Below are 72,089 nucleotides of genomic sequence, written 5' to 3' on the forward strand. Positions count from 1 at the left end.
CTGCCAGACTTGTCTACTCCGTCGTGAATTGAACCATCCGGCGTTCTCCTCTGTGTAATTTGTTTACAGACCACGTTCATCAGCCTTGTGTTTAACACCCAAACTTGGGGAGCCGGTCTCTGTGTTCATGGGCCCCCACTGTACCCCCAGGCACCGTCTCCTTCTTCGGCTCGCAAGGGTTGGGGTATTCTAAACTTCCTCCATAAGGAACATTATAATATTATTGGCTCTGACATGTAGACCCGTGTTAGGCAACGACCGCGAAATAAACAACTATACAATAGCTGTTGCTAAGTAATGGCTCTGTAAACAAAGGCCGTTGCTAGGTAATGGCCACGACATTAGAAGAGCTACAAACACTATGTTTTTGGACATTGTCCATCGTCTTGTCTATTTAAAAAAAACTGTCCTGTTTCTATTTCAAAACACAACGTTTCGGAGACTGGATTCTGTCCCCGTCCTATTTTTTTTAAAATAGACAAGACGATGAATAATGTCCTAAAACATAACTTGTAGCAATTTACATCGTCACAAACTTTTAGACCTTATTAGAAGAGCTGTTGGAAGCAGCCACGATTGCGACGGGGCTTCAGACGGCAGAGGGAAGAGTAGGAGGTGGTGGGTCTGAGTCAGTTCAGCAATGACTGGTTTGTGAGAGAGTCGCCCCACAGTAAGGACATGAACACGTAAGCTGAAGAAGCTACTGCGTTGGAAGCCGTTAACAGGCAACAACCGATGAAGATTCAGCAGAATGAAAAGACTTTGTGCGTGCTGTAGTGAACTGCAGAGTGTGTGTGAATTAGCGACAGCGCTACAGTTACTTGTAGTTACGTTCTGAAAGTGTTCAACAAATCCAATTACCAATCGTAAGTTCTATCTTTTCTTGCTTTACAACTGAGATACGTGCATCTTTAATTTTCTCATGAGTGCTGCGTGCCCATCCCAGCTCACCTTCCTCCATGTGATCAGCGTAATAATATCAGACGTAAGGTGGAAATTATGAGGCTCCTTAATAGTACTTTTCTTCGGTCGCATTGAGTTGAGGCGGGTTGAGCTGTGCACTTTTGAGAGCAATACAGAAACTTGTAGAGATTCTCACGGATCCGAAGGAAATCTTTGTCGTGTGTAATCACTGAGTGCACACGTGCTTTATCTCGGAACGTACTACACGTAATACGGACGTGTACACGGAGCCAGATTGCACGGAGTCAGAAAGTCGGTGAGCGAGCGCGCTCCCACGGCGCCTCGACCGAGCCTGTGGTCACTATCGATTGCGTTTGGATGCAAGACGCACGTCGGTCTGCGCTCAACTTTCCAGCTCATTTAGCGAGCATTGTTCTGTTTGATTGATAGCTGTGTTTAACGTCGCACTTGCCAGATGCCAGTTTGTTTTCAGCAACGCTAAGCTTCTTTGCTGCGGGACCGAAGGCGCTGTCACTCATCGCAGGTCCGCAACGATTCTCAACCTTACGGCATTGACCACTGTCTTCTGGGAGGTGACGCCGTGTAGACTGATCCTTCTGTTTGCTGCCTTCTTCTTAGTGGTTGCTTCCCTGGCTCACTCTTCGACCATAAAAGTGGGGTTCAGTGCCTTCCTCCGAAACGTCTTCAAATTTCAAACGAACTAAACTGTGTCACATCCCAGAAGACAGTTCTCTTGGTTCTAAAGTTATTTCATAATGCTGTTTCAGCTATATAAGTTACATTTATATGATGTATAATGAAATGTGGGGAGATTGACCAAGTGATACATCCGTAAGGAAACGCTCGTGCCTCCTTTAACCTTTCCCAAGCTGCATTATATGTAACAAATAAGCCTCAAATTTACTATTTTTCGAGATGTGAGTCCGTGTTTTTCAGTATAGGTCGGTACCGATGTTTCGGAGGAAACATCTGCCACATTCTTTAGTGTCAAAGAAAGTGTTAGAGGATAGAGACGAACTGGAGAGATATTGTGGCCCTCAGGAGGGCCGAGGGCCGCTGTTAGCACCAGTGCTTCTCCTCCCATATTTTCACCCTGCTACGCTGAAGATGGAAGCAGCAAGATCCTCTGAAACTCTGAAGCTGCTTATGCCATGGGCACTCGCCTGCGGAAAACCGTGTGAACACTACAGAATTTGAATGCGAAATGAACATTTGCGACGGCACAAGGTGAGGTATGAAGGAGAGCGGGGCCATACGTGTATGCGTGTCAGTCTGTCGGTAGCAAGTCCTGTGTACAGTACACAGACGTGATATCAGTGTCAACATTTTTAATTCAGCCTGTACACCCAGACAGGAGGCGAGAATGTAACGCCTTGAAATGAGTCCCCCATTTCGACCCACAGTGGAGTGGGCCAGCCGTGATCTTGTAAGAGTTCCCGCGGCCCGAACTGCCCGAAGGGTGTAAAGCAAGTAACCCGTTGCTATCTCGCGTTCGAATACCGCCTGCAACACCTTTCTCACAGCCATAACCCTCTCCCTTCTCCATGTGTGAGAGCGTGGCGTACCTGGTTATGTCGTCACCAGAAAGTGACTGGAGTCTATTTCCAACAGTCACAATACGGAGATCTCTTCTTCCGTGAAGTTGTCTACTCGAGATATCTCGTACCTTCAGAGATGTTCAAGTCAAACTATAGGAAAGCTGGGATCACTGGTTCGAATCCAGCATCTGTTTCCCTCTGACATCCCTCGCAATGTCGGAGCCCTGCTCGCGGACTGGCCCTCTGTAGACAGCTTAGGAATCCTCGCAAGTGATACACAGCGCCTCACTTCTATGTCCCTGTCATGGCAATAGACAACGCGTGGGCCCTGTTGTTACTGCCGGATACTTCCCAGAGCTGGAATTGACTGCGGATTGCCTTCAGTGTCTTAGTTTTATAGTTTCCTGTGGTTGGTATGTTCGATGAATAATGAATGGAAAGGGTTTGGAAGGAAGCCATCATATTCAAATCAGTGCCACTGTGATGCATATTGCCTGGAAGGACAGAGGAAAACGACAGATTTTCAGTTAGGATTGCCAGTGTTGGGGCCGAGATTGGAGGCCAGGACCTACTGAATACAAGTCTAGACTATAACCGTTACACTAATCCGCATGTCAAAGTACCACCGCGTAGAAGAACAGGGTGTGAGGGTGTGCGTTGGGGTCAGGATAAAGTCGAGTGGCGGGCTCTTGTTGTCTCGGTAATAACCAATTTTAAAGAGTTCTGACCATTACAGGCTTACGTTACGGCGTCATTCCTTCAGACTGATATTAACTTTTCTAAGGGACCCAAATGAGTTTGTGCCGCGCAGCTTTTAACCTGAGGAAGGAAGCAGGTCCTTTTTCCGAAACGTTCAGCTCTCTTCGGAATACAAGTTCATGGACAAAATTCAGAAACCCAGGAATAACAAACGGTAATGAGCCTTCGGTTTCCATAGAAGGCCACTGACTGTCTGAGCAACTATTAGCTTGTCAAGGTCTCGGCTCCGTGCAGTCGGTTGTTACTCATAATTTAGGAAGCTGCTTCCGAGATCTTTTTACAAGAGTTAATTAACTGACTCCATGCTACACTGTCGTCCAGAAGGTTCATTACCGTCATCACAAAAGCCCGCCACTTCACATCTGTTGGAGTTAATTAAAACACTCCGTTTGTATCACTGCCAAGCAAATTGTGAGCGGCAGATGAAAGTGCAGACCCCGACCAACGGACTCAAGTTTTTGTGCACTTTAAGGCCCCATTGTGTCGGCCTATTCACTGAGCACATGTTCATACAAAACTTTTCATGTTTTGACGTTTTCTAAACTTTGATAAATGATAAATAATGCGTATAAATTGTGCGCCCTCTTGACTGTAAAGCGCTATTCAAACTCTGGTAGCGGGAAAACTGGCGACTCATTCCGTTTAATGAACCTCTCTTGCGGTAATGAAATGCCGAGTTTAGCATCGATCCCGTGACATAACGAGTCCGCTGCTGCATAAGCAGCCCATTTGCCGGACGTAAAGATCGCTCCGCCAACTTCTGCATTGTTTTTATTATTCCCCCCCCCCCCCAACTCTTCCATTCAGTACATTTATTCTCCATTTCCGTAAATTTGTTCTCCCTCTTAGATTGTCCTCTGCAAATCCATAAAAGATTGTCTTTTTTTAGCCTCGTAAACTTTTCCCAACAACTGATTGCATTATCGGCATCTGCGTTTGTTTTAATGCAGCAATTTCCATGTTTGCTAAACATGGCTTTCGCGTAGCAAATTGAGTCACTTAGAACTGGACATGAGGTACAGCATCCCCGTTCCATTACGAGAGATGCGCTAATGCAATATGGAGCCCCTCCCCCCTCCATGAAAAGTTTCCTGCCCCTCCTGAAGACAGGCCACGGCTGCACAATACTTTTGTACGTTGTTTTTGAAATGGGGCAGAAGCCAAAATATTATTCATGACCCCTGAAAGAGCCTTCTCTCTCGCTCTGAATATTCAGCAAACCTCTGATTTGACTGCGACTAAAAGCAGCAATGGACCGAGGGAGCTACACGCCGAACTGAAAACATTGGCCCCCACGCAATTCCAGCTTTCCGTCCAGTCGACCTGTAATAATGTAATGTGAGGTCTGTACTTTCAGATTGCGGTCTCTAAGATGTGACCCCGTGTATTGTGGTAGATATCGCCCATCTTCAAGAGAACATCGTCTCACAAAGCATCAACAGTTTAGGGGCCACGCAGTATCGTGATGCTACAAGCCGGAAGGACGAAGGTTCGATTCCCGATGAGATTCTTGGATTCTTCAACAGACCCAATCCTTCCAGCCTCTCTATGGCTCAAGAGTATATGTACGTTGCCAGTAGCTGAGACTGTGTATTTGCAGCAGTGGTATTCAGTCCGTGAACCCCATATGGACCGTCGAAATTTCGGTGCTGCCAGCAAGAGAAATCCACTAGCGACGAAATAAAATTATTGAGCTTAACGCTTCAAAGACTGAAATTCTCTTAAGTAACATACAAGAATTCAGTCCGTACCTCACAGGAAACATTACGGCTCCGCTACAAAGCCCAACCGGTTAATGCTGTTTAGGGAAACAGTCGCTGTTTACTGTGAGAACCGTACGGAACACACAGATACACTCTGTGGGCAAAATGCAGTATATATAAGAATCCAGCCCGTACCTCACAGGAAACACATTACGTTTCCACTAGAAAGCCCAACCGGTTAATGCTGTTTAGGGAAACAGCCGCTGTTTACTGTGAGAACCGTACGGAACACACAGATACACTCTGTGGGCAGAATGGAGAGTTTAATATATTAAAGCGGGTGGTACCACTGGGCTATAAGTGGTTAAAGTAATATTCATAAAATATTTTAAAGCGGTATGTTGTATACACGCTATTCAAATTCAAAGCATTTACACTTAACACCCAAATTACTCTCAGATAACCCATCATTAGAGCAGGCCTCTTGTTGACAAGGTTTCGAACGTAGTTTCATATTCTGTTAGGCCCGTTGCAGTAAGCTCGGTTAGTGTTCGACACCCGTGTCAGCAGAATCCCCTGGCTTACATTGCGGCGTGGCAGTCCTGCGCCTGCGCTGCCGTCCGTTTGCTTGTCTCTGGGCTCACGGTAACAGCATACTGCAAGCAAATTCTGTTTCCGTCTTCTCTGCAACTTCATTCCGATAGATATCTAACGTATGAATTGTCTTCGCCCGCTGGAACACTGCAATCGTGGGTTCAAATCCCAATCGAGGCAGGGAAGTCTGTGTGCGTTTCTTAGTCCTGCCGACTGCGTATAGAACTAAAAAGAAAAAGGAGAAATTATCTTCGTAAGAGGCCCTGGAGGTCAATACGTTTGCAGAGATGTCGAGGCTTCCACTTTTCTAGAGAATGGGCTCACAGGTGTCGGTGAGGTTGTCAGACGTTCTCGCCGGCCGGCCGACCGCCCTTTGCCCCCAAGAAGGTTCCCGGTACTCATTTCTGTTAGAGACTGAGTCGACTCCAGGGCCATAATGAGGCTGGAAGGATTAGGTCAATTGAAAATTCCAATGACCTAATCGGGAATCGTACCCACGACCTTCCGGCTTGTAGCATACTGCCTCAACCAACTACGCTACAGCGTGCCCCCGTTCATATAGGACTAGGAAATTGGTAAAGTGTCCAGGACCCAACAAAGGGCTGTGGAGCCATTGATGGATGGATGAATTAATGAATGAACGAATGTGTTGTTTAGCGGGTTACGCTTGAAATTTGCGTAGCGCTTCATGTGAAGTGGTTTTAATGTTCTCCAACTTTGCCCCAAACTTCGACGTTTCGACAACATCAATACAAGACCCCAGTGTCAAGATTTACGAAAACCGAAAACTGGTTTTCATGTTTCTTGTGGACACACAGACACAACTGAGCTAAAGCCGATGTGTTGCGAGCGGTGTGTACGCCCGACGGCCCACATTACCGCTGTTAACCCTCAGAGAGTCACATAAAAAAAAAGCGAAGTGGAGAGACTTTTATAGGTTTTTGAAAAATTGTAATTTGAAACGAATGAGTTGCGAGTTGCACGAGGCAAAAGAGCAATCAATTTGATTCGTCAGCGCCGTTCCGCCCTGCCCCGCCCCGCCCTATACAGCAGCCCTAAAACTTCATTTTCCCAACTTACGGAAACTTTTATGCATGCCTCATAAATTTAATTCATGCTAATCCGAGGAGCGCCAGTCCGGCGGCGGCGGGTTCATGCCAGCCACATGCCCCTCGGTTCAAACCTCGACAGTCTCAGTCCAAGGACAGTCCATGTTGGTTTTGTGGTATTTCGGCTCGCATGCCAACCTTGCTGTATCGGCCTCTGGTGAGGGATGAGTAGCCGCCGGTTCCTAGGCCAGGTCATGCAGGTTATATGCTGGACAAAGTGACACTGGGTCAGAATTTCTCAGAATACTTCGGTTTCCCCTCCCAATTCTCATTCCACCAACTTCTCTACATTCATCAAGCATGCTGACAGCGTCGTTATACAACAAGCATGTCAGTACGCAGCAATGGCTGAATGACAATTGGGAGGGAAATTCGAATTACTGGGAGTAAACCTGCAGCAGCGGCACTCTGTCCACTCAACCCGGGCCTTCGGGTTGAGACAACTGAACTTAAGGGTCTGATGGTGTTAGTGCAGAGCTTGTGGGCCACCGTGTAGTGACAGTAGCGCTGCCGTTACGAGTTTGGCAAAGTCAACACGAATCGGAGCTCTTAATGGGCGGAAGCGCCGCGCTGAATGCGCCGTAATCGCATTATTCAGATGCCTTCCGGAAGTCATCAACTTTTACAAGACCATCCACCCCCCCTCGTGATTCACGGGGACGTACAGCATAGGCAACATGTCTGTGCATACAGCCACGAGATTTTCCCCAGTCCCGCCCAATTGCTTTCAGCTTGTAACTCAGTATCTCACCAACTGCAGGTGCACAGCACAGCGCTCATAGGCTCACAATTTCTCTGATTATCTAAAGACAATTCATCGCTGCGTCCGGGGAGCAAAAGGCCGTGGAGGCCTGCAGGGTTGTGAGACGTCGAGGCTCCCACATTTTCTAGACAGTCGGTTCACAGGTGGCGATAAGTTTGTCAGCCTTACGCGCCGGCCGCCCTTTACCCTCAGGAATATTCCTGGTACTCATGTCTGTTAGAGGCTGAGTTGACCTCACGGCCATATTGCGGGTCGAAGGATTAGATCGATTGAAAAACCAGTGACCTCATTAGGAATCGAAATCCCAACCTTCTGGGCTATAGCATAGTGCCTCATGTTCTGCATACTTCCGGAGTTGCTTCTCACGCTGATGGCGAAATTATGGTCATGTGACCATGCTCTCTGCACATTAGGGGAGGCCAAACTTGCTGAACAGGGAGCCGCAGACAGAGGTGGCCGGGCAGTACAGGCTGCCCACGCAGCGGTTTGCTAACATATTGAAGAGTTCTGTAAACCGCTGTGTGTTCTGGTGGAAGTTATCGCCGTGCTCAGAGAACCTCAAATTCGACTTCTTACATTTCATTCACTTGTAAAGAAGTAGTTTTGGGAATAACAAATCGCCTACTTTCCTTGATACTACACGGACCTCATGGAAAACGTCGTGTCCAACAGTTCTTCTATTGTTGTGTATACATTTGTTGCTGCGGGAGCGTGTATACTGGGCCGTTCCCTAGTAACGGCCGTCTCTTCTCTCTCCATTATTCGCCCTTCTTAAGGAGGGGCACACAGGCAGCATGGATATCTAAGCCTAAGGCTACAAAAATGAGCTGTCTAATGCTTTCAGGACGAGCTGCAGTAATGGCTCCCGAGCCACAGTTTGCTCACGATTGCTCTGTATGACCGGTGTCTTGGGTTTTAGATTGTCGTTATATTCAGGAACTGGGTTCGTTCACCGAGAGACAGTCAGGGGATTATAGATTAATTAAGTTTTACGTCCATTGATGACACTTCATCAATTGCAGAGTTCATGGCCTGTTGCACTGTGCACTCGGGCAGGTGGGCGCTGGCGTCCCGCCGTCGTGGAAACCGGTGTCTCGCCAATCCGCGAAAATGTTCAGGACGGTTCCAGCTGCAGTCTGTCACATTGCATTAGTTGAAGTGCGCAGTCGTGGACAGCCGAGCCTCCAACTGGATATCTCATCAATACGATCCAGTCTCCGCTGTTCTAACCTGCCACCAGAGATGGTCAGCAGTCTGTCCCTCCAGACAGGCTTAATTTCGAAGTAGGCCACGCCCGCTTCCTTTCTCATCCTTTCCTAATTTAGCAATCATAAAATCATTCGACGCAATGGGGTCTGGTCGTCATAACGTCATGCATGGATAGGCTTAAATTAATAAGTAAGATTCGCCGAGTGTGCGCCTGCGCGGTCCACTTGGCAAGGCCGAAACCTGAGGAAGATTTCGGGTCTATGTACAATGAAATTGAAAGAATTTGAGGCGGTAGATCATGTCCTCTTTGGAATGACCGCGACAGTCGGAGTGAGGATTGTCGGATCCCATCCTAGTTACTTCGGCTACCTCCTGACCTTCCTCGGCCACCCAGTCTGGATTCGAATCCAAGACAGCAGCTCATCATCCTTGCCGTGGCCTATTTCAGGATCATACTTGCAGCGCGATCGTCTTCTGTTCGCAAACAGCTCCGCGCCGCCCGCTCGATAAAACAAAAGAGACGCGATTTGCGGTCGATTGTTCGGTTCGTGAGGATCCCGCCTTCCAACGTGTGACACGCGCAGTTCTTTTGTTTCCAGCATCTGGCAAAATGGCGGCCAGTGGACACGATCGTGTTCAAGACCCGACCAACTCATATTCCAGACAATGTCAGTAGTTGGGTCGACCTCGCTATCCTCCTGAATACAGCAAACCCTCGCTAATCCGGTTACAGTTAATCCAGATCGAAATATGGAGAATGAAAAGTTCTGTCCACAGTTGAGTACACATGTGATTTAGGAGCGAGAGGGATTAGAGCGAGAGGACTTTCAGACTGTGCTGAGGGCAGCTGGAGAGACTGAAACCGCGCAAGCAAATATCCAAGATTGGCTTCAGCTGGATGGAGGAGGTCCTGGATTTCAGCTTCTGACAGAGGATCAAATTGATGCAGTGATATATTTCTTTCGTTTATTTTCATGAGCACTGCCTATATTATTAAACTTTACATTTATTTGTTTTCTGAGATTTTCATTTAGAGCTACGTTAATCCAGATAACCTCCCCTCAATCAATCCGGATTAGCGAGGGTTTGCTGTAATTCCCTTTGAAGCCCTTGTGACCCTAGATTGCTCTGGACGCAGTTACTGACAACTTATCCACGAAAACTCGCGCAACAAAAGCGCCTATATTAAACAGGCTTGCTCTCGCCACCGACTACAGCCAATCATAGCTGATATTTTTTATGGTTTTCCTCAGCAGCTTCATTGCACTGTCGGAAAAATAGGTACACAGAAATCAATTTAGGGAAGTTCTCTCTCTCTCGGTGAAGAGAATTGTTTTCTTGTTCGTAACTGATGCGGCAGAACCCAGTGAATTAGACCGACAAGGAGCTGATTGTCATTCGGCAACGGAAATTGCATTAGCTTAATTAGAGGCTTATCTTCTCAGCTTACTCCTTTAATATTGTCACGTGTACCAGTGGCTAAAGACGGGGTTCGGTTTGGTAACTGGATTTATTAACCACCTATAAGTAGTAACTACGAATAATTATAACGCTATTGCTGATTTCCACAATTTACAATCACTCCACACTAATCTTCTCAGTCTATTCCCACTAGGTTTCACTCTCCGTTTCCTAGCAACGGATTTATAACACAGGAACTGTAAAGCTATCCCTGTAAGACGCCGTGGAGGCCTACAGGGCTGTGAGATGTCGAGGCTCCCACATTTTCTAGACAATCGCTCACAGATGGCGGAAAGGTTGTCAGCCTTACGCGCCGGCAGCCCTTTACCCCCAGGAAGATTCCTGGTACTCATTTCTGTTAGAAGCTGAGTCGACACCAGGGCAATAGTGCGGCTGGAAGAATTAAGTAAATTGAGAAAAACCTACCTCCTCGGGACTCGAACCCGCAACCTTCCGGTTTGTAGCATAGTGTCTCAACAAACTACGCTACCGCGTAACCCCAGGAACTATAAAAGTCTCGTTAAATTACACACTCCCAATATCGATGTACTACAGCACGTGTAACGTCACGCACTAAGTCTTCTAATTCTTCTTCTGGCCACATTGCTGTTCCCTCGGAACTTCCGAATTCAAGTCCACTGCCATTTCCCTATTCACTCATATCCTCTTGGCACGGGCCACGCACAAGGAACACAGACACTCTATTGTTGCATGGCGCAGACCACACAGAAAACATGTGTCACGTGTCAGACTGCGAGTTTAAGAGAAAGAGAGGGAAAGTGGGGCGGTAGTGAGAAACAGTACATGAGGGGGGTAAGAAACGATATCTCCGGTTTTGAAGGTTCCCAGGCAGTGCCCGTTTGTCCTGCTGGTATAGGTAATGCATATCATCGGAATTTTGTATTATTATTACTTTTTTCATAAATGACGCTGTAAGGGCTCCATTATAGTAAGATCTGAGTTAACGTTGGAGGGGGGGGCTATACTTTGCACTGTATGTTTCATATGCAGCCCTCCAATGTAACATCAAAATTCCGCCCTAATACAGACTGCGTGTTCATTGATCCGTTACCAGCAATCTGCGTGGTGCGGACAACATAGAGAACTGAGCCTCATATGTTATTGCGTGTTGGACCGTGTTTACAGAGCTGTTGCCTGGCAACACGTTGATCAAATCCGTTACAATCTTATCCTCCCACCAATTTCTAGGTTTAACAAGTGGTCTTTTTCCGTAAGATGTTATGGTGGGTTCCACATGACGATCAGCACTGTAAGAGTGACCGACGGATCCCCACGGGCTGACTGGACTCGTACAGGCTATTTTGTTATCACACAGATTTATTGTCCTACAGATCTACTACTACTACTACTACTACTACTACTACTACTACTACTACTACTACTACTACTGCTGCTGCTACTAGTAGCCTACTTTCCTAAAGTAGGCTCTCGCAAACTCCATCCTGTCTGTGTATCCGCCTATCAAATTTTGAGCGCCTGAACCAATCATTTTGAAATTTGGTATGTATATAATTTTACCTGAACCCATCTCAGTGGCCGAGTTCACAGATCCCTCCCATCAGACTGTGTGTCTGTCATCCTATCGTCGCTAGGCAACAGCTCGGTGGAAATGTATTCGTCATAAAATTGCTAGGTAACGGCTCCGTAATCACGTTCCTGCGGCAAAGAACACACGCAACAATAAAATTAATTGTTGCACGCCTCATTTTGTATGCGGTCCGTGTTTTACCAAAGGAGAGTCTGTGGACCTGCATGTGATTACCTGTTGTTGTTAAGCAACAGTTCGTTACAGACATTCCTGCGGCAATGAAGAATTGTTGGAGGCGTCGTTTTCTATGCGGTCCGTGTCTTACCAAATTAGAGTTCATGTATGTGTATGTGTTTCCCTTGCTGTTAAGTGACAGCTCGGTACAAATATTCCTGTGGGAATGAAGAATTGTTGGAGGCGTCGTTTTCTATGTGGTCCGTATCGTATCAAAGGAAAGAAGGAGATGACTTCTTCACAGAACTTATTATTATTATTATTAGATATTTTCTTCCAAAGATACTGACTGCCGTCATGCTTGTAGTTGTAGGATTGCAGACAGTATTTCATACATTGTGTGTACGTGTGTTTATGTGTCTATGTGACTAATAATTCCAGGGGTTAATTTGTTACATCGCCTACAGCCCAAATACACAGGCACACACTTCTTCACTTTCCTGAAGAAGGGGCAGTGGGCTGACTGTGAGATGTGACGGTAGGGTGCAGGCAAGCAGGAACTGTGACCCAGCTCTGCTGCGCCGTGAATACGAGGCAACAGAACTTGCTCGTAATGATCGGACATGAATTCCGAAACTCCGCTCTGCTTCCTACCTTGTGTTTTAGCGTCTCTCTTATCATCCTCTGAACGTGACGGGAATCGAAACCCAGTCATCCAGCCAAGCGCAACAGTGGCCCTAGAGTACAGACTGTTCCGGAATTTATTGCACGTCTGTTGTCCATAGTTGTGAGTTGAACACGAGGTCTAGTGCTGTCGTCTTGAGGCGGACCAGGACGCACGCGGGGGCCACGCTCCTTCTAAAGGAGACTGTACTGCTTTCTGTATGTGTCAAGCCAAGTTCAATGTCTGAAGTGGTTAAATGAATATGTAACTAATTAACTGACTCTCTGGCAGCAGAACCCGAAGTTTCAGCAGCGCTAGTACAAGATCCCATCACTGGACACAATCCTGAGCCAGTTCTATCCACTCTCATAATTACAACATATTGTCCTAAGATCCAGTTTAATTTTATACTATTCGATTCCCGACGAGGTCGTTGCAGTTTTCGATTTACCTAATCCTTCCAGCCGCACTATGGCCCTGAAATCGGCTCAGCCTCATAGAGAAATGAGTAACAGGATTATTCCTGGGGGTAAAGAGCGGCCGGCGCGTAAGTCTGACCATCTCACCGCCTTCTGTGTGCAGAATATCTAGAAAATGTGGGCGCTTCGACGTCTCACAAGCCTATGGGTCTCCACGGCCGGTTACAGGTACATCTTGACCTTTTGCTTTCTTTTAAACCATTTCCTCCTGGTGTTCCAGGCAGCTACTTCTGAAGTTAATAGTTTGTATGCATTTCCTGTGTTCCTTCTCCCGCTTTGTGCGGACACCCCTCACAGCACAGTAGTAGCGCACAGATTTACAGCAGCTACTCCGGGACGTGTTGTTAGCTTAGCGATAATGCGGCATTCCAGCACGCATCTCTGCGGCCGTCCTCCTATTCGATGCATTATAGATCCAATTCAACGGAAGAATTCAAATTGCCGCCAGAATTGAAAAATACCAGCATAATGGCTTTGTGATTGCGCGGCTAAAAGGTTACCACTGCATTAACAGCGGGGCACGGTTTGCTTTGTTCACTGCTACTGCGGCCCAGGCCAGCCCAGAGCCGGCGTCGGCGTCGCGCTCTCCCTTCCTTACACGGGGAAAAGTCGAAAATAATAAAAAGTTGGCTGAGGGTCTTTTATGTTTCGACACAACAATGGCGGCGCGTTCCGCCCCCCTGAGTAGCACTCAGGCGTCTGTGGATGGGGGATGACACGACCCTGAGAAGAATTCCCCAATTAAACTGCTCCGAGCCTTCGGGGCCACGGTTCGGAACCAGTCAAACTCACAACCTGAAAATGATCCCGCGTATCAAAGTTGGCAGCATTTGCATTGTGACATGTTCGCTCAAAGCAAGAACTGTGGAGTCACAACAGCCGGCCGTTACTAGGCAGCGTCCCATAAACAACAGAAGAATGGTTATTTCTGTGCAGTCCGTGCAGATTGCTGCGTACGTAACAGTGAATTACGTCATGTAATCTCTAAGCAACAATCGCACTACAACATAAGAGCAGTGTTTTCTACGCTGTCCGTGCAGAGATGTTAGAGAACTGTTGCGGTTCAGTTGTTCTGAGCTGTTTCTGTGAGAAGCTTGTACCTGAGGTCGGGGACATTTCGGGAACCCAGAGGAAAGAGAAGCCTTTGGAAGCCGCTACGAAGCAACGGCAGTGAAGACGTTATAGTGGATACTAGTGTGTGTGTGTTTGTAGTAGTGAACTGTAATATGTAGTCACGTGCTCTGTCAAAGTGTGCAATAAATCTGGTAATCAATGCACTTCATCACGTTACAATATAAACATAAACATTTACATAATTATATACAAATATGGCCTACTGTGTATTATGACTCGTTCAATGACTCAAATGACCCAAACCCGCGAGTCTCGCACTCCTTAGCATGTTGGCAGCACTGCTTCTACGTGAACTGAGTGCGAACATGAATAGTCGCCTTCACTTACGGCCTGAGGTCTACCTTCACGCCTCACAGACACCTTCACGGCATGACGCTAATCAGTACGGGAATGGTGATTTTGACTTTGCGAACCTTGAGATCCTCACAGAGGTGGCTATGAAAATTACTATCTTTTGGGATGTGACACCGTGTAGTGTGGTAGATATTTACGAATATTCTGGAGGAATCTGCAGCTTACCTCCGAACGTACACCGCCTACTGTAACGAAATTTGTAAGTGGAAACAAAAAAAAAAAAAAAATGAATAGCCTATTCAAAGGCCGTGCCTGCTATAAGCTTCACTCACTTCCCAGCTCTCTAGGCTTATACCCGGGAGGTACCCAGTTCAAAATCCGACGTGTTACCGGCTAGCGTCATTTCTCCTTTCCGCCCCTACTTAGTATGTCGGAGAGGTACGATTGTCTTACCTCATCAGACCTCGTTTAAAGTCGAAATCTGAACGGGAGTCGTTAAAAAATGTACAAGCCGGAAGGTCGTGGGTTCGATTTCCGATGAGGTCAGTGGATTTTTCAATTGACCTAATCCTTCCAGCCGCACTGTGGCCCAGGGGTCGTCTCAACCTCTAACAGAAATGAGTACCAGGAATATTCCTGGCGGTGAAGGGCAGCCTGCGCGTAAGGCTGACAACCTCACCGCCATCTGTGAGGCGATTTTCTAGAGAAAATGTGGGAGCCTCGACGTCTCACATCCCTATGGGCCACCACGGCCTGTTACAGGGACAGCTTTACCGTGACTCGCTCCAGTGAATTACGGGGCAGGTTACCTATGTTCAGCTCTCCTGATGGAAGGATCAGGTTTCCTTGCCTTGCGCCCCGACAGTCTACAGTGGGGTCTACAGATTTTCCTCAGTACATCCAGATCACAATGGACAGAACAAGGGGGAAAGGGTGGCTGCAAACTTCTGAAACGTACGGAAGTGCCGGCGTCACATTTCCGTGCGCCCCTTCGCACTGGTTCCCGTTGTCACGTCTCTCTCCGCGTCTGCCAGCGCAGGAGAGAGACGCACAAGGAGGAGGAGACGGGAAACTGTAGGGCTCATTTTTCCCGAAGATTGAGCCTGGCCGCGATCTAATCGACAAAGAAAAGCTCTGAAGCTTGAAGCTTTTTGCAGCAAATGGGTCGAGGTCCATTACTGACCGAGCGTTGCTTTGTTGCTAATAGCCTGATCCTATTAGGCTTGACCGCTGTAATTGCGCTCCGTGGGGTGGGGTGGGGTAATGGACGAGATTTCGACCAGCCCCCTCACATGTCTTTCCTTTGTGGCCTTCAGACACTCAACATTTCTCTCAATTAAAACGGTTGACAATAACGAGACGAGCTGTACACTGCACTGCCTGGCGGGAACTAGCTTCGAAACGGGTCCATCTTCTGTGACGCGGCGTCGCGTAGTACGGCAGAAATGCACCGACGTTTCGGAGTAACATACTTCCTTACGGGCATGAGTATCGAACTGAACGGTCTAGGCCAGCCTGCCCCTGCAAGGGACTCTTGCCGACTAGTGACTGGGTACGTCAGGAAACTGATGCAGTCAGAAAAGTGACAGGTCTTGGAATTGACGGGCGGAGTTCGAGTCCCTGTAAGGCTAGTTTATTTGTTTACACGCTGTAGCGTACTTGGTTGAGGCACCATCCTACGAGCCGGTAGGATGTGTCTTCAATTCCCAATGAGGTCATTGTGAATTTTAAATTGAACTAATCCTTCCAGCCGCACTATGGCCCTGGCGTCGACTCAGCCTCCAACAGAAATTAACACCGGGAAGCTTTCTGGGTGTAAAGGCCAGCCGGCGCGTAAAGTTGAAAACCTCACCGCGATCTGTGGGTCGATTGTCTAGAAAATGTGGAAGCCTCGACGTCTCACAACCCTATGGGCCTCCACGGCCTGTTACAGGGATAGCTTTACCTCTCTCTTATATATTTGTTTATGGTTTATATAACTACGCTGTCAGTGGCACAGACTGTATGATATTGCATGGCAGAGACATCAGGGAATAAAGCATCGGAATGGATTCGGAAGGAAACGGTATTAACTAATGTTCGTCCAGAGGGACTGAAGCTAAAGCCGAAAGAAATTCGTCAAGATAGCCGATGTCCAGAACGACACTCGACAGAATATCGGTCAGAACAGTTACCGACTGAGCCATTTTCCTCCGTGTGTATACGCAAAAATTTGCCAGACTACATCAATCTCCATAGCCACAAACATTAAACTGTCATTCCACGGGCAAGCAATGGAATTCTAGTTCTCTCAGAGTGGCATGGGATCGATTCCCGAAGGATTTCAAAAGCAAAAGCGTAATGTCACTGTTTCTAAGGTTCCGAGGTTCAAATTCAGATGCTTCGAGGGCTGAGCGAACGAGTCAGTGTAGTAGTTAGCTTTCGGGATACCTGTGGTTGAAACGTCGACCCGAAGAAGAAGTCCAGACGCCTCCTGTGCTTGCCGTCAGTCTCCCCCCGCCAACCGCTGGGATGCTACCGTCAAATAGGCCACAGTTGCTCATTTTCCTTCTTCTTTCCAATTTGTCATTCATAACCGCCTTACAATTAGAAGTTTCATAACCTAAGCAGTTTGCAGGAAACCGTTACATAAGCTGGAGAAACAGACGCTGCGAACGGGCGATGCGACCCGAACTTAGCCTTGGAATGGGCGTCACCTGCTTCACATTCCTGAGGTCCTGGGTTGAAATTTGTGGTGCCTCAGCCCCTGCAGGGAAATGCCGAGATATTACGTCAAATGACGCCAGAACAGTGCTTTCCAGTTGCCGTTTCACTGGTCGTCTTACTGCTCGGTGTCATGGCCAGCGTCGGAAGAGGGGACAGGTCCGTCCCTGAGAACTGCACTTCAGTTAAGCAGAGTCCCTGTGGGAAAGACTGCCACTAGGGCAGGTTTGTCTCCGGGTAACTGCGACAGGTTCGACTGCTGCACTTGTCTACACCAACTTCACGGTAAAACTGACAGTTACTCAGCTGGTGAATACATTCTTGTTCTTATGAAACGCGAAGAATTCCGTTTATTTGAGTCCACAACTTCAGAGCTGATTTCTTTAACAGTAATTTCACCAGTGCCCAGCCATCTATGGTTAGTTCTAGAAACTGTCTTTTGCTTTGACTTATTATGGCTAAAATTTTGTTTACGTATTTGTCGTTCCTGTGAGTACTACATGCTCAGCCAATCTCATCCTCCTTGAATTGAATAACCCTCTTAATATTTGATTAAATTAGATTATGAAGCTCCCCATTTTGCGGGTTTCAACCTCCTGTAACTTCGTCTGTCTTCGAAATATTACCCTCAGAACCGCATCCTCACGCACTCTAAATCTATGTTCCCCCTCAGTGTGAGAGACCAGGTTTCACACCCATACAATCAGACCGATAGTTTTATTTTTCTCTATGGCTCTACAGCTCTTCGTAGGACCTTGTTCACTTTTTCAGTTCCTTAATCCTATACAAAGCCGGCATGAGTCCTTGGACGGGGGATCAGCCGCTACCTACACGTGACAACACAAACAGAATAAACGTATACAGACATCCATGCCTCAAGTTGGATATGAACCCACGATCTCAGTGAAGTTCTTGCCTTAGACCGCTAATTCTACTTTCAGATATTCTAATGCTTCCATTTATACAACAGACGGCGAGACAAAATACTGTACCAATAATTTCATGAATTTAGGTCTGGCCAGCCCTGACTTTCATAGAGGATGCAATTTTGGGCTGTTACTCTCGTTTCCAAATTCATACATCCATAGACTGCATTAATTAATGTAACTGCACGTGAAATCGCCGTGCACCCTGCAGGACACTTTGTGCAAGTGTTCTGGGGTGCGGTGACACCTCGGTTCGCTCACGAAAGGGGGGGGGGGAGGCGAAGTTACATTGTTCTTGACTTACGTATACCAGTTTAACTCGAGGGGAGCGACCCCTTGAAACCTTTCGAGTACCTCAAAGAGATTTAAGCGTGCATGCGTTAGTGAGATGAACTCAACTGCACTGAGCCTTATGCCGAGGTGTGTCCACGTTGCCTTTACAGCTTGCGAAAGGTTTCGCTCGGCCGAGAGATCGCGCCACTGTGGCCGTCACTTTCAGCAACTCACACAATTAACACAATAGGACGATCATGGAAAGGATGTTGCGGGAGAAAGCCGTGGCCTATTTGAGACAACAATGTGCGGGATGTCGCGCAGTCGCACATGCTAAACACCTGCATTGAACTGGCCGTGACGAGGAAACGACAACATGGCGACCTAGAGATTCTTTGCTTTACGTTTGCTGTGCTTCTGATGTTACTTGTTAAAGAGTTGTTTCAACTGTGCCTTCACAGCTGTCGAAGTNCTTCGAATCCCCGCCGCACTTTGCAGACCCTGGCTGCCTAGGCTAGGTTGTTCTCATACCAACATGGCGAACTCCCAACAGTTGAGAAGCTTTGTCGGATTTACCCCATGGACCTGATTCATCTGTGGGCAGTTTAACGAAAGACCGAGATAACGGCCGTGGGGCTCCGTTTCACCGACCACGTGACATCCTCTATCCGCAAATTTGGCACTAACTTCGTCGACAAGCGGCGGTCGCTCGGTCGGTATAGTTCGCCTTCGGACTACAAGCCACAGAGTTCGTTTTTTCGTCAGTACCTAGACTGCAAAGCGTCGGATGATAGGACCGATAAATGATGAATTGGAAGGTACTTGGAAGGAAGTCGTCGCGTGTTAATCAAGATACTTTACCGGGATTTGTCTCGAGGGACTGAGAAAAACCACGAGAAACCTCAGGCGGGACAGCCGGAGTCTCGGAAGATATTCGAAAGAACAACCTACCGAATGTTAAGTCTTGAGAAAATTTATTACTGCATCCACGAGAACCATCCGCTTGCCTGTGTACTGAACCCGGTAAATCCAATCCGCACAACAGCACCCTACAACTTCTGCGTCCTTTTTAATATTATCCTCCCATCTAAGCATATATCTTCCAGTAGGCCTCTTGTCTTCAGGCTCTCTGACCAAACTTTTGAGCTCATTCCTCCTCTCTCCTATCCGTGCTACATTCCCATCCATCTCATTCTTCTCGGTATGACCACTGTTAACGGCACTGGAGAAGGCCACTTCTCTGTTCAGTCAGCCTGCTTGTTGCCTGCAGGTCCACGCTGGAGGAGGGGGGGGGCGCAGGCGTCCCCCCACCCCGGACTGTTGGAGCAGAATAGCAATTGAAAGAAGTAATGGAAAGAACTAATCGCTTACGTTCGTTTGATAGAACGTGGGCAACACAGAAAACGATGCGCCCAATATACGTATTCGTTCCATCCGTAGCCCTGCGAGTCGTAGGAGGCGACGAAAAGGAACCCAGTGTCTGGGGTATAACTGGGCCCACCCTGTCACTGGGGGATATAAATACGGAGACCTGGCCCTCCAGGTTGGGGAGTCTCGAATGTGAGACAGTAAAATACGGCCATGAGTCGTGCGGGACTCGGACCTGAGAATTACTGCACTGACGAAGGCCAGTAGCAATTGCAAACGATAGACTCGTGCTTTCGTCAGAGAGGGCGCCCCACATCGACAAACCCGCAACTATTTGACAAAAAAAATCTGCTATAGGGCCCCAGATGGGACTTGACACCAAGGCAGACTGGCCGACTGACTGTCGGTCGTAACATAATTTTGTCTTTGACTCTGTATTCGTTGCCACGAGAATGTGTTTACCGAGGCGTTGCCTAGCGACGAAGGATAGTGACGTGTGGGACGATCCAGAACAAAATGGTTCAGCCACGTGAAAGCACTAGAGACTGATGAAAGCCGAGACACATCTCAGGATAATGCGTACTATCTTCTGGGGCTTGAAACCGTCTAATCTGGTACAAGTTCACCGTCATTTCTGAGGAACATACCGCACAGTCCTCCGAAACGTCGGCAAACTTCTACCGGTCTGCATGGTGGCATACTACTCTTCATAGTCACTGTTGTGGGGAACTAAAACATAACACAGGACAATCAGTGTCGCGGTCGGGATTCGAACAGACAACCATCGGAATAGGAGTCAGATATGTTGCCCTCGATGTCACAACGCATGAGACGAGGAACAGGTCAGACGCGTAGATCCCACTTTCTGTGAATTGAGCTGCCGTGACGTACTGAAAGAAATAACGAATAGCCGGTGTCACATCGAGATATGAACCGAGTACATGCTTCCGCGACTGCAATGAAGCACAGAGACAAGTAGCTGTCACGCTTCACCGAACGAACTCATTTGAAGGCAAGTAACCTCTGCTGCTGACAGAGTGTCGTAAAATAATCCGCCATCGGTCACCTGAGAAGAGAGTTGAGCTGAGAGACATTCCAGGCAGCACAAGGCCACTGACAGCCTAACACTCACTCGCCGACCTTCACACGATCTGAGTGCCTCTTCTCTCGTTGCACAGCGATCCATACTCCGATGGATTCAACCTGTCTCGACTGTGCAGTTCAGTAAGTCTGCTTACACACAACATTTCATGAAAATACTAGGGTCTACTTAAAGCGGCAGTGTAGTTGCTTAAGGCAACATGCTACGTGCCGGAAGGTCGAGGGATCGAATCCTGATGAGGCGGATTTTTCAATTTACCTAAGCCTTCCAGCAGCACTATTGCCCTGGGGTCGATTCAGCCTCTAACAGAAATGAAAACCGGGAATATTCCTAAGGGTAAAGGGCGGCCGGCGCCTAAGGCGCCTCACCACCACCTGTGAGCCGATTGCCTAGAAAATGTGGGCGCCTCAACATCTCACAGCCCTATGGGCCTCCACGGCCTGTTGCAGGGATAGCTTTACCTTAGCTCTTATTTAAAAAATTGGCTCCTCCCTCGCGAAAAACAAACTTCGTCTCCGCCACAAAGCCCAACCGGTTAATGCTCTGTAGGAAAACAGTCGCTGTTTACCGTGAGAACAATACGGAACACACAGATACACTCTGTTGGCAGAATGCAGTATATATAAGAATTCGGTCCGTACCTCACAGGAAATATTACGTCTCAGCTACAAAGCCCAACCGGTTACTGCTGTTTAGGGAAACAGTCGCTGTTCACCGTGAGAACCACACGGAACACACAGATATACTCTGTGGACAGAATGCAGTATATATAAGAATCCAGTCCGTACCTCACAGGAAACATTACGTCTCAGCTACAAAGCCCAACCGGTTACTGCTGTTTAGGGAAACAGTCGCTGTTTATTGTTAGAACCGTACAGAACACACAGATACAGTCTGTGGGTACAATGGAGAGTTCTTTAACCATTTCAGACCTGACTGACTGCTAAATTCCTGCTGGCGCTCGCCACCGTAGCTATTTTGCAGGGTGGGTGGTGTCTGGGGAATTGAACACAATTATGTTTAAAATCAAAGGATGCCTGATTTGCGGGGGAGGCTAATTATATGACGCTGTCAGTAGCTGAAGAGAAGTGGCCCCGGACGAATTCAGGCACTATCCTGGAATTTGTCTGGAGGGACTGAGCAAAACTATGATGGATCTCAGGATAGCCGATATCCCTGCTGAGAATCGAACCGAGTGCCTCCCGAACACGAGTTTGCACAATTGGAGCTACGCCTGCCCGCTAGGTAAAAGTACACTTACGTATGCATACATGCATATTACTACAATTATTTTTATAATTTTTATAAACAGAACCGAATGCAGAATTTTGTTCCTGGGGGAGGGGATGTTGACTATTAAGTAAGTAGAGCGAGCACATTTACGATGTATCCGAATTCACGGAGGAGGAGGAAGTGGCTTTGGCCTATTTAGATACTAGAGCAACTGAGGAATAAACCATAATCACCGTTAAGATAATTAATCATGCACAGGGGTTCGATTGTATATCTCCCAAATGGATGCCAGATTTTTACCGGTTTGTTACGCAGCTCGATTTCAATACTATGGTTCTCTCAGATACGATTTCTTTGCATTTTGTACGTTTTATTTAATTACGTAATCTATGTGCCATAGGTGCCGCCATCTCACTTCGTTAAATTTTACTAATGCTTACCGTGGGTCTATATATCCACTCCCCCACACGCCTTCATGGCGTACGACGTAATTAGTTAAGCTCAGGGACAACTTTACCTTCTAAGTAGGTTCCAAAATTTTAATTACATATACTACTGCATATAACTGCTTCTCGATAAGCGGAATTATGGTTTAATATCACTATATCGTAAAAACTGACTGGTACAAGCTCCTTAATGTTAAGAACGTATGAAGGTCAATGCACGAAGGTAGCCTACGAGAGAAATCTATAAAAAGAAATCACGTACCTTGAATATTACATCTTGGCCCCAAGAGACTTCCAGCACATGCACGTTATAAGGCATATTCATTTACTATTCGAAGCATTAAATATTCTTAAAAGACAATAAAAACCAAAAATTGACACAGAACATAAACATCATAACATATTCGCGGCTGCTCTCACGCTCTACTGTCAATTATTTCGATTAATTGCAATAATCATTTTAAATTGGCGCTAATATTTTCTCCTCGTTCGTGTGGTATCATTGTCAACATTCGTGTTCTCTTTGTGATTAAGCGAAATTACGTTTTCACAGAGAAGTAACTTTCAATTTATAACTTACGTTTATAATTCATTATTAATATTGACTACTAAGTTTAACTTGTATCGTTGTGACTGTGAAGAGAATATTATACTATAACAGATGTATGCAGGATATCTGTGTTGGCAGCATTGTATACTATTGAGCACGTTTTGTGTTTAGTTTTGTGAATAATGTTTTATGAAAAGAATTATGCCATAAAATGACAATGGCAGAAGATAATGCGATTGATATATCTTTGAACATTAACTCTTCCCCAGTAAAACCGGATGATTTGCGTAGGGTAAGTGTGCATGTTTGAAATAATAGCCTGATTAATTTCATCTAACTTAACCTAACAATCGCCCCGTTTAATAGGCTGATATCCACATTTATCACTGTTTGTAAGACCAACATAATTTTTAGAATTACAATACATATTACACACGCCAGAAGATTACAATTAAGAGGTGACAAAACTAGCTAGGCAATGAAAGTAACGCAGTATTTAATGCAGTTCAATGCAAAACATCACTGTGTACAGGACATGTGTTCCCAGAACTTTCTTATGTTGAATTTGAGGTTCTGACAGAGGAGTCTGTGAATAGTTCTGGGCTGTATAACGCCCTGCAGTCCCTTGAAAGTCAACCTGACGTTTCAGAGGAACATGTCTCAAGGGTCGAAGAATAAGCAAATCAAGAAACCAGCATGAGGCAGGTATCAAGCAGCTTCTTGCTTCATGTCTGTTGACTTTCAGTGGACTATATGACGTTGTATCCTAGAAGAAAGAATTCTTCTTTCTTAAGTATGTTCGGATTCTTGCACTTTGGCATCCTGTGTGTGTGAAGCATGCAAATGATTATGGTATATCATCACACAATCTGTTCCATAAGACACAGTCGGTTCCACTACATGTTTCAGTCATGAATTGACCATCAGCAGATAGTAATCATAAATACATTAATATAAAAGCATTAAAACTGTAAGCAACAGTCACTTTATAAATTTATTCGCAAGTCAGATCTGCCTTGTAATTGTATAGAAATGTAACTGAAATCAATACAAAATTTCTGGTTGATAATAGATGTATGTTATTGGGCATTAAAATGATGGAAGCACCATAACACGTATGTACCGTTGCTGGTAAAAAGAGATGTTACGTAGTCTTTATTAATCAGGCCATTGCACAAGTAAGGAGAAATTGGAGATGTATGTCTGTTCTTATAATTAGGAATTGCAGGATAATTATATATAATTTCTTAATTATTTCAGTTATATTTCTGTACAGTTACAAGACTGATCTAATTTATAATATAAATTTACAAAGCGATTTAAAGTTATAATGGGTTTGTATTAATTTATTCATAATTTTCAGCTGATGATGGTGAATTGATAACCCAAACACACAGTGGAAGTGAGTATCACATGGAAAGAATTTTGTGTGGCAGTACATCTGAATAATTTGTACAAATATATTTGCGAAATACCAAAAACAGTTGAGAAGTTATTTAGGTGTGTGCCTGTGTGGTTTTACATATCTTTTGTCACTAATAACGAGGATTTCTTCCATAAACCGTTATTGTTCATAATGTGGTGTACGCTAGTATCCAGTTCATGACATTAGCCTTTTGATATTGTAATGTGTTATGTCAATATCATGTAGCCTAAAGTGCTGAACTTTATGTTTATTCAGTGAAGGCTGCAGATAAGAAGAATGGTTTGTAAGGTATTATTGTCTTCAAATGAATGAGTTCAGATGTCGAACAGCATGCACAGTACATGAATGAAAAACCAGTATTTTGTGAGGTGTGGTTGAAGGAGGGGGAGAGATGTTGAGTGAATTTTCTGTATGTAAAAATGAGTGAATTCGCATGTAAAGCAGACGAGTGAAGCTTCAGCTAGAACTTGTATGATTCCAGATGGATGCTCATCACATTAATGATAGAGTCAGGAACACTGGTTATTCATGGCTGACAAAGAAATAAAACTCAAAACTGACTTGGTCTACAACTAGTAGTGACACCAGGGTAGTTCAAGGTTGACCTGAAAATTTTTTATTTTGACAAAGAGAATATACATGCCACAGATGCTAAACTCTGGCTCCTTTTCAAGATATTCTCCTTTTACAATAACACATGGTTTCTGTTGTCCTGGCAAGTTACAGATGCCAGCAGCATAAAAAGTTTATCCTGACTGTGTAGCCAGTTCAAGATACCAAATTTGATTTTATTATCAGTTTGAAATTTCTGTCCACCTGGGTGCGCCTTCGTTGGTCAAAATAAATTAAAATCACTGGGGGCCAGGTCAGGGCTGTAAGGAGGATGGTTTATGATTTCCAAGTCCATTCCTTTATAAGAGATTCATTCCATGTAGCCCAGTTATTGTTGTTGCCGAATTTGCCATATGTGGATGAATGTTATAACGCAGTAGAGTCACCTTGGACAGTTTTCCAGGTGTTTTCTTCTGAATCATTTGGTGCACATCATTACGAAGCAGTACTGTGCAGTAATTATTACCCCATGAGGATGAAACTCAACATGAATCCCAGAACACACTTGGCGTGAGTTTTGCTAGCTCACAGCTGTCTCTTGTGGAGATCCCTTGTGATGCCATTCCATGCTGGAACACTTTGACTTTGACTGAAGAAGTGCACTCAAGTCTTGTCACAGGCCAGCATGCACTCTAGAAATGGGTTTCCCTCCAGTTTGAGCTGGTTCAAACGTTTGGCAGACAGCAAACACACTGCATCTTCTGGTCAGATGTTAATGTCTTTGGGATTCACTGGGCATGCACTTTCTTGAGCAGTCGATATAAAAAAGGTGAGGCTATCCCTGTAACGGGGCACACGGTAGTGTAGTTGGTTGAGGCACTATACTACAAGCTGGAAGGTCGTGGGTTCAAGTCCTGATGAGGTCATTGGATTTTTTCAAATGACCTAATCCTTCCGGCCATACTATGGCCCTGGGGTTGACTCAGCCTCTAACAAAAATAAGTACCAGGAATTGATTAAATAATTTTCCTTGGGGGTAAGGGGAGCCGGTGTGTAAGGCTGACAACCTTACCGCCATTTTTGAGCCGATTGTCTAGAAAATGTGGGACCCTCAACATCTCACAACCATATGGGCCTTCACGGCCTGTTACAGGGATAGCTTTATTTTTTTTTGCCCTCTTTTTAACAGGCTCTGAAGGCCCATAAGTTCACGAGTTGCCGAGGCTCCCACATTTTCTAGACAGTCGGCTCACAGATGGTGGAAAGGTTGTCAGCCTTATGAACCAGCTGTCCTTTACCCCCAGGAAGATTCCTGGTACTCATTTCTGTTAGGGGCTGAGTTGACCTCAGGGCCACAGTGTCACAACCTAGAAGTCCATGGTTTGAACATTCATTGTTATGTGACTCACAGAACTTATACTTAGTTTGTTATGTACCTAACACTGATTGTGAGCTCGGATATTTCAGCCAATAAAATGGTGGCTGGATGACTGGGATGTGATTTGTGTGGGGAGGAGGAATTCATCTCTTTGCCTCCTCCATTTATACTGCCCAGCCTCCTATCCCGTGGCCTGAGTGTCTAGGAAGTATCACAGTTAAGAATGTATGGAGCATTATGTCCATTTGTCCATTTTACCTGAATGAAGTTCAGAGTTGTTAAGTTCTTTAATACTTGGTCTCTGATATTAAGAGAGGAACATAGACTGAGGGTGTTTGAGAACAGGGTGTTGAGGAGAATATTTGAACCGAAGAGAGATGAAGTCACAGGAGGTTGGAGAAAACTGCATAATGAGGAGCTTCATAACTTGTACTCTTCTCCAAGTATAATTAGAATGATCAAGTCAAGGAGGATGAGGTGAGCAGGGCATGTAGCACGAATGGGGGAGACAAGGAATGCATATAGGATATTGGTGGGAAAGCCAGAAGGAAAGAGCCCACTAGGGAGACCAAGGCGTAGGTGGGTGGACAATATTAAAAGGGATCTTAGAGAGATAGGATGGGATGTTATGGATTGGATTGATCTGGCCCAGGATAGGGACCAGTGGAGGGCTCTTGTGAACATGGTAATGAACCTTCGGTTTCCATAGAATGCTGGGAAATTCTTGAGTAGCTGCAGAATTGGCGGCTCCTCCAGAAGGGTTCAGCTCCATGAGTAAATAAGTAAGTTAAGTTGTTTAATATTCTTATCACCCTTCAGTATGACAGTGTTGAGTTGAGGATTTATTTCTGATGAACGGGAAACTAACAGGGAGAGAAGAGGAAGAGGAGGAGGCACGTGGAGCCTGCTGTCACTTCAGAGAGGCAGGAGCAGTCTGTAACTGAAGAAACAGCTGAAGAGGGCCCAGATTGCAAGCCACAAGGCTGCATTTCCTCACTGTTTGTAAACAATCCAGACATCCCTGTATTTGCTCACCATGTCGTGAAGCCAGTATCAGAGCCTGTCTTCTCTTCACAGAATTTCAGAGACCTGCCAATACATCCCTTCATGGTGAGTGGTCTGCTTTATTGCATTCTGAAAGTACAATTCTGTAGAGAGAGCTGGGATTTGAAGAGGTGGAGAAATCTTGTATCTTAAAATGTACAGACATCACACAATAGTCAGTTAAAAACTGAATTGCATAAAATTGTTGATGAAGAAAGGATATGGTGGAAACATTATCCCTTAGTCACCTAGTCACCACAGGTGAAAAATCTACTGTGAGGTGCAGAGATAGAATTAGAAAATGTACTGCTTGTGTTCTTTCATCTTAACATTCTAATCTAATATGTAAAAGATGTAACTGTTGTGATTCCTGTTTCCTGCCAGGGCTCTAACTGAGAACACCCAAAGATACTCTGAAATTCACTGCCTAGTCATGCCAGTATGAACGGCAAGCGATGTGCAAGTGTTGTGGTAGTGTTTTTGGATATCATTCGAACCCTCATTCCCAGACTTTCTTTCTAATTATTGCAGTTTCTTAATTTGAGTATTGTGCCTTCTTTGTAGCTTTAGCTACTATACTCGTATATTGTGGCACTGACAAGGAGAGGAACCATATCCTAAGCAATTTAAAAAAAATGTAAATTCACTTAGTGGGGGTTGGACTCCACCTGGGTTCACTCGGCACGTCAGCCACTGATTGGCCTATTGTACCTGCCCTGGATGATTATGATGATGGAGAATTTGGTGGAATGAAGATTGTCAGGGGAAACTGAAGTACTTGGAGAAAACCTGCCCCAGCACCACTTTGTCTACCACAAATCCCATTTGACCAGACCCGGGATCAAACCCGGGCTGTCACGGTGGGAATCCAGTGACTAACCACTTGAGCTGTGGCATGACCATATCCTAGTCAAAGAATGGGTGCTTCTGGTATCGTGTATAAGTATCTTTATGAGAAGCTTCCTGTGAGACTAGATGAGTGAACTTGATTAAGTTGTATTTCTGGAGTCATGGCTGTGCACGTGTTATACTAGTGTTGTCTTCAGAATCCTGGATTTTGTGTAGGTGTTGTAATGTGATCTGTTTCAGCAAGACATTTTTCCTTCAGGTCAATGCTTAGCAACTTTTACCCAAAAATATAATTAGGCTCTCATGAAAAATGAATCAAACTTAATGAAAGTGACATATGGTAGGTAACATTTATGTATCAGAAGTGCTTTAAATTTAATTTAATCAGAATCTGTCAGTGGACTTGAAAGGTATTTGTGTGTGTGTGTGTGTGTGTGTAGACATCAGGATTAAATTAGACCTATATGTAAAAATCAAAGTCCATGGAGCAGAGCACTTCTTGAGAACCTAACAGTCACATGGTTGATCAAGAAATTCGCTTCTGCCCACATGGAATCCAAAGGTTCAGCACTGTTTGCAATAGTCCACTGCTGGTCCCTAACCTCAGCCAAGCAAGTACAGTCCCCACCCTTGCATCCTGTTTCTTGAATATCTGTTTTATAATATTATATTTTAGCGTCCTGTTGCACTGATTTAAGTCCATGATTTATTTCACCATCTTCTAGTGCATCTGTTTTATATTAGCCTCCCATGTATACCTAGGTCTTGAAATGGCCCCTCTCTCTTTTGGGCTTTTTGGCCAAAAGTTGTGTATGTTTTTCCTAAGTATTCTGTGTTTGCTTCATGCCCAACCCCTCTCACCCCCTTTAAGTTGGTTGTCCTGATTATATTTTGCAAAGAATACAAATGTCCATGATTTATTCCAGCCGTCTTACAGTGCATACACTCATCCACTTCACTCTTCACTCCTGCACTACATGTTTCGGCACAAAGGTGCCATCTTCAGGTGCTTTTTGATTCACGTTAAACTACTTCACTGCATGCCTTGCACACACATACCCAACAGGCCCAGCAGTATAACACACGCAGTCACAGGAGCAAGACACAACACAAAGCACAATACACACACGAAAGTAGGAAGAGTGCTCCGATAGAAGAGGATAGGTGTGACTCGCGTATTGAGATGCGACGTAGGGATAAAAAATCCTGAACAGTTTTAATATTTTTAATATTTAATATTTATCAATATATATGATGAACATATATTTTAGTTATTTTAGTATGAAAAAAGCAAGGCATGCAGTGAAGTAGTTTAACGTAAATCGAAAAGCACCTGAAGATGGCACCTTTGTGCCGAAACATGTAGTGCAGGAGTGAAGAGTGAAGTGGATGAGTGTATGCACTGTAAGACGGCTGGAATAAATCATGGACATAAATCAGTGCAACAGGACGCTAAAATATAACATTAAGAATACAAATGTTGATTTTCCTCATTATGAAGTTTTCTCTAGCATCAAGCGTTTCCACCTGGGTCCTGTTCTCAGACAGCCTCTGTCTATATGCTTCCTGTAGGACAAGGGAGCAAGTTCATACTTATTGCAAAATTGAGATTTGTGTCTTGCTCCTGTGCTAAACAGTCCTATAAGCGGGTAAAAGAAAATATCAGGCTTGTCAAAGTGTAGGGTGGATGTAGTCACAAGCGTGCTCTGTCACAGATATCAAACCTGGACCTGAACCTGGGCTTGCACAAGCTAACGACCGTTCAGGAGAAGGCTCTACCTGTGGTACTGTCGGGAAAAGATGCTTTGATCAGGTCACAGACGGGAAGTGGCAAAACATTGGCATATGCACTGCCAATTGTGGAGGCTTTGCAGGTGGTGAGACCCAAAATATCAAGGGCAGATGGAGTTCAGGCGGTTGTGGTGGTACCAACGAGGGAGCTAGCACTGCAGACATATGAGTGGTTTGTCAAACTGGTCAAGGTAAGTGCTTATGGTTAGGAATATGTTGAAGGAATGCATTGTTAGTTATTCTGTGCCATAATTTTTAAATAGATGTTATTATTGGTTGATATGACCGAGGTAGGGTAACTTATATGTTTGGTTTGTTGGAAGCCATTCACATGGCTTGTGCCTGGATACCTTGTTGGTGGGGAAAAGCGTAAAGCAGAGAAAGCTCGCCTGAGGAAAGGTATCACAGTGTTAGTTGGCACACCTGGACGCCTTTTGGACCATGTTCAACACACAAAGTCACTGCAGTTCGACAAGGTTGGCTGGCTTGTTGTGGACGAAGCAGACAGGTTGCTTGACATGGGTTACGAGAAGGACGTTGCCAGGTGTGTATATAGTTGCGGCTATGTTGTGGTGATTATGCAGTCATACCAGGAGGTGACTCTGACACTTGAGTTTACATTTCAGCTTCATCAAGACACTTGATTTGCAGCGGCAGGGCGATCGGCAGACAGTGCTGCTCTCTGCAACGTTGACAAGTTCTGTGAAGAAGCTCGCAGGTTTGGCATTGCAGTCTCCAGTGTTTATCGACGCTGCCTGCGACGAGTCCCTAGTGAGTCATCTGGTGATCCCACAGAGCCTGACCCAATTCTATGTTGTAACACCAGCCAAACTTCGACTGGTGACATTATCAGCCTTCGTCATCTGGAAATGTGAGATGAGCGATAAGCGCAAGATGCTGATATTCTGTGCAACACAGGACATGGTCGACTTCCACACTGAGCTGCTGGCGCGAGTGTTGGGTGGGTCTGCGCAAGTGAATGTTGAGTTTTTCAAACTGCATGGCAACATGACCCAGAAGGTACGTTCAGCAGGATGAGAGGCTTGCAGACTGTTTACAGTGCCATACATGTAGTGACATTAGTATGTGTCTGTTCTAGGAACGAACGGATGTGTTTAAGACGTTTCGAGCCGCTGACTCAGGGGTTCTCCTCTGCACAGTGAGTACAATTGCTGTATTTCAGTACAATTTTTATGGCCTGTAGGATGATATTTAGACTTAAGAGGATTAAAGAAGAAGCAGTTAAAATGTTGTCATTCTAAAAGAGGGGATTTTGGATCTCCCAGTGGCATAGAGTTTAGGCCACAATTTAAATGAGAGGTAATGATATTGACATTGAAAGAAACTGCAAGCACAATTCACAAAGTCTCCTTCCTGTTGCACAAGTTTATAATCCTACAGGTCTGTTGCTATGTATCAAAATCATTTTATTTTATTTTTCTGAAGAACTTATTCCTTGAGTTCGAGTTCTTTGTATATGAAGTTTCATAGACATAACCTTAAAGTTCTGTACCATCAGTGTTCATGTTTGTTGGCCCACAACCAATATTTCATTCATAATGTGTATGTATATTTTTTATATATGAGTATTTCCATACCAGATTTCACATTCCTAGCCTTAGTGGTTTGTTTGTTATTGCCATCAAACCGAACCCTAATGAGAATTTTCACTTGGTTGTTGTGTGGTTATTTTGCATTGTGCAGAAAAATTATTTCCACCGAAGTTGCACATTTTTGAACACCCATTACCATGCACCATATGGGCACCACACATGAAGAAGTATCACTAATATAGCTTCCACCTCAAATGTTTGAGGGTCTGGCACGTTGTTCTTACTGATTGTAGGGAATAAAAAACTAATCCTGACACGGCCTCTAATGGCATAACATTCATACCAAGCTTTGTAAAACTCGGTCAGTTTATTCATAGAAGCAGAAAATTTTCATACAAACATATGTTTCAGCCACTGAAGGCTAATTCTGTTGATAGCCTTGGAATATCCCAGAGAGAGATACATTTTTAAAAATACTTTTAATTTTTAATATTAATTTATAGTATATTTTCTTTTTCTCTTCAGTTTGATTTCTTCACAAAAATTCAGGAGGTTTGGGGGCAGATGCCTGTTCTATCCCCCACCCCTGCTGGCACCCATGCCTCTGTCCCTTCTTGCTGTAATTACACGTGCACCTAATAATATTAATTACACCACTTTGTATTTCCAGGTCATTGTGATCTTTGTTAAACAAAATTATTAAAACAGTTTTTGACAGTTGAAATTATTGATAACGGTTGTGTGGGTGATCAGTATTAGCTGGGATAAGGGGGTGTGGTATAATTGTTTAGGGGCACCGAAACCCTTATCCAGCACACAGACCTCAGAAACATTGGTATGCTACCGAGTGTGTGTCTGTGTCACTAGTTACACCTGTGTGGCCACATTTGCGAGTAAGTGTGGCAATTTTGATGTGCAGACTGTGCCATGGAAGACAATTTTTGCATTCATATATCTTTCATCAGTATTGTGGCATGTAAAATGAAGGGTAACATTTTGTGTTCAGTTGCCATGGTGACACTGAAACTGTCCTGAGCTGAGTTGGCTCTGTTGGTATAGCAGCTAGGGTACGGGCAGGAACCTGGGGTGGATTCTGAGCAGGGGCAACACAACATCTGGAGCAGCTCTGAGAGCCACACAGCCTCCTAACCAACAGGTACTAGGGGCTAATGTGGCCAGGGCATGAGGCTGCCATCTGGTGCTCAGATTAAAAATATGTGGAGTTGCATCTTCACTCCCTGGTGCTTTATTAAGGACAGGAACCTTTGTCTTTTATGGAACAGTGGCCCCATGTGAGACCCCCCTGTGGGTGGCCAAGGAGTCATGACATCCCCACTTCACAATGAAGCAGGCAGTGCCAGCATGTTTACTCCTGGTGTTGGGCCCCATGGGGACCCATGACCGCATTTTTGTTCGCTTCTCTCCGCAGTCTTTGGCATGGGGCCACCACTTCGATGACAGGAGGGGTTGGTCGTTCTGATTTGATGTTAACTTTCACACTGTGGACCAAGGAGTTATATAGCAAATGTACACCATATGTACTATACATATTGTTCACTGTATTCTAATGTATACAGAGACCTCTGTCAGTGCAGGCTTATGCGTTCAGCCAGTGAAGAATGTCTAAACTTTTATGGAACCTGAAGGTACATTATCATGTTCACAGCAACTTGCCATAGACCCTACCCTTGAAGCAGTCTAGGGCACCTGAAGAGAGGTGGTCCTCCAGTATGAGGGTTGAGTTGGAGGCTGAGAACTCATGGTAAAGTGGAACAGCGTGTTGTGAAATCTTACGCAGGGCATTCCTGACACTGTTTTTAAATAAACTAGCAATCACTAAAACAATGTGCATGAGGTCACACTTGTGGCCCTGATTAAAGCGTTCACTGAGACGTGTTGGTTTGTCAATATAGGGTTTATACTGTTCTGTAGCCATCAGCACACCAGTAAACAGCAACATGTACAGGACTGCTGAACACGGGTCTGAAGTAACATTATACTGTTGGCATCTGTAGGACCCAGCTGATGATGAGAATGCTGCTGTACACATTGATCACATGGTGCATAGACACAGGGCGGCTTTGCCTGCACCTTATTCCATGACTTGAGGTCCACCATGCTCTTATAAACAGAGAACTGTATTGAGTTTATGTCTGCACATTTCCTGTCTGGCCTACAGGTTCAGGCCGCAGGCTTTGTGAACTGTTTGCCTACATCTGTCATTAAAGTTCCTAAGCACTACACTCTGCAGGTGTATAGAGGGCGTGTAGCTGCACTCCAGTATAGACATAGAGATGGTGAAGAGATTTCACAGCCAGGAGTCATTCTAGGGCATTATCAAAACGCGTTCAGAAAATTACTGAAACTAGTCTGTTCGAATGGTCAGAAGCGTTCAGGCTGCATAGCCACCCTCTGAACATTGAACAGTTCAGCGACTGAGCATCCGGAGGCGTTCAGGCTGCATAACCACGCTCTGAACATTGGACAGTTCAGAGACCGAACATCCGGAGGCGTTCAGGCTGCGTAGCCACCCTCTGAACATCGAACAGTTCAGCGACCGGACGTCCAGAGGCATCCAGGCTACATAGCCACGTTCTGAACATTGGACAGTTCAGAGACCGAACATCCGGAGGCGTTCAGGCTGCATAGCCACCCTCTGAACATTGAACAGTTCAGCGACTGAAACCTCGCGATCGAATGGGCATCTCGGCTCGACGGCCGGCTGTCGCGGTTTTCTTCTGTCCCTCCAGGCAAACACTGACAGTATTCTTTCTAACTCATTATTCACCAGTCTTTCTGTGATTCACTGCTACGTATACAGCGTGAACTGCTGACAGCCAAGGGGTGAACTACACGGCGTCACATCCCAGATAATAGAATGACTGTGAAACGTAATGTTGCGGGTAGACCCGTTACTGGGTAATGGCCTCGAAACAACATCGTTGCTAAGGAACAGATTCTTAATAAGCAAGTATACGCAGCCGTTGCTGGGTAACGCCTTCGCAAACAGGTACGTTCTCACAGAAACGATTGGGGTGCAACAGTGAACAGTGTTTTCTACGCGGTCCATTCCGAGGTGTTATAACCGAGACAAGTTTAAAAGTTAGTCAGTTCTAACAGTCATTTGTAAGGGAATTTGTGAAGAGAAGGCTTGGTCGGTGCAGTTGAAGAATCACCACTGTTGAAGCCGTTACCAAGGAATGACTGGGGAAGACACAGCAGACTAAGAAGACATAATGTGTGCTGTAGTGATTTGTAAAGCGTGGAAATTGGCGATGGCACTATAATTAAGTGTACTCACGTTAAAATGGTCAATAAACCCACTCCAAAACCCCGTCGAGAGTCACACATACAAGTGACACTGAGGCGGGGAAGATGTAAACGAAGCGGTTGTGGCCATATTTGGGGCATGTACAGTACTGTCCTCTGGATATGGCTTGGTACAAAGTTAACAGCATTTCGGATGAACTTATTGTCTCTGCCTTGAGGGTAGAACGTGGAGGCAGGGTCGTCCGAAACGTTAGTATATATGTCTACGAGACTACACGGCGTCATGCCCGAGAAAACAGTAATGGTTAGATTCGCCGCCGTGGGAACCCCAGATCTCACTTAATTTGAGGCGCTTGGCAGCATTTGCCTGGAGCGCCTGAGGACAACGTCTGCGGGGAGAGATCTTCACAAAATGGGGTTTTGATGCGGAGGCAATAACTGATATTACGAGGGGGCGTGGAGGCGGGCGCCAGTGTCATTGCTGGAGCCGCAGGGAAGATGCCTGCAGATGGATGAAACTGTACACCTGTTGCCTAGCTCCCCTGTAATGCCAGTAGGCACGGTAGTCGAGGCTGTTGAAGCGATGTGCAGGTGCTGCTTTGGCGGAGATTTCCTGAGCGATATGAACCGTCGTTTGTTTTTAATCGAATGAGTAACTCGAATTGCAAGATTTCACCCTTACTCTTCCTGTACGTGTTGTGTTGTGTTCTCATTTCCAGCAGATGGCGTCGCTGTAGATGACTAAGTTATAAGGTGGAGGTAAAGGTGTCAAGCATCTTGACATGAAGACGTATGAGGGAGTGGAAGTAAAGCTCCACCATTCTTGACCACTGCGCTAGATAGAGGCGAGTGGTCAGCTTCACGCCTCGGCCGCTTTACCCTCAGGGTTACAGCACCCGGTACCCGCTGTGTAGGAGTGTGGGTCGGCGCCAGAGTAGGTCTGGACGCTGTGGAGGAGAGACATCTCTTGCGACTACTTAAAAACTTCGGCCTGCTGTACGCTGTAATATTAGCAAGGAGAGGACCTGTAACCCAGGTGGGGACCGGTACCTGTGTAAAATAAATATATTCTTGTAAGAGTGGGAAGTATGAAGCTGCAGGGGCATAGCTCAGGTGGGAACTTTTGTGACGACTGCGCAGTAATCAGGGTAGAGGGACGGAACATGCCAGACGAATGCGCAAGCAGAACCGCATATCTGCCATGAATTCTGGCGCCGTAGCCTGCAATCCGAGCCACTGACAAATACATACGCAATGAAATATTCAGTCTCCTATCCATGGGATAAGGCGGCCGGCCAGTGAAGCTGACCAGTTGCAGAGTGCCTGGAGGAGTACCATTCCCCGTGAACTCCATAACATTGGTGAAGCTCACGTTTGCCTTGTCTCCAGACATGCGTCTCCTCTGCTGGCCGCTGCTTGTGGCCCTCAATGTGACATATTAAACATTTACTCTTGGCTAAGTAGGAAATCGAATGTAAATAAATTTAAAATTGTGTAAGATTTGAGGTTTTCACGGCGGTGACTAAGAAGAAAGCAGTCTTCTGCGATGTGGCGCCGTGTAGCTGTTGTGTTAACTGATGTTTCGGAGGAACGTATCGCCTTCATCTTCAGGGTAGAACACAAGAAATCCGCGAGCGAACCAGCGTGAGCAGGTGCAACAGTCTGAAGATGGAGGCGATACGTTCCTCCGAAACGTCGGTTAACACAATAGCTACACGGCGCCACATCTCAGAAGACTGCTTTCTTCAAGCTTAAAATTACACGCCATACAGTCAGTGACACTTGTAGAAGATATTGCCAGTTAAATCAAAAACGTCATCAGAATTCTGAGTATCAGTTGATGTATTAAGTAGAACCTTCGATCGATTTTTCGATGCTCTATTTTTTTTTCAAACTCAGCGTTGTAAGTGAAGGAATATCTTTTGATTCTTGTGTGTCTGTATAGAAGTTTTAATTATGAATGTCTCTCACCGCTACTGCATTATTTGGTAGTTGTCACGTATAAATTCAGTGGGAATAGAAATATCGAATTAAATCGCAATACGATATCTCTATTGTGGCCGTAGGTCAGGTGTTTGAGTCTCTCTTCTGTTTGGTCGCATAGGAACGTCAAGATGTTGTTGAATATTTTAAAAATATAGTGCAGTGTGGTCGAATGGAGAGCTAAAAGCAAGCAGTTAACAGTGAAATGTGGGTTTCACCGGAAGTGCGCAATTGTTGAGCTGCAGGGAATTGCAACTGAACAGGTTAAATTTGGGCACGGCATGGCTGGCTGCGAGGCGTGTGTTTATTTGCCTTTCGTATGGGAAGGCACTGCTTCATGAAGTAAGGCACTGCTTGATAAATTAATTTATTCCTTACGTATTTCGAAAATAAACATGTTAGATTTTTATTTCTTGTTTAGTGTTCCCAGTTATAATTGTTAAAATGTGAGAGGTCACAATAACATCCATTTTTCTCAGTAAATGTGTTCGTTGCATGCCATGTTTTAAAAAAATGGGCTTGTTGTTTTGCATAGAAAATCGTTATGTAAAAGCAATAAAGCATAATATAAACCTTACATAACATGAGAATTCCTTTTATTAAGGATTTGAGGTTCTCACATACGTTTGATTATGAAGAGTTCTGTCTTCTGGGGATACAACGCAATGTAATTTGTTGAAAGTTGACCGACGTTTCGGAGGATGGTGTCGCCTCTCATCAGGGCCGAACAACAAGACGAGTTTCAGGCAGGTTTCTTGCTTGGCTTATTCTTCTACCCTAATGATGGAGGCGACATGTTCCTCCGAAACGTCTGTTAGCTTTCAACGGGCTACACACGTTATATCCCAGAAGGCAGAAGCGTTCCTTTTACTCAGTTCGTGGTAGCGTATTTTAGCAAACTTTGTTTTTCAGAATTGTGTCCAGTTGAGCACTTTTACAATAACTGATATTTCTGTAGTGTTCTACGGCACAAAATGGAATTGTGTGTAGTTGTCTGCCCGTTGGTATTGCTCTTGTGACGTGTCGTGCTGATTTGGGGTTAATTTTGTTGCTAGTGGTTTTATGCTGTGAGCTAGTGACAACGTTCTAAACTACAAATAAAGAAGTAAGTAAGTAAATAGCCCAAGAAACATGTGTTTTCTGTGGATGGAACATTGAAGTGCTGATCCCCAGCAGGGGGAGGTTCTGTTTCTTCTAGCAGAGGTGTCATTCCTGTAGTGTGCGGCCATTGAGAAACTCGCGACAACCTTCGGGTCATTGTGAACTAGGTTCATCCGTTAGCTGTTCTGCGTGTATATGCGGACGGCGCCACGTGAATGCGATGGAGGCAGCGCAGTGGGATCTGATTCCTGCCTAAAATAATTGAGCTTTTACCAGACAGTTGTGCCTCAGAAATTCCTGCACCCCACTGTTTGTAATTCTAAATTGCTGCAAGGGTGTCCAAAGTGGCTGCCGTGTTCGCGGAGAGGTCTGTCTGTTGATCGCCGCGTGTTGGCAGCCCTGTCGCGTGCTTGCTGTCCCGCTGAGACATTACCCCGATCGGTTTGTCTGTCCAGACCTCTCCTCTGCCCCACACATCAAGCTGTCTCCCGCGGTCCGCGCCCCCTCCCCCCAATTACGAATTTACACCCGTGTAGCGCTGCGGGGGCCCACTATCACGCGTACCTCTCTACATTGAAATAGGCCACGACCGCGCCCCGCGACTCCGCAGATTCCCGGTCTTTGCATGATGCAAAGGAACCCCGCGGGTTCGAGTGGGTGGCACTCCTACTTAGTGTTAGGGTGGTGCCGGTTTCAGTTCTCGGCGCGGAAACCAGTTATTTCAAATAGGCCACTACCTCTCGTTCTGGAATGAGCCTACCGCTTGGGGACTGGCAGCGTTGCGCTGGGCTAGTGCGGCTTCCAAGGCACGTAGCATTGTCACAGCGTAAAGCTGCCTGTGGGACTCGCTTCCTCTTACTTGAGCCTTTGAAGCTTGAAATTGATTTAATGTATGAAGACTCAGATCGCACTGCACAGACAACACAGAACGCCATATAACGAAATATCGTTTCATCTAGTTTATTGCGAAAATGGTAGGAAACGCACCGTTGGAGAGTTTGAAGCAGTAAATGATTAACATGCTGGAAGATACAAGCATCAGAAAAGTATATTAAAAAATTTTAACAGGCCGTGGAGGCCCATAGGATTGTGAGACGTTGAGGCTCCCACGTTTCCTAGACAGTCGGCTCACAGATGGCAGTGAGGTTAGCCTTAGGCGCCGGGTGTCCTTTATCTTCAGGAATATTCCTGGTACTCATTTCTGTTAGAGGCTGAGTCGACTCCAGGACCATAGTGCGGCGGGAAGGGTTAGGTCAGTTGAAAAATCAAACGATCTCATTGGAAATCGAACCCGCGACCTTCCGACTTGTAGCATAGTGCGTACAGGAAGTAATTATTATGTAAACTGTGAACAGCTCTTGTTACCATGGAGACGTACGAGAGAAAGTGCACATTGTCGCCATAGAGGCCTGGCATGGGGAAGGTTAAGACACGCGTGACGTTGTTTACGAATTAGTCGTTAAGTTCTGAACAGTTAGTCCAGTCGGGCGGACGCCGCAATAACAGGGAGCGGAAAGTGCGACGTGAGCTTGCGTGAGGCTGATGACGAAGTTTGTGAAAATTACCAAAATGGGAGGGATGAGAAGGGGGGGGGGGCGGGTACACCACAGGCCGGAAAACCGCAGAAATGTAGCAGCCCTCTGTCATTGTGGGGAGCAGCCCCCCGGGTACAGACAACTTAGCGCGTCACACAGGTAGTGGAGGGTCCCATGCCATTCTTACGGAGAGAAATATCGTCTCGTCGGGCCCGCGCTGCATGTTCGAGGTCAGGAAACGTGACGGGTGTAGTTGGTAGATCGTTATCCACATTTCGGATTTACATGCTACCTCTGTCTTTACTCCACTTCCCCCCATCGAACCGTCTTTTACCTTGAAGTTGGAGCTACCGCGTTCCTTCGAAATTTTGGTAACAATGTAACTGAGCACACGGCATCACCTCCCAGAAGGCAGTGCTCTTGGCATGTTCACCGATTGCGACAAGATTCCGTCAGCGCGTTATATCTTTCCGACAACAGTGCTACATTCTTTGTACCCAGCTGTGAGGCTACTACGTCACAGTCAAGTGGAAGCCTGGTTAAATGCGCTGATGTTTTGTATTCTGGAAGTCCCGGGATCAAATCTGTCCCTGGACTGCGGCTCTCCGAACTGAAGTCGTAGTTTTTCTTAGTCCCTCCAGGTATATTTCTGGATTCCCTTAGTGGGGGTGGAGTCCAGCTTAGGCCATCCTGCACGTCGGCCACTGATTGGCCTGTTGTACCTAACCCGGGTGATTATGATGGAGAATTTGGCGGAATGAAGATTGACAGGGGAAACCGAAGTTCTCGGAGAAAACCTGCCCCAGCGCCACTTTGTCCACCACAAATCCCACTTGCCCAGGCACAGGCTCGAACCCGGGCCGCCGCGGTGGGAAGCCAGCGACTAACCGCTTGAGCTATGGCGCGGCCTCAGATTTCTGGATAGTGTAGATACCTCAGATTAGACCGGCACCGCTTCTTTCCACGTTATTCATTAATCCATCCTATCATTTGACGTTAAAATGGTGTTTCGTACCGACAGTGTAGAAGAGTTCTGTCTTCAAAGGGACATAGCGCCTCGATTTCGGAGTCCAGGAATAGGGCAAGCCACTGTGAGAACCTCAAATTCTACACACTGGCAACATTGTTGAATAGGCCTACATGTGAGTTGCTGTTCTCACAGCAGTTTGATGCCAGGCGGTCTGCTATATCGTTACGTCGAGGTTCAAGAGTAAGCCAGGCAAGTGCGTTGCGGTTGCGCATAAAATGCGACCGCGCTGTAACCAGCAAGGGGAAGTTCAAGCAAGAGTACACTCCTCTGCTTGCTGCCTGCTTTCTCGCTGGTATCTTTTGACCCTGAAGGTGACGGCAATATGTACTCTAAAATGCTGTTGCACTTATGCAGTCTCCACGGCGTCATGTACCTGACAATGGAACCTTTCACAGATTGCCACAGACTGAATGAATTTTATGAACGTTTAATAATGCCACGTGTATGAGTCACTATAGAGACTATAGATTGGGTTTATTGAACACTTACAGATCGTAATTATAAGTGACTGTAGTGATATCAGTAATTCACGCTCCCAGCACGCACTAAGTTTTCTCAGTCTGCTGTATCTTCTCCGGTTGTCGCCTGGTAACGGCTTTCAACACCACCGATCTTTACTTCCTATGCTAACGTTCTTACTGGCAGGCGACTGTCTCACAACTGACTAAACTCTAGACTTGTCCTGCTTGTAACATCTCATCACGTACAGCACAGAAAGCACATCTCCCAACAGCTCCATTGTTGCGTGTTAAGAATGTGTTGCAGCCATTACCTAGCAACGACCCTTGTATACAGATCATTATTTAGCAACGGACCTACATGCTACCATTGAAGGCTTTGTATGGTCTGACTGCCGGTCGCGACTTTGAGAACAAGTTGGTTGCTGACAGAGATTTCTGTTTGCAGGACGTGGCCGCGAGGGGGCTAGACCTGCCCCATGTGGACTGGATAGTGCAGTTCACAGCACCCTCCTCTGCCGCAGACTATGTCCACCGCGTGGGGCGCACTGCCAGAGTGGGGAGCGCTGGTGCCGCGCTGCTCTTCCTGACACCGAGTGAAGTGCAGTTCATCCGACAGCTAGAGGACAGACGAATCAGGTAGCATATTCCCTGTACTTATAGGTTCACAGCTTCATCGAATCCTGAGCTCCATGAATCCACGTCGCATTCTCACGTCCTGTTTGTTTCACGTCGATTTTAATATCGTCACGTGACTGAGTGTCTAGGTTTGGATTGGTAATCGAATTTACTGAACACTTACAGAACGTAACTGCAGATATGAGGGAAAGTCAGTAAATGGTTCACAAATGGATATAAAACAAAAGCATGTGATATTCGAGCCTGGGAAAAAGAAACGTTTATTTCTCGACATATCCTCCACCAACACTTGATACACTTGTCCCATCGCTTTACCGGTGCGTCGAAACCCGCATCATAGAAGTCTTTTCACTGTTGTCTCAGCCACTTCCTCACCTCCGTATCAACCTCTTCGTCATCAGCAAAACGTTTGCCAGCAGGGTGGTTTTTTAGCGGATCAGATAGACGGAACTCATTGGGGACGAAGTCTGCGCTGTGGGGCTGATGTTCATGAAGTTCCCACTGTAGTTGCTCGGGCTGTATGGGTCTGGCATTGTCATGATAAGCAGTGCCGCTCTTGCCAGTTGGCCAGGACGTTTTCTGCGAATTGCTTCCCGAAGCTTCAACAGAACTTCACATCTTCAGCACGCTTCTGAAAATGGACTAACAGTACTCCTTGAGAATCCCACAGCGCGGTAAACATACCCTTAAACTTTTTGGCCGAAGGTGAACTGGGATATTTCCATTGCTACCCAGTGGTACACACAGATAAACATGTTATGTCCATTACATTTCTTTTGCTTCCATTTGTGACCTATTATTGACTCCTTCGTAACTACGACAGTCTCACTTATACACTCACAATGTCACTGTAACTACAGCACACATAAAGCATTCTGTCTTCACTAGCCGTTGCTTGGTAGCGGCTTTCAACGCCGGATGTTCTCCTTCCTCTGCGGTTTCAACTGTACTCGACCTTCGTTACCAGCTTCTCACTCCTCACAACTCCAACTTTCAGCCGACTCAACTCAGAGTCTATGAGAGATAGGATGGGGTGGTTTGGACTGGATTGATCTGGCTCAGGATGGGGACCAGTGAAGGGCTCTTGTGAACCCGTGAATATTGGGAAGTTCTTGAGAAGCTACACAACTGCATGAAGTTAGTTTGAGAAGGAGCAGTAGATGATATTTGAAGTTTTGTTGCAGGTTGCAGGAAGAGACGATGGATCGCTGTTTGAAAAAGCTGCAGGATGCTCAGAGAGATTCGGTAAGTGCCGGTAAGTGTGACGTACACTGTGCCTCATGCAAGAGGTCCTTTACGTTTCCGTTCATAATTTGTGTTGTTCCAGTCGCTGGAGACCGCTGCTACTGGACTGCAGGCGCGCTTTGAGACCGCAGTGCTGGAGCATAGAGGGTTGCATGACCTTGCCTGCAAGGGTGAGTACAGCTAGTACGTATAAGTTATATAGGAATGTGTAAGAATAAACTTACTGGGAAGGAAATGGTCGTGGCCTGTTTTAATACACCATTGCATAACCTCCGTTGTGCGGAAATCTGAAATGTAGTATAGCATATTATCACGTGAAAATTGATGATAGACGGCGTTTGAATTGGTAATGGGATTTATTGGACTCTTAAACAACTCGTGACTACACTAGTGTTCCCAGTCACAAGCCGTTGCTTGATAGCCGCTCTCAACGGCTGACGTTGGTTGAGACACTTATGCTACAATCAGGATGGTGGCGGGTTCGATTCCCGATGAGGTCTTTGGATTTTTCACGTGGCCTAATCATCCCAGCCACACTGGCTCCGGAGTCGAACAACCCGCACTATGGCCCTGGGGTCGACTCAGCCCCTAACAGAAATGTGTACCAGGACTCTTCCTGGGAGTAAAGGGACGCCGGCGCCTAAGGCTGACAACTTCACCGACATCTGTGGGCCTCGACGGTCTGCTACAGGGATAACTGCCTTTTTTATTGTGTAATGGACGCCCGGGTTTCGGTTTCGGGCAAGGACAGAAATCCTCAGATCAGCATCTCCATAGCCCAGTACTGGATGAAGTAGAGCGAGGTACATGGCACGTTTGTTGGGAAACACCGAGTTGACGAAGGAACAAAGTAGAAGCAAAGATTTCAGATGGGCGTCAAGACACCGTGTAGTTTTGTAGATACGTGCCTGCGTTTTGGAGGAACATACTGTCTCCATCTTCAGGATAGAAGAATGGCCAACGCGCCTTATTTTCGGAGTAAAAGATACCGTTTTTTCTCGGTATATCTACCAGACTACACGGCCTCAAGCACCAGAAGGCTGCAATCTTCGAAGCAGTTTGCAGTGTACTGCACGCAGATTAACTCTGGTACATTTTTTTTTTTTAAATTCGTGAGACAGTTCTGTTTGTTTGTTTGTTAGTTACTTTCCTTCCTCCTCTTTGTGTGCCTGCCGTGACCGCATTGCGTGCCGGAAGTAGCCATTGAAATTGCTAACTGCACACCGGAAACCAATGATAAACTGAACTGCCCATCTTTTCATTATACTGCAGCCTTGTGTAGTCATGCGGTCGCGATTCACCTGCCCGCCGCAATTACGCGCATCAGGGCTGTCCGGTACCAGTCCCTCTCGGCCCTGAGCACTTCGTGACGGGCCAGCTGTACAGCCTCGCGCCCAGTTCACTACGTCGAGACTATACAGACAATGCTCATCATCTCGAACCAAGGTCACCCACCGAGAGCCGCTCGCACTTGTGACAACCCTGTTGTTTGCTAAACAGTAAAACCGCCGCGCGTTTAGCTTCGCAGCGCACACAAATGCGAGAGAGAACAAATCCCAGGAAGTGGCTTTAAACGCGCCGGTTAGTGCGGGCTATGCGGGCGATGACGCTGATGAGACGCGAAATAATTTGAGGCTCTGTAACTGCCTTTGTTGCCGTTATCCTGGCAGAACAAGAACAAAGTTTTGTTGCTGTTGCTGTGTGTCCCACTGTTGCGCGGAGGGTCCGCCTTTTGAGGCGCCGCGCGAGTAATGAAGACAAGGGCCGTCCCCATTTGTCGCACTGACAGGTATTTCGTCTCCTGCCGTTGTTATCAGTTTCTGGTACAGTCCCCTCAGTTTCATGCTACACTGGCCACACAGGGGTCAGACCGGTCACTGACTTGTCACCAGGCCGCGCAGGTGTCAGATCGGTCACCGGACAGCGCAGTGGTCAGACCGGTCACTGAGACATGTCAGCGGGCCGCGCAGTGGTCAGACCGGTCACTGAGACATATCACCAGGCCGCGCAGGTGTCAGACCGGTCACTGAGACATGTCACCAGGCCGCGCAGGTGTCAGACCGGTCACTGAGACATGTCACCAGGCAGCGCAGTGGTCAGACCGGTCACTGAGACATGTCACCGGGCCGCGCAGTGGTCAGACCGGTCACTGAGACATGTCAGCGGGCCGCGCAGTGGTCAGACCGGTCACTGAGACATGTCAGCGGGCAGCGCAGTGGTCAGACCGGTCACTGAGACATGTCACCAGGCCGCGCAGGTGTCAGACCCGTCACTGAGACATGTCGCCGGGCCGCGCAGTGGTCAGACCAGTCACTGAGACATGTCACCACGCCGCACAGTGGTCAGACCGGTCACTGAGACATGTCAGCGGGCAGCGCAGTGGTCAGACCGGTCACTGAGACATGTCACCGGGCCGCGCAGTGGTCAGACCGGTCACTGAGACATGTCACCAGGCCGCGCAGGTGTCAGACCCGTCACTGAGACATGTCGCCGGGCCGCGCAGTGGTCAGACCAGTCACTGAGACATGTCACCACGCCGCACAGTGGTCAGACCGGTCACTGAGACATGTCAGCGGGCAGCGCAGTGGTCAGACCCGTCACTGAGACATGTCACCGGGCCGCGCAGTGGTCAGACCTTTAATTCAGACATGTCAGGAGCCCACGGAAGTGAAGAGCTGTGTCTCCACGCCACAGCATCCCCGTTGCCTTATTAATATTGTGGCATGTATACCCGTTGCTGGGCAACGACCACGCGATAAGCAAACATACAACAGCCGTTACTGAGTAACAGCTTCGCAAACGAACATCTTTGCATGGCAACAATTGGAAACAGCAACAGGAACGGTGTTTTCTGCGCGGTCCGTGGCGAGATGTTCTAAGCTGGACAGTTAGTTGAGGCTCCCAGAGCCGTCACACAGCAAAATACGGTCATGAGGCCCATTGGACTCGAAACCAAGAATCACTGTACTGGCGAGGGCCAGCAGCAATTTAACATCCAGTCAGCCGGAGTCGACAGTTGGAACATTGAGTTAGTTGTGTGACAGCCGCCAGCCAGCAAGAACATGAGCACGGAAGCAGAGAACATTGCTAGGGTCCATCACCAGACAACGACTGGTGAAGACAGCATAGTGAGAAGACTTTATGTGTGCTGTGGTTACAGTTATCTTTGGAGTATGTAACTGTGTGACCCGTAGCTATTTGTAGTTACGTTCTGTAATAGTCCAGTGAATGCGATTCCCAGTGCAAACCCGTCTGTAGGTGTGCCCTTAGTTTATTTGCGGGTACTCATTCTAATGTGATGCAGCTTGCTGCCAGTTAAGCTTCGCGCCGTTGCAAAACCACGGGGATTTTCTTTATTTCAGATTACACTAACGCAAGTTTTGAAACTACAGAAAGGGTCACCTGTATAGGATGCATGTAATATATATATATATATCTTACGTCCTTTTATTTTTGCTATGTGGCACACTTGATTTGTCGTTAATTTAATGTATAAGTAAAAAAAAAAGGGAATAGTAAAGCTATCCCTGTAACAGGACGTGAAGGCCCACAGGGTTGTGAGACGTTGAGGTTCCCACATTTTCTAGACAGTCGGCTCACAGATGGCGGTAAGGTTGTCAGCCCTACGCGCCGGCCGCCCTTTACCCCCAAGAATATTCCTGGTACTCATTTCTGTTAGAGACTGAGTCGACCACAGGGTCACATTGCGGCTGGAAGGTTTAGGTCAATTGAAACAAATCCAATAACCTCATCGGGACTTAAACTCGCGACCTTCCTGCTTGTAGCATAGTGCCTCAACCAACTACGTATATAACTGTTTATTTAGCCGGTCACGCTGGCCGCGCGTTTTGTGGCCATGAAACTTCTTCTCCATCTCGAACGCTGGGGTCGTGGGTTCGAATCCCACTCGAGGTGTGGATATCTGCATGCGTTTATTCTGTGTTTAAGCTGTCCTGTTTGTAAGTAGCGGACTTGAGACGGGATGATACCCCGTCCAAGGGGTTCTACTGAAGGATTACGAAACTGAAAAAGCGGCCAGCACCAAAGGAAGGGCTGTAGAGTCACTGATGAATGAATGAATGGTTTATTTAAAGACTGTACGGCGTCGAATGGTAGTGTGACTAGTGATTAATGAATTGGAAAGGATCGAAGGGAAGCGGTCGTGACCAACTTTGAGGTACTAGGACCTGAGGGAAGTCACGGAAGTCAGGGTGAGGATGTTCGGAACCCGCCTGCCCGCACGCCATGTTCATCAGAGTCTCACTTATTTCCGACAGATCTGGACGATCGGATTTTTTCTTTTGTAACAAATGTGGGTGTATGTGAGCTTCATGTAAGGGTGGCTTATGAGGACACGAGGTACGAATCAGAATTGCATTTGCCAGATTCATAAATTGAAATTGAGAAACGTGGGAGATGAAACGTGTGGACGGACAGCAGAATGGCGGGCTCTTGGGGTTGGCCTTTCTCTTCATTTCAGCTACAAATCCTGTGGGCAGACGCGTTTTTTGGTTGAATAAAATTTCTGTGAAGAAACGGTCTCTGGACCCTTGCAGTGTTTGTATTCCCCCTCCTCCACGCGCCGCGCGCTTCGATTTCCAATGTTGGGGGAGGCCGCGCCGGACCGGACCGGACAGCGATCTGCACTCCGGACCTGTCAACAAACATCGCCCTAAAAAAAGTCACACCTCGTTTACCAGAAACAAATGATGGCCGACGCGCGAACTGCACCGACGCCCTACTATCGATAAAGTCTCGCACTGTGGAGTGGGGAGGCTTATCGATGTCCACTGTTTGTCTTGTCGACAGACCCCGGCGGTTTATTACATGAAGGGCTCCGAATAAATCACAGAAATCATAAGCGCGAACAGGTCGCAAGGAAACAGCGCGTCTGTCCAGCCCCCGTCCATAAATATCGCTGCTCACTGTTGTAACCTGTTGGGAAGTGACATCTCAATATCTCATTCTAGCCTACGTCTCCTGGGTTCGATTCTACGCGAGCTACCCGAAGGAGGCCAGGCCTGCTTTCAACTTTAAGGAGGTTCATCTCGGTCACTACGCTAAGAGCTTCGCCCTCAGGGACCCGCCGTCCACCATCGGGGGGATTGGACGCCAGCAGTGGCAGCGGGGCAGGTAAATTCTCATCCTTCCCCTGGTCCTTGTTTCGAGACTCGTTGAGAGGCGCTGGCTCGGGCTAGAATTCCGATCCGTTCATGCGTCAGACCCGTTGTGTAGAGATTGATGGGCCGGCTTGATTATCGCGTTACGGCGTGACGCGGCCCGATACAGCGTGCCCGGGGAAGTTCACGCGAGGCAGGCGGGTCTCGGTCTCGAGATGCAAAGCGGCGAACTTTGCAGGACACTCTGTATAGTCCGGGCGTGCCTTGCTTACGATAATTGCATTCAATCTGTTTTTTTTTGTACGAGGCTCTGCTACGCTTCAAGCGCCATTTTTCCGCAGTCTAAGCACAACACGGCTTCCGTTTGGTCAAGCCTCACAGCAAACAAGCAGCGATTTCTCATAACGACGTAGCCAGATGATCACAACTCAAGACGCTGGTCTCCGTCGCGGGTTTCCGTGCCGGATGACGTCGTGTGAGATTCGCGATGGGCGAGGCGGTACCGCAGTGTTCATTGTTTTCCCATATTATCAACATTCCACCATTGCTTCATACAGATTAGTCACCGCCTCCCTGAGACGTGCGATAGCCCTGACTACGCAGCACAGTATCACATCCTCGGCCTTTAAATTGGGCCGCAACTTTGTCCGGGCTATAGGCTGCAGGAAGCGATAGTGCGCCGACTTATGCATGACTAGAACATTTGTTTATCCCTTTACGTATATTAATCATTAAACCCACTCTAATCCGGATGTCGGATAATCCGAATCGAAACATGAAAAATGAAAAGTTCTCTTCACAGTTGAGTACATACTTTAAAAAGACACATGGGGTTTAGGAGCGAGAGGACTTTCAGACTGCGCTGAAACCGCGCAAGCAAATATACCCAAGATTGGCTTCAGCTGGATCAAGGTGCCCTGGATTTCAGCTTCTGACAGAGGAACAAATTGCTGCAGTGATACTTTTGTATTTATTTTCATCAGCATTGCCTGTATCATTGTTTGTTTTTTCTATTTTTTTTTGTTTTGCGGCGATTTTTGCTTCATTAATCCGGATTGGCAAGGGTTTACTGCATATGCTACCTGTTTAAACATTAAAGAAAAATTTCGTTTTGCCCACACAGTGTGTTTGTATGTTTCGCGTGATTCACACAATAACTAGTTGTTGTTTCCCTAGAAGGCGTTAACCGGTTGGTCTTTGTAGTGGAGACGCCGTGTGTTTACTGTGAGGTAGGTACCAAATTTAATTTTTTTTTTTTTTTTACCGATGCAAGTAAGGAGTTTTGTCTAGAAGTAAACACAGAAAAAACTCAGTATATGTTACTGTCTCATCACCAGAATGCAGGGCAAAATCGTGACAAATAGATTGGTTTTGAAAATGTGGCACAGTTCACATATTTGGGGACAATAACAAATCAAAATCTGAATTCAGGTAATTCTTGCTAGCATTCAGTCCAGAGGCTTTTGTATTCTCGTCTGCTGTCTAAAAACATAAACATTAGAATATACAGAACTATAATTTTGCCTGTGGTTCTGTATGGGTGTGAAACTTGGTCTCTGACATTAAGGGAGCAACATAGACTGAGGGTATTTGAGAACAGGGTGTTGAGGAGAATATTTGGACCGTAGAGAGATGAAGTGACAGGAGAAAACTGCATAATGAGGAGCTTCATAACTTATACTCTTCTCCAAGTATAATTAGAATGATCAAGTCAAAGAGGATGAGGTGGGCAGGGCATGTAGCACGACTTGTGGCGAAGAGGAATGCGTATAGGATAGTGGTGGGAAAACGAGAAGGAAAGAGACCACTATGAAGACCAAGACGCAGGTGGGTGGATAATATTAAAATGGATCTTAAAATGCGGTGGTATGGACTGGATTGTTCTGGCTCAGTGGAGGGCTCTTGTGAACACGAAAGTGAACCTTCGGGTTCCATAAAATGCTGGGAAATTGTTGAGTAGCTGCACAACTGGCGGCTTCTCAAGAAGGGCCCAGGTCCCTGGGGTCAGTCAGTCAGTCAGTCGGACGAACTTGGACTTGAGAGCGGATGACAGGAGGGGGGGGGGACGCTGCTGACGCAGGAAGCCGTGGACAGATTCTAGAAACGCCGACAGATCGCACGGCTTCCAAAAAGGGTACGGGCGCCGCCTGCTAATTTTCTTTGTACATTTAATTACTGCGCGCGGGTTATCGACGCGACATTTGAGTGGCAGAAACATGTATATACGGCTATAAATTCAGATTTCCCTTGGAAAAATAAAACTGGTTTGGGGAAAATTAGATGAGGAAAAAGGGAGACGGTAGCTGATGAAATTTCAGTCCCTGGGACTTGTGTACGCCCTGCGATTCTCTATTGTTTGTTTAGTAACGCACGCAGCGCCCCACCCTTTTCCCAGAGAAATTAGATTTGGCTGTGGCGAGCTCACAGGCCTGCCACTCTTATTCTCTCAATTTCCCGTTCTTTGGAGAATGTCCCGCATCTCTGTGGCGAGCGTTCGCTTCCCGCGGAGTTTCAGGTTAGTTGGGGACCGCAGTTTGACTCCCTGCAAGGGCAGTACAGTGTTCCTCTTCCTTGTAGAGCCCACCTATCTCCAGCTGGGGTGAAGGCTATAGTTGTAGTGTGACTCTCTAGAACGAAGGAGCTTATGAATATGTGGACCTGACCTCCCATATCCTTCATACGCCTGCATGGAATAGCAGCTTGTGTCTTGGCTGCCATGGCCTTCCTCAGTTCGTTTGTTAGCCTCGCCTTTGGAGTTTGCTGGAAGGGGTGGAGGCGGTTTGCTTCTCGACGGGCGAAATGGCTTCCTCAGATTTGAGGTCCTCAAGGCGGCGTTGGGATGGGACGTCGCGTAGTCCGGTATAGTACTCGTAACGTTTCGGAGGAATTTGCTGCCTCCAACTTCAGGGTAGGAGACATACCCTAAAGATTGAGATGGGGCCATTCGAAACGTTGTTACTTATCTACCAGACTGCACGGTATCATCCCAGAAGAGCGTAATCTCGATATATGGCGTCTTCTCTGTTTCGACACGCTGTGTTATCTTCGGCTGTTGGAGTGACATCTTTCTTCGTAGTAAGTTGGACGCAGTTTGATCAGTCTACACGACTCTACAAGGAAGGATACCGAGGCAGGGTCATTCCGAATGCCACTGTTATGGGTAGGCAAGTGTGGAACCCCATTTGTATGCTGCACGCCACTGACCGTCGCGTACTGCACGCCACTGCGCTCGAAGATTAATATTTCTTTACCGATCTTTTGTTTCATTACGGGAGCTAAAAGCAGCCCCTGCGGCTTCTCGTCATGTAACAATGTGACGTTAATAACCAGTGCCCCACGCCGGGTCATCCACTGCAGGAGCGTCATCTGACTGCCTCCCCCTCCCACTCCCCCCACCCCTCTCTGGGTGTATCTGTGTGAATTGCCCTTCGCTTTTGACGTGCTCGAAACGAAAAGTCGACAGAAATTCTGATGTGAACGTGGCCATGTTAACCCCGTCGGCTGCCTATCCACATGCAGCTGATCGGCGAATTTTACCGAAATTTGGTGGCACATTCCAGTGACGATGACGGACGCTTGGCATGAAGACGCACGGAGCGCTTCTGCACATCTCAGGAAATATTAATCTGAGCGAAAGACGTTTTCAAACGAAATGAAGGACACTTTGTGTCCGATACACCCCCCCCCCCCCCCACCCCCCCCCNGACAATTACAACACAGAGACTACACAGCTGCCCCGCTGTGTAGTCTCTGTGTTTTAAGACTTATTCGTCCTGCCCCTCTGCCTCTATATTCCCTATTTAATTCCCTCCTTTATTTCCTTTACGCCCTATGCGTCTATCTATCTCTCGATACATTCCCTCGTTTCGGCGCTTGTTTGCTTTTCCGTCCTATCTGGACTCCTGCATCGTTGTGTTCTGCAGTGGAGCAATTTTGTGTTCATTATTAAATTACTTTCATAATTATCGCGGCCGGAACGCCCTCTGTGAAAAACTGCAATCCTGAGCCTCGCCTTCTGTTTGCTGTGCTGAGGAATCGACCCCGGAACCCCCACTTCTGAGTTTTGTTGTATACTTTTGTTTCAGAACGTCACGCGATAAAAAGGGATCCAGCTCTGAGCTCGGACAGGGCTACTCAACTTTGACACATTTGGTGACATCAGAGTTCTCCAGCGGACTGGAGTCTGGCCGCAAAAAGAGACGCAAAGGGAAGCAGTGACAATCAATAAAGTGGTTTGTGCTGCCGTACCTGACAGACTGTTTCACTGTCTTGTGCCACCAGCTGTACCTCACGTATCGGATTCCTAATCCGTGAAGATTTCCGCCCTTCATTGCGCCTTATAATCGGTAATAAAGCGTGTCAAATTAAAACTAGTTTTCAGGGTTGCTTTACAAATGACACGGCTCGCTATTGTCAACTGTTTACGGCTCACAAAGAGGCTATTAGATCCCAGGTTAATGAGAGTCTCGCTTGATTGATGACATCTGGTGCACGTGAGAAACGAGCCGGCTCAACCCAATCACGCTACCGTAACCTGTATCCATTTATACTGTCTACCGGCCTATTCCCACTCCTTCACGTTCACCGAAGGTCACGATCGAATCCGGGAGGCCCCGGGTTCAGTTCTCGGCGTCGTCATCACCTCCAAGGCAAATGCCGGGTTGTTACCCGACGCACCGCTTCCTTCACATCCTTTTATGTGTGAGCCGAGCTACCTATGTAAACAAGTAAATAAAGTAAATACTGGTCATTCTTGTCCAGCTTTGAATCTCGCCTGTCGTCCTCAGTGAAGGTTTTCTGTGTGTTCCTTGCCCCTTGCACCAGCCCATCGCAATCTCCCGAGCACATTCCTTTGTCTCGTTGCCGCTTTACTTTCAAGGGCCTCAGCACTGGCGTCTAAGAGGCGCCGTTGCTCTAAGCTACGTCTTGCAACGTTATTGGCTCGATCACAGCCCCTGCCCCACACTCAGTATCCATAGAACGTATTTCCACGCCCATTTTATTTTTCTACCCTGAAGATGGAGGCAGCGCATTTCACCGAAACATAGGTGACGTTCTGCCAAACTACTTGACAGCACGGCTTCATGTCACCTATAACAGCTTACATACAAGAGTCGTGTAGACCAGTGTTTCTCAACTGGTGGGACTTGATGGATAGGTGGAACGCGATGCACGTACGTACATAACTATGAAGGTAGTCTTGTCGGGAAAGGAGGAGCCCTCTTTCGGCTAGGTTGAGACATGGTGGTAACGCTTTTGAATCCTATTCAGAAGATGCTGGATTCGAACCTTGCTGGAACATAGACTATCCTGACAGACAACTTCCGTTGTTTTTCCTTATTCTATCCAGGGAAAGTGCCGGGGTACATCACCTTCCAAATGCTTTCCAGTTCTTTCTCTTGTCCTGCAATTGGACGCTGACAGCATCGTAATGTAAACCCCCCCCAACCCAGTTTGCTGGAGTTGGAGAACGCTGAACGGGACCAAGCTTTCCTGACAGCTGGGTTCGGAGTTTTCTCTGAGATGAAGATATGACGCCGTCTAGTCCGCTGAAAGCCAACCGACGTTTCGGAGGAAGGCGGTGGCAAACAGAGCTCTGCTTCACGCTCATTTCTTGTCTGACTTATTTTTCGACCATGAAGATGGAGGCGACATGTTCCTCCGAGACTTCCGTTAACTTTCAACGGACACCACGTCGCTGTATCCCAGAAGACAACTATACTGTGACATGTAGACCCATACTCAGGTAACAGCTGTGTAAACAGGCGACAGTACAACAGCCGTTGCTGTGGGCAGGCTGTTTCCCCGGCAACGAGAGAACACGCAATTATGGAAGAACCGTTTTCAGTGCGGTCCGTGCCGGGGCTATATAACGAGGACTAGTAATTCAGTTGTGGAGTCTCAAGGGGCTTGACACCAAGACGAACTGGTTGGCTGTAAACCGACAGTGGTAAAGTAACTCTGACTTTGCCTTTGAGTTGTTGAGTCAGTTGATAGTGGCAGTTGTGAGAAGTGAGAAGCTGGTAGCTGAGGCCAGGGACAGTTTGGGAACCCAGATTAAGGGGAACGTCCGCCACTAGAAGCCGCTATCAAGCAACGGCTAGTGAAGACTGAGAAGACTTTATGTGTGTTGTAGGTCCAGTGGTCTTTGGAGTGTGTGACTCAGTGAGTCTGTCGTAATTATTTGCAGTTACGTTCTGTAAGTGCCCAGTAAATCCAGTCCAAACCTCGACTGCAATCACAGTCAAACGCGTGACAGTAGTATTACTCGATACGCCAGGTACTCATTTTAAACCACGAAGGCGGAACAGGTGACAACATGGTGAAGCCTCGTCTCAAGAGAGTGCGGAACTGTTGGGAGGAAATATGCCTTGCACACAGGCCTTGTGCTGTCTGAAACGGTATGTATGGTGTAACAGTTTCCATCGGCCTCTCCAGATGTCTCGTCTAGAATTACAGGACCTCTTGAGTCTGGATTCATCTGGTGATTGATAAGATCGATGAAGTAACCGGGCCCTGCCATCTCTGAGGAGTTACAGCTAACTATTTAACTCTTTAAAGACTCAAAGTAAAAGTTATGTTACGACCGACGATCAGTCGGCCAGTCTGTCTTGGTGTCAAGACCCCATCTGGGGCCCAAGACCAAATTTTTATTACTTTCGGACAGTTGTGTGTTGTTGTGGGGCGCCCTCTCTTACAACAGGGAGGGTTCATCGTTTACAGACGCTGCTGGCCCTCGCCAGCGCAGTCATTCTTTGGTTTGAGTCCCATGTTTTACTGCCTAAGATTCGAGACTCCTCCAACCTGGACGGCCACGACCCCGTAACTATATCCCCCAGGCACTGGGTTCCATTTTCGTCGCCTCCTACGGCTTGCAGGGCTACAGTGGAGGTATTCGAACACGACTCCACCGCGGGACTCGGTGTGACTGATTCGAAGTCGAAGTCTTAACCTTATACACACTGAATTTCGCCTAAATAACATAAGAATCCAGTCCGTACCTCACAGGAAACATATTACGTCTCCGCTACAAAGCCCAACCGGTTACTGCTGTGTAGGGAAACAGTCGCTGTTTACTGTGAAAACCGTACGGAAGACACAGATACACTCTGTGGGCAGAATGCAGTACTTTAAAGCGGGTTCTCGCGGGTTAAATTAGACCCTGTACGTTGCCATGGAAGTACAATGGCAGAAGGTTTCTTGTGCTGAAGTGTGGCACTGCTGTTATCCGGTTCCTTAAAACAGGCCACGACAGCAGCTTCATCCTGTTCCCACATTTTGGTTGGGTTGATTAACGGCCGACTGCCGCGACAAATGGTGATGGATTGTGTCAATTGAGTATTTTCCTTTTGTGGCGTTTAAATACGAATTCACATTACACCTTACACGGATATACTGCAGAAAGCCGAGTTGCAGGTTCGTATGTTGTTAGCGCAAAACATGCAGATATGCAACACAGCTACTTCTTATACCGCAGAATCTATGTTGTGATGGGAGTTAGGAGCGCTACATAATTTTTACTGTAGAAATAAAATGCGGTTGTTTGTTTCAAGTTGCAGAGAAATCGCATACAACAATGACGTTGAATAGAAGTTCTGCACTAGCGGAAAGTTCACGTTGAGCTCATTGTTATGTTCGGTGGCGCAAACTTGCAGTTTCCCATATCTGCATCCCAAATATGCGAAACACAGGGTCCATTCAAAATACTGCAGGCACAATTGGTTCATTGTATTTATTAAGCATAGTACTTTTCCAGTACGTCACTTCCGCAGTGGAGCCAAGTGAATGTTGCCACCAATGTCGATTCAGCTATGTTCAGGGGAACATTTTGCAGTTCGTAACTTCTGCAGTGGAGCCTAAGCCGTTACCGTTACTGTCTGTTCAGTGGTGTTCAGCTGAACATTTCTGCAGTTCATTCCTTTTGGAGTGGAGCATAATCCGTAGCCGCTACTTCTGTTCAGTGGTGTTCAGCTGAACGTTTCTGCAGTTCGTTCCTTTTGGAGTGGAGCATAATCCGTAGCCGCTACTGTCTGTTCAGTGGTGTTCAGCTGAACGTATCTGCAGTTTATACCTTCTGTAGTGGAGCCTAATCAGTTGCCGCTGCGTTCTGTTCAGCCCTGCTGCAGCAGAGCCGAATATGTTGCCGCTACTGTCGGTTCAGCGGTGTTCAGCTCAACGTCTCTGCAGTTCGGTACTTCTGCAGTAGATCGTAGCGGACCACCAGGTGCGTTCAGAATGCTGCTACCACTGTTCGCTCATTGTTGTGTTGGAATCAAACGGCTGGGGCCACAATAGGACCTGGAATGCGCATACTGCTTCTGTTAAAACATCTCCCATTCAGGTTTTTATTGGCTACAAAACATTAATTGAGCGCTGCTAGGAGATTGCCTCCAGCGGTCTCATTGTCTCCAATAATTGAAAACTTTTGTGGGCCCGTGCAACAATGGGGCTACCTGTCGTAGCGCCAATCACACACTCTCTCGTCTAAATCAGCTCTGCGGGGGGCGACAGACGTTTGGATTTGATTATACGAAAGCATGCGAGATGAAGTCCATCTTATTAGTGGGATAATAGACATTGCACCAAATTAACATTGTTGGTCCATCGCCTCTAAATTTTGTCAGAAAAGCTATTGGCCATGACGTAACTCAGGCTTCTCGAAGCGGAGGCCCGGGTTAAATCCCAGGATCGTACTTGTATTCTGTGTCTGAAACATCAGATAGTGACGTCAGAATTAGAGAGCTGTGTGTGGGGCGTGCGGTGCAGCAAATGGAAGTCAGCATACACACGCCTTTACCGTGTCGTGGTGCCCAACTTCCCAGTCACGGGAGCATGAGACAACGAGGCCGGTTTCGAGAATTGTGACGAACTGTCTCCAGCGCAGTAGCGACTGTGTGCGCTTAGTTCTCAGAAGGCTAAACAGAGATGTGATGTGTTTTCTGTGGGTTAGAAACCAACGTATTTGAGAGTCCGGTGTGACGACACTGGTACCCAACGTACGTTGCAAAATAGAATTAGTAACTGTCTATTGATGACGTAATGGTATGCGTCATTGACTCTTGAGGCACGGTATCCCTGTGTACAATGAGCAGCGATTGTTTTCCTAAATAAACTGATCTTTGTAACGGCGGTGCGGAGTATTTTCTTGGAGGTCGGAGCCGTGATCCAGACCCCATGGAAGACGTTATGTTAAGAGAGAAAACAGAACAGCTGTACGGAGTACAGGTCTAAGAATGTACTTGTTTCTCTTGTTGCTTCCATCTGTATCTTGGTCTTGCCTTGATGCACTCCGCCGCCGGGCCACAGGTTGTCACTCCCTGATGAATGGCGCGGCTGATGGCCGAGGGCCCGGCCAGCCATTCGTCTTTTGTTCACAACAGAAGCCTGGTTAATAGTCGCGGGTTAATTAAAGCGGATCGGAGGTTTTGCAGGCGCGGTCCTCCCGCGGGAAGTGAGGATACGTAGCCGCAGTGCGCGCCGCCTGAGAGCGGGCGGACCCCGTCTCCAGCCTCCCTGCCGCGGGTCGGGTTCAAGCCTGCCGGTAGCCATTTTATTAGCCGCCCATTGTCTTCGCTTTAGCGTTCCCAGTGCGGCCTGCGGAGCAACATACTGCCGCCTTCTGTGCCCGCGTGAATACCTTCCCCGTAACCCTGCGAGTCGTAGGAGACTTGGAGACCTGGCCTTCCAGGTTGCGGGAGTCTCGAATCTGAGAGACCTGAGAATCACTGTGCTGGCGAGGACCAGCAGCAAGTGTAGACGACTCACCCATCCTCTCGTCAGAGAAGATGTTACATAGGGACTATGACCGCAAGGGTTCAGTTCAAAAATAATTCCTTAGTCTTGAGTCTCAAGGGGCTTGGCGCCAAGACGAACTGATTGGCGGTAAAATAACCCTGACTCTGGCTTATATGCCCTGAAAATGGAAGGAACATGTTCCTCCGAAACATAGCCAGCAGGTTAGTATAGCGGTAACGTTGTAGACATGTTTTCGGAAAGTGATTGGTTTAAACTTCGGCCGGTTCACCGGCTATCCTGACCGAAGCTCCTCATGGGTTTTCTCTGTCCCCGCAGGCAAACATCGGGATAGAACCGCGATAGGCCACGACCGTTTCCTTCCAAATCCTTTCCCATTCGGATTTAGTGGGTTTTTGGACTTTGTCCATCATTCGGTATTCCAAAATGCACTGGAGAACACAGCGTTTCGGAGACCGGATCAGTCTCCGTCCTCAAGTGAAGGAGGGACCTTAGGAAGAGCTAACCTCAATCCCCCCCGCCACCAGAGGACGAGAACAGATCCAGTTTCCGAAACGCTGTGTTTGTGGTGTTTTCTAGAACACCGAACGATGGACAAAAACAGAAGGAATCCAATAGTTCCGAGTGTTATACGCCATCATCTGCCTTTCCAGTTGATGCACCATCCAGCCTAGACATCGCCTGCTCCGTAACCTTCTACCAGACTGCACGGCCGGCGTCTTGACGTGTATTGCATTTACCTCGCCCAGATGACGGGCTTTTGTGAACACTGTGCTGAGCCGTTCCGAATCTTCAGTGTACTTGTATTTGGGCCTGAAAGTCAGGAGGGTACTCGCATAATGTAATGGGTGGAACCTGATTTTGATGCGGACGTTAGTACGCATCTGTGAAGTAAAGACGTGTAAGCTATCCCTGTAACAGGATGTGGAGGCCCACAGGGTTGTGAGACGTTGAGATTCCCACATTTTCTAGACAGTCGGCTCATAGACGGCGGTGAGGTTGTCGACCTTACGCGCCGGCCGCCCTTTACCCCCGGAAGATTCCTGGTACTTATTTCTGCAAGAGGATGAGTCAGCCCCAGAGCCATAGTGCAGCTGGAAGGATTAGGTCAATTGAAAAAATCGAATGACCTAATCGGGAGTTGAACCCGCCACCTTCCGGCTTGTATCACAGTGCCTCAACCAACTACACATCCGCGTGTCCCCGAACTAAATATGCCGGAGAGAAAACGCATGCGCTTGTAGGTCTCCAGGTAAAGCGTCCATTGTTTTTGTCCGTTTTGAACCAAACTTTCGACGTGTCTACAGAGTCCAGTAGAACTCTCTAATAACAAGAAGAATGTCATCTTCTGGGATGTGGCGCCGTGTAGATATTGTGTAAACCGACGTTTCGGATGAATGTATCGCCTCCATCTTCAGGTTAGAAAAATCAGTAACTTTTCATTCATATTGCGCACCACCCCCCGTCCATCCTTCCAAAGCAGAGCTTGACGGTTACTCCGCGGCACGGGGCCGGAGCGTGAGGCTGCAACATCACCGTCTGTTCCGGAGCAGCGTGAGTGTGCAGTCCGGTGATTGCAGGCTGCGTGCCTCGCTAATTGGGGCCGCAGTGACTGAGCACTTCGCGGCCTGTAATTTGGAGCCGCAGTTTCTTCATGTCGACCCTCTTCCAACCGCCGAGCTACAAGTCCAGCCAATCTGCCTTCCCACCTGTTTGTTGCGCTGACTGAAGTTTCCCCCCCCTCCCACAGCAGTAATTTCTGGGCAATGTGAGGCCATGTCACGCTCCCCACGCCCCGTCTAATTAGTGCTTATTTAACGACGCTGTCAGTAGCCGGACCGCTCTGGCGCTTCTTTCCAAATCCTCGCTGCAAGGCTACAGGCCTGTATGGACGGAGTGCTCTAATGAATTGCAAGGGATCCTCCCGCGCACGAAGCAGGAGCGCTGTTCATCGCATTCTTATGGCAACGTCTCCCGTTGCTACGGGTTTCAGTAGTCATGGCGTGCATGCATGTTTGCGTTTGCGTCGTGTAAGTGGTCCATCATCCCTCGAAAGGCGGACTTAATGCACAGACACGTACCTTGGTGGGGGGAGTAGTTTTAATGTGAGGGCTAGTTGCAGTAACACGTTCCAGCCGTTTTTTCTCCTGAGAATAATATCCCGGTGTCTTGCGAGTGGTTCTCACAATAAACAGCGACTTCTACCCTGAACAGCGCCAACCGGATGGTCTTTGTAATGGAGTCATGGTATGTTCTCTGTGAGGTGGCAACTCAGTTCTTTACGTAGTTATGTAGACGAACTTCCGGCCTCAAGGGCAATATTGGAACCGGGCTTACACAGATGGGCTCTCGTGTTGTGATCGGAGCTTTTGTGCTGATGGCGATGAACTTGGGGTAGCACATCACGCACTTCTATGTTCTATCCGAAATGTTGGACGCGTTGAGGGACCGCACCTGTCAGCAGGCCCGTATTTCTGTTTGTGTGAGGTAGTGGTAAGTATATGTACCATCTGTTCTAGAGATTAGCTGTTTAGCATTTCGCCCTCTCCGTGACTGTGTCTGCAAGCAGCGATGATATCCGTCAGCTCTGAAGATCTCTCTCACTCTATACTTTGCCCGTCGTGCAGTGTGTGGCTGGGTTCAGTTACACAAAGCACTGACTGATGAACGGAACTCGGTAATTCTGGAAGTGTTATGTTTTTTGACACGATTAAATAGGCATATCAGCTGCGGTGTTCTCCTTCACTGATCTCTATCCTGTGTCCATCGATTCAGCACTCTTCCACTCTGTTTTTATAAGATCAGTTTTAATATTATCAACCCTTTATTTATCCTTCATTATTTTTTCCCTTGACCCTAACGTACCTTTTCAGGGTCACTGATCCCTTATCAGTTTCCCCTCCACTTCTCCTTGCGGTGCCTTTTGTTTTTATCTCAAAGCTTCCTTACTTCATGGAGCCGAAGCTCAGTGAGTGTAGTGACGAGACTAGGGGCTGGATGACTAGAACGTCGGTGTTGGATTCGCGACAAAGGCCGCGAGTTTTCTGTCACTTCCACAGCGTATAGACCGGCTGTGGGACCCACCCAGCCTCCTGTCTGATGGATACCGGGTTCTGATATTCCGGGTGGGGCGTGAAGCTGGTGTCGAGGTTGAGAATTCGTGGAGTTACGCTTCTCTTCCCCCGTACGTCTTCACGACGTGCAGCTTAATTAAGCACAGGGACAACTCGACCAATCTGTATTACTCTTTCGTACTTCACCATGTGATTTCTTTTATTTGTACACGTTTAGTGCTCTGTCCCCCCCCCCTACTTCTGCCGTTATGTGATATCTCAGTGACGCCGTCTCCTGTTGGTCCATCCTCAGGCACTCATGCTTCTACCCTGAGACTGGTGGCAGCACGTTCCTCCGAAACGTTAGTACCTGTGTAGCCTAAACTCTCACCCATATTCTTCCGTTAATATCAGATGGAGTCGGCAATATCAGTATAGCGACTGGCTTCGGGCTGGACGGCCGAAGAGTCGGAGTTCGAGTCCCAATAGAGTTGGGATTCTTCTCCCCTCCACGTCGTCCAGACCGGTTCCCCTTCCTCTGCGTTCCCGAACTGTCCCCGGCCTCAGCTACCGGCTTCTCACTTCTTATAACTGCAACTCTCAACTCGCCTGAGCTACTAGTCCTCCTTATATTGCCCCAGCACGGACCACACAGAAAACGTATCTTCAACTATTGCGTGTTCTCTCGTTGCCGGGAAACAGCGTGTCCACAGAGCTGTTCCCTGGCAACGGCTGTTTAGACAGCTGTTACTTGGCGTGGGTCTGCATGCCACAATACGGTGACAGAGTAACTGTCGTGCTTTCTGTTACTCGCCGAGGATCTAACGGAGATCACTCACTGTATACTCCTACCGATATGTACGGTGGCCAGGGCTGTTAAGGCGGTGTGCGAATGTTTGGTAGATGCTCTGAATGCGATTCGAATCCGCAGTCCAAATCGTTGTTCTTAATTACGCGAGTGAACCTTAATGTACTAATGGGGGTCGCAGCTGCTGTGCGGTGTGGTGCTGTCTGTCGGTCTGGCTTCGAAATCAAAGTATCCAGCCAGCCGCCTGACTTGACGGATCACTGGCCACAGGTTGGCCAGCACTGCCATACAGATCTTCGGGGGGGGGGGATGCTTGCGCCCCGTTTCCTCTGTAACAAACAGGCTTGGAGATGTGGCACGCGGGCTGCTGGTTGCCACGCTTCCCGTTACCCTTTTGTCTTGAGCCGAGGTAATGAGGCTGTTCCACACGAAAATTTAAATTTCATGTGAGGAACATGTGCAGGAAGGAAAGAAGGCTTTTATATCAGGGCTTCCTGCTTCGCAGTGGCGGCTCGTGTCCCCTTAAGACGCGCAGTGCCCCCTAGTAGCATGCATAGACCGTAATAGCCGTCAGTGTCAGAGGGAAACACCGCATAAATTAAACAGCCATCTTGGATATATTTCTGCGAAACAAAAGAGAGATAAGGAGCTCAGTCTGCAACCCGCGACCCCGCCGTGCGGCCCGTGGCACTGAGATGAGCTGAGCCGAGCTGAGCCGTCTGATGATGAGCGGCAGACCGAGTCCACGGCCGTGGCCGGTTATCTTATTAAGGTCGTTTAAGGATAGCGTGCTGAGAGTGAACAAATAACAAAAAATTGTAATAAAACGAGGAGTTTCATATTTTGAGTAATTCTGATTGTAGCATTTTGGTGTGTCTGAATTCCCATGTTTAAATGTGTACCGTGTTGCTGGGCGGACTGTACCCAGCCGCGCCCGGATTGGCCCGCAATTCCGTTAATTTGACAGCCCGTGTTTAGCTGTTGACTTGTTTTGTGGCGTGTCCACTTGGCTGCACACAAACAGATCTGATAAACCCGAGTTGCTCGTCCCAACTTTTTTTTTGTTTGCCGAGTTCCCAGTGACATCTATGTTTTGTAAAATAAAATTAACATAATAAAACTTTCTGTGGAGCGGGCAATTAGGCGAGTGGGGTCCAGCGTACGTTATCATCAGTACAGTCATCAATCATCATTGTATTCCAGCTGATAACTTGAAGACGCGATGTTTGATTTCATTAGCGTGAACAAAACCGGCCAGTTAGCTCCTCTGTCTGGGCGACTGGATTCAGCTCAGCCGTGTCGCCCGCTCGCCTCAGGCGACACGACTTCTGAGCTGGCGATCACAACATTAACGCACTTTGTTTTAGGTTCTCCTGCTCCTCCTAAGTTCGTAGTCGTATGTTGGCAGGAAACTGCCTTTCCACAGTGTCAGTACAGGAGTGGTCAGGTGACGGAAAGTAACTTAACTGTACATTTTGCCCATAAAGTGTGTTTATGTGTTTCGTATGATATCCAAAATAGGCAGAGATTAATGCACTATACAGCATGAACCGGCTGGTCTCTGTAATGGAGATGATATGTTTCCTGCAAGGTACGAACTTGGTCTTCATATTGTAACGGATTTGATCAACGCGTTGCCGGGCAACAGCTCTGTAAACATGGTCTAACAAGCAGCAATAGATCAGGCTGTGTTTTCTATGTCGTCCGCGCCGAGTAGCGGTGAAACAACGGGGTTATGCAACCCGTTTCTAGGCAACACATTTCCGCGTAAACGGTGACGTCACACAACAGTGGATAGCGACCACGTGACGTGTTTTCTTTAGGTTTATAGGGGACAAGTAGGTCGTTTGCAGGCAGTCGTAAGCTGGAGGAATAAGTAATAGATGGACGTGAGTTCGATGTTCCGAGGGAACAGCAATGTGGCCAGAGGAAGAATTAGAAGACTTAGTGCGTGATGTTACACGTGCTGTAGTACATCGATATTGGGAGTGTGTAATTTAGTGAGACCGTTATAGTTCACGTGTTATAAATCCGTTGCTAGGAAACGGATAGTGAAGACTAGTGGAAATAGAGAAGATTAGTGTGGAGTGATTGTAAATTGTGGAAATCGGCAATAGTGTTATAATTATTTGCAGTTACGACCTGTAGGTGGTTAATAAATCGCGTTACCAATCCGAACCCCGTCTTTAGTCACTGATGCACGTGACATTACTGTGTTTACCGGAACTCAGTGCTACACGCGATGGTGGGTGTGAAACAACACTTGGAAGCATTTTGAACCGACTGCAATAATGCGCGGTTTAAATTCGACTTTGAAATGTTATTGATTGCTTTGATTTCGAGAGTGACTGCACTGACATTCCGACGGCAGTCAGTTGACTGCATGGAGTGGATTCCATAACTGAGACCACAGGTGTCACTCCTCTGGCCATTGTTCTCTTTTTTGTTGTAGCATTCACAAGAGTCTGCCTCACCGTCACAACCAGTTTGTCTTAGTATCCATTTTAGTATTATCCTCACATCTAGGACTATGTCTGTCAAGTGCTTCTACTTTCAGGTTTTCCGACTAAAATTTTGTACGCATTTCCCGTCTCTCCCACTCGTACTATAGCCCATGCCCATTTTAGCCCCGTTGATTTTAACATCCTGATGATGAGTCTGCGTGTAACAGCACGGCAACCGCGGAATCAGATTTCGTATTAAACAATTGTAGTAAACATTGATACAGTCAGTTTCCGCTTAAAACCCGGCAGTAAAAAGCACCCTACGCGGAAGACCTACACCAGTTTCTGCATGCGGCGAAACTTGTTTACAGTAGAAGTTATACAGGAAAAAAAAACACATTTTATGTCCAGTATATGTTTTCCCCCAAAATCTTTCGGGTTTCGAGATAATTAAAAGTGACTGTTATGCCGTGTCATCTCGCAGCCTCTGGGCTGCTATCGAAAGTGTCGAGGCGAGGCCCGCTTCCAGTGCAGGAGCTGCCCTGCCTTCTGCATTGCCTTGCCTCGCACTGTGTGAGATGCTTGTATCGTGTGCGGACGCCATGCTGTAATGTCAAGACGTTTCTCACTCAAAGTGTCCCGAAATTGAGTTCAAACGCTCGCTTCAGAGTCAAAGTAGGTCAGTCTGTCTTCGTGTCAAGCTCCCATCTGGGGCCCGACACCAGATTTTTGTTACTATCAGACGGTAGCGGATTTGTTGGTGTGGGGCGCCCTCTTTGACGAGAGGACGGGTCTGTTGTTTACGATTGCTGCTGGCTCTCGTCACCGTAGTCATTCTCGGGTCCGAGTCCCGCAGGACTCATGACAATATTTTACTCTCTCGGATTCGAGACTTCCCCAACCTGGAGGACCAGATCCCCGGGTTCCCTTTTCGTCGCCTCCTACTACTCGCAGGGCTGTGGTGGAGGTATTCGAACCCACTTCCACGCGGGCGGAGACCCTCGTTTCCAGCATCTTTCATACGTGTATAGAGTTGTGGCGGACCTCGCTGTGAACACTGCCCATAAGGAATGAATGACGTGCACATTACTGTTTGTGAATGCCGCACCAGTCCTCAGATGGGGCTGACATCAATGTATGAGCGGGCTTAACCCTTCACAGTGATGGACCGATTCATTCCATAAACCCCTGAGGGAAATGTTTGTAAAAAAAAGCGGAATTGGGGCCAACTGATGTAAATTACTCCGCTGGCAACAGGGAAAAAGTAATCAAACAATTTAAATGAACTTTTGCGCGGCGTTATACACTCTATCATTTCTATATATTTTTGTTTGATTGAGGCTACACTGCAAAAAGCAACGATCCGAGCCTTCAACCCCTGTCTCTCTGTCTGTCCTTCCTCTTGTCTTCGTTTGTTTTCCTTCTGCCTCCACTTTCACTTACTTCCTCCCTTTGTCTTCATTGTTATTGTAATTTGATGTCTCTCACTGCCTCTTGTTCTCCCGTACTTTTATTCCATTTCTTCTTTCTTTAATTTCCCTCTTGTCTTTTAGTTCTTTCTGTGTTTTCGTTCCTGGAGTGCGTGAGGAAAGCCACGCAGTATCTGCAGAAGCTACAGCAAGGTTTTTTACTGCGTATAAAGAGATTATTTGAATTTTTGCAGCAACAAACTTTTTGGTGGAATTGGTCTGGATTTGATCGCAAAATGAGAGCTATCATTTCGATGTGATGGGGGGGGGTGAGATATGGCGCTCCACATCAACTGGGCCCTGTTGCACGCTGAGACCGCGGACAGTTACATTTATTCTCGCCACGTTACCCCTGCCTCGTATGCGCGAGGTACCGATTTCGAATCTCGACCTAGAGACTAGCTATACTGATACTTTTGTGGTTATCCTCAGTCACTCTTGGAAGAAGTCTGGTCTTACCCTCAGTGGAGCAGAAATATATATATGGTTGCTTTCCTTGTCTGTATCACAGCATAAAGAAAAGTTGTGCTTAACTACTTAAGCAGTACGCCATGAAGGCGTATGGGGGAGTGGGTGTATAGTTCCACGCTTTCTCAACTTCGGCACTAGTTGCAGCTGAGTTGTCAGCTTCACGCCCCGTCCGCTTTACCTTAAGGGAATGAGACCCCTGTACCCATTGCATAGGAAGCTGGGTGGGCCCCAGGGAGCCGGTCTGGACGGCGTGGAGCGGGGAAATTTCCTGACCATCCCGGGACTCGAATTCTGTCCCTTCGGGCGTCCAGGCCGTAACTCGAAGACCTCAGTCTGTGTAAGCCATCTCCCAGTATGTCCCACCAGCATTTGAGAGCTTACTGTGTTGGAATGGTTCTGAGGGATTTAAGTAATATTACTTCTGTTTTATTTGCTCCAAAATTATTACTTCTTGGCCCAGAACTGGGTCTGCTAGCGGTACGACGCTTTCAGTATGGTAGACGAGGCCTACAGTCCATGGCTATGAGAGGAAGTGGTCGTGGCATACTCGACGAATTTTACTGGAAGTCTGAGAGAAGCCGCTGATGTCCTGCCGACGTCCAAACACGAGTGTATGGAGTTACCAGCTTCCCGCTGGTGAACAAGTGACACACTGATGTGGGAAGGCGGCAGAGTCCCGTTTGTGTGGAATGTCTTGTGCAAGCATGAGAAGGCTTTCAAATTACCAGCATCACATTCATAATGAAAAAAGTGTACACAGAGAAAAATGTAATTTCTATCTGGTGAGATGGAAAACCCGGAGATGGAGTTTTTATGCCATCAGTCACCTCCTGAAGACGAGTCGGGGGTGGATTGGACGCGGGCGGGCCTCGAGATATGCTCAATTACTATGCAAATAGACTGCGCCAGGTGGCAGCGCTGCGGTGTAATTAGGAGCAAAACAGACGCTTTACGTAATGAGATGCAACTCAGAGGCTAATTGCGTCAACAGACAACAATTGTTTGATATCATCGCGTGTGAATCGGGTGTACAGAGCAGCAGGATGGGCTGGTCTTGCAGCAGCGTGGGACACTAGTAACTAACCGTCTGAAGCCCGGAGTTTCCTACCTCACAGAAAACACATCGTCTCTAATCGTTTCATGCTGTTCAGGGAAGTGTTCGTTGTCTGTTGTGAGAGCATCACGGATCACGTGACACTGTGTGGGCAGAATGCAGGTGTAGCAGGTGGAGGCGTTACCAGCTTCTGCTGGTTTCTTGCTTCGCTTACTCTTCGACCGTGAAGATGGAAGCTTCAGGCTCTCTAGGAACTGCACGGCATTACAGCCCTTGAGGCTGTGGGCATACTCGTATGAACTTGATTGCTCTCATTGTCCTGTGACGCCGTTTGGAACCACAGAGGTCGACGAAAACCGGGAGTGGCTGCTGATGAGCTCGGTAGAAACTGTGAGCGGTTGTAGGAAGGGACTGAGGAGTCACTGTAGTGGACGACTGAAGAATCGAGGTTCGATTTCTGAGCGGGCAGGTATTTTTCTCTTCAACGTCGCGTTCAGACCGGTTCTGGGGCCCACCCAGTTTCCCATGAAAGGGATCCCTGGGGATAAGGCGGCTAGATCGTGAAGCTGATTACTCACCTCCATGTAGTCCCGAGGTGAAGAACGCGTGGAACCGTACCACCACACCCCCCAATGTCTGTGAGGCACTCCCTTCTGAAATTGTGGTTGGAACTTCAGTTTGGTCAGCCCTGTGGACAGCTATACATATTGTTCGCAGCTAACAGCAGGTCGGGCCCCGCCAGACCAGAGTGGCAGCCACTGAGGAAAACCAGTCCCAACTGACGAGAACTCCAGCGTTTCATTAATGCTATCTGTTCACATCGACACTCCACAACCGGTTGTCGGGTGTCTCATGCTGCCAGTGTTGCCAGCCGGTAAGAAACAAGTAGCCAGTGTTGGTAATACTGACCACTCGCCTGCTCGCTGCCTACCTGGGAGACCTGACCCGCTGAGAACAAAGTGCTGACTCAATTAGCAAACTTCAGACACAATTAAGAGAAACGCCCGTCTGATTTAAAAGACTGCGCGGCGCTGCCATTCAGATGCAAATCCATATTAGACGCGCCGCGTCTGTAACGAACACCCGCGGAATGACAATCCAAGGCGAAACTTAATAGCGAAAGTTTAACACTGGCTCTACGCGAATTCAATTATCCACTGCTGCTCCTTCCTCGCATTAATCGAATCAGCACATGTGACCTGCCTGCACCTGGCGTGGGAAAACACGTGTACCCTCACGCCTCACCCCCATCCACAGGGCCACAGTCACACAACGCCCTGCCTTTACGACCCTTGCATGGATCAAGACGCTACCCGCAGAACACGGCCCTATAAACTCAGCCATGGACTTGTCGACACCTTTCCGTTGCTTTATTGGCTTTTGCTGCGGCTACTCAACTGTTCTGGCTCGGATCTGTGGAACTGCGGTGGTTACATGGACTGCGCGATACATTTGCACAGGCGGACGCAGTCGGCGTGCGTCACAACGTACCGTTATTGCACAGCGTGTGTACCGCTCGAAGTGCATGTCTTCGGCCTGTAAGCCAATGAGAAGCGAGCACACTGTCGCTATACTAACGTTCCGCTGGTATTTCGAATTGTGTATAGTTTAGGTACTTAACTCTTTAAAGACTCAATTCCTTCTAAACAGTATGCAAAAATTCAGTCCGTACCTCACGTGAAACATTACGTCTCCGCTACAAAGCCCAACCGGTTAATACTGTGTAAGGAAACAGCCGCTGTTTATTGTGAGAACCTTACGGAACACACAGATAGACTTTGTGTGTGTGTGTGTGAGAGAGAGAGAGAGAAGTGGTAGTCTTAGTGAGAGACACTACATTGGGGGGGGGGAAGAAACTATGCAGTATATATAAGAATCCAGTCCGTACCTCACAGGAAACATTACGTCTCCACTAGAAAGCCCTACCGGTTAACGCTCTGTAGGGAAACAGCCGCTGTTTACTGTGAGAACCGTACGGAACACACAGTTACACTCTGTGGGCAGAATGCAGTATATATAAGAATCCAGTCCGTACCTCACAGGAAACATTACGTCTCCACTAGAAAGCCCTACCGGTTAACGCTCTGTAGGGAAACAGCCGCTCTTTACTGTGAGAACCGTACGGAACACACAGTTACACTCTGTGGGCAGAATGCAGTATATATAAGAATCCAGTCCGTACCTCACAGGAAACATTACGTCTCCACTAGAAAGCCCTACCGGTTAACGCTCTGTAGGGAAACAGCCGCTCTTTACTGTGAGAACCGTACGGAACACACAGTTACACTCTGTGGGCAGAATGCAGTATATATAAGAATCCAGTCCGTACCTCACAGGAAACATTACGTCTCCACTAGAAAGCCCTACCGGTTAACGCTCTGTAGGGAAACAGCCGCTCTTTACTGTGAGAACCGTACGGAACACACAGTTACACTCTGTGGGCAGAATGCAGTATATATAAGAATCCAGTCCGTACCTCACAGGAAACACATTACGTCTCCACTACAGAGCCCAACCGGTTACTGCTGTTTAGGAAAACAGCCGCTGTTTACTGTGAGAACCATACGGGACCCACAGATACACTCTGTGGATGTAAGGGACGATCTCCGATTGGGGGTGTTTGAGAACGAAGTGCTGAGATGGGTGTTTTTGGATCTAGTAGGGAGGCGTGACAGGAGGTTGAAGAAAATTTTCATATTGTGTAGTTTCTTAATTTATATTGTTCGCCAGATATAATTAGGATGATCAAATGACGAAGAATGAGGTCGTCCGTGTATGTAGCATGCATGGTAGTCATGACATATGTAGGCTTATGCAAGATTATTGTCTTCGAATTTGAAAGACAAACGCCACATTTAGTCCAAGGTGTAGATGGAAAGATAACATTAAAATAAATCTTAACGAAGCATGATGTAAGTGTGCTAACTGAATTTAACTGTCTCTATGTCGTCCGCTGCTCAGTATATCAAATTTCACGACGTTGTCACTGGCTCAGCAGTTCAGTGGTATTCCTGTAGCGTTGAATGTCAGGGAGATCAGTCAGTGCAGTAAATCCTCGCTAATCCGGAGGTCATTCGGATTAAGTGATAGTCCGGATTAGAGAAGCAAAAAGGCAAAAAAGAACTTAGAACATAAATAATTGGAAAAACTAATGATATTCTTCGTGCTGATGAGCATAAATAAAAAAAATATCACTGCAGAGCCTTTATGTAAAAAATATAAAAAGGCAATAAATTTATACATCGATGAAAGCCTCAGAAGTTGTATTTGTTTTGAAACATAATAATGCAGCTTTGAGAAAACTGTCGAATTCTTTTCTGGACAGTTAAGTGACTCATTCGCTTTCCTAAATGCATGTACTTAACTGTGAACAGCATTTTTCATATTTCATTTTTCGATCCGGATTAACTGTAACCGGATTAGCGAGGGTATACTATAATGGATTGGGAAGGATTTTGAAGTAAGTGACCATGGCCTAATATCAGTTCTATTCCGCCATTTGCCAGGAAACTACGAACAATCTTAATCAGGATAATGGATCCTCGGTCCAAGTTTGAACCCAGGACCTCCCGAACAGGAAACGACAGTTGCTGTGTTCATGGAATCAACAGATGTTTCGTATAAGTGTGTGTGTGTGTGTGTGTGTGAGCTTTGAGGACGTGACGGCATGTAGTCTGGTATATGCCTTCCGACGTTTCGGAACAGCTTAGTGCCTCCATCTTCAGCTTATAAGAGTAAGCTGTGAGCTTCCATATGTCACCAAGATTGCACTCTCCTGCCAGGCCAGAGTACAGACGCTGATTCATCTGTAACAACTAATATACTGAAATGGCGGTTGTTCGAACTTGAGGCGCGAAATTTGTAACGCCGGTCGTATGGTTGTGTAAGTACACGCCTTGAGCACGCATGGGACAGTGGAAGTACATCGCCTGGCCGCTGAACTGCTGTACGTCTTACTGTGGCCAGTTGAGTAACCTTCGTGACCCGCCTGAATATCGCGTGTTGCAGGTTAGCGCAGTGTTCCTTCCAGTTGAGCGCCGCACTTGCGACGGCTGTCACTCAGTGGGAAGGACGCGTCTTAGCAAACCTTACCGCGTCTCCGCGCGTCACATCAATCAAAGTCACATGTCAGCACTGACAGCCCGGCGGGACGGGAGAGGGTGTGTGCGGCAGTGGAAACGGGAGAGCCTGAGCAAACAAAGAAAAGTCCTTGCACCTGGCCCGCTCTTCTTTGGGGGGGGGGGAGGCTCGAAATATAATGCAGCCCGTCGTAATAAGCTGTCGCCCTCTGAAAACTTTTAGATGCCAAATTACAGTCGCTTCATTGTTCCTTCCTTTTTTCAAATAAAGCGGGTAGCTTTAATAATGGGGCGCTAATTATCCCCCCGAGAGATGGCTCCACAGTTTCATTAATCACCGACAGGGGGATTGTGTCGCCCTATGACGGTGGCGTAACGAATTAGTAAACACAAGAAGATCGGCTTCTTTAAAAGAAAAAAGAACGCAGCACTGCGAACAATACTCAGCACCACTTACAAAAGATTAGAGCCGTAATAATTTATAATGACGGCCACAATGAGGCAGCCTTCAAGGATAGCTCAGGTTGTTTGGAGAATTCCCAGCTCAGCCATCTTGAAATGCTACCTCGTGACGTAAGCGTTGCGGTTCGGGTGTCGCGTTTCGTCTGTTTGGAGACCAATTTGTTCATGCGGCGCTGTTCACAGTTCGAGTCCCGCAGCGCACTGCTGGATTTCAGTTGACTCCATTTTTACGAAAATCTGAGAGATCAATGCATCATGAGACCTCTCTGTATAGCGGAGAGGGAACACGCATTTACGCAGCAGCTTCTGCATAAATCTTGTGGTGTTTTGAAGCTCTGCAGGCAGAGAGCACAGGGGACGCGTCGGCCGGAAACCCAGTAACCACAACAGACAATGTTTCTCTTAAAATCTGAAGCTGCCAGTTTATCCGAAAGTGGCCGATAACAGCAATTTGCTTCCCGACAGGAGCGTCGGAATTCTTCTCTTCAGCCCTGCGTCCCAAATGACTGGACTGTGGGGTAAAGTTGACTGGAGCGTTAAGATTCAACAGCCCTTTGCTGGAGCTCT

The 72,089-nt window shown here is 47.1% G+C and overlaps 2 protein-coding genes across 2 annotated transcripts in view; both read left to right on the plus strand.

The window, feature by feature from the left end:
• Positions 1 to 22,955: 22,955 nt before the first annotated feature.
• LOC111873649 (probable ATP-dependent RNA helicase DDX31) lies at positions 22,956 to 52,176 on the plus strand. Its single transcript, XM_023868557.2, has 11 exons — positions 22,956 to 23,247; positions 27,182 to 27,421; positions 29,920 to 30,186; positions 30,319 to 30,539; positions 30,622 to 31,015; positions 31,095 to 31,154; positions 41,374 to 41,564; positions 42,749 to 42,809; positions 42,892 to 42,979; positions 47,780 to 47,942; positions 52,015 to 52,176. Exons 1-11 carry the CDS (start codon positions 23,167 to 23,169, stop codon positions 52,145 to 52,147), a joined length of 1,899 nt encoding a protein of 632 aa, XP_023724325.1. The 5' UTR covers positions 22,956 to 23,166; the 3' UTR covers positions 52,148 to 52,176.
• A 19,822-nt stretch (positions 52,177 to 71,998) lies between these two features.
• The window catches only part of LOC111873638, a 130,876-nt gene continuing 130,785 nt past the window's right edge, over positions 71,999 to 72,089 (plus strand). The window contains exon 1 of the mRNA XM_033755135.1: positions 71,999 to 72,089. This exon is cut by the window's right edge and continues 147 nt beyond it. Coding sequence (XP_033611026.1) covers positions 72,025 to 72,089 — 65 coding nt within the window. The 5' untranslated portion in view covers positions 71,999 to 72,024.

Source organism: Cryptotermes secundus, unplaced genomic scaffold (assembly GCF_002891405.2).
Source record: "Cryptotermes secundus unplaced genomic scaffold, Csec_1.0 scaffold678, whole genome shotgun sequence".
In the NCBI taxonomy this organism is placed as follows: Eukaryota; Metazoa; Arthropoda; class Insecta; order Blattodea; family Kalotermitidae; genus Cryptotermes; species Cryptotermes secundus.

Excerpts from the sequence above, each read along its gene's own strand:
- LOC111873649 (XM_023868557.2), top strand. The coding sequence starts at position 23,167 with ATGACAATGGCAGAAGATAATGCGATTGATATATCTTTGAACATTAAC. Across the intron at positions 41,565-42,748 it reads CTAGAGGACAGACGAATCAG|GTTGCAGGAAGAGACGATGG; the intron begins GTAGCATATTCC and ends GTTTTGTTGCAG. Across the intron at positions 47,943-52,014 it reads CAGCAGTGGCAGCGGGGCAG|AACGTCACGCGATAAAAAGG; the intron begins GTAAATTCTCAT and ends CTTTTGTTTCAG.